Raw genomic sequence first — 72,089 nt, forward strand, 5'->3', positions numbered from 1 at the left:
ATATACCAAGTAATCAACTTTGATCTACTTAGACCTCTCTTACCTCAACACTTGTTGAGTTGAATCACCACTTGCACTTTGAATTGTCTATCATGCTTTTGCACCTATACATTTGACAAACATACCCAAATAACAAAATAAACGAACTTAAACCCTTTGCAAACAACATCAAAACAACCTAGTCGGACTTGAACACTTGGGGTAATGTTGCACCAACAAAATGTGTAGTCAAAAATACAAAAAGAGAAAAAAAAAAAGAGTAATCAAGTGATGAAGAAGTATAGAATAATTTGCAAGAAAGTGTGTATGGTAGTGTATATGAATATCGTTTTGGAGAATAATAATGAGGTCTAATTTAGAGGCGCCAAAAATGGCTGGAATATTATGGCATATTTGAACATTAACATATGATAGGGTCCCTAATGAGTCTATAATTGTCTAATACTAGTACTTATTAAAGGAGATGGTGGGCCAAAAATTAGAGGAATGGAAAGTACCTCCACAACATGGACTAGAATGGAGATGGTAAGGTGTAAAAGAAAGGAGTATACTCGAACATTATACTTCTATATTCAAGAGTAACTATAGAAAAAACTTTTGATGAATAGTTCTTTTCTATTTGAAGATAAGAGGTGGGCAACTAAACACATGGGCTGGAAGATATCATATGACATCACAAGAAAAAGAAATAGTAAGGGAGATTTGATCATGAAAATAGAGGATGACATATTTATAAGGTAGCATGCAATAGGCACAACCTCGTTCTAAAATTTGAGTGAAATATACTCATGTAAAGTAGCAATCTATCTGTTAAAGCTTTATCTGTGGCAGCCTAAGAGGTATGATTTCTCCCACAAAATTTATATTCTTTGAGTGAAATTCTTTTGCCATTGATTCCATTGCATGGAATGAAATTTAGGGATGCTATTACAATACTTGGTAACCATAGAACTTGAGAGACGTGACAAAACTGGTGGATTAAGGTATGATGTACTCAAGATCAACACAGTTATGCAACAAATTAGAAAGGAGCAAAATTTTGGAAAGATTAAAAAAACACATCAGAACCAAAAAATATTTAAAGAAGGGCAGGCCAGTTTCATTCAAAATACATATGTAGATTGAACAACTCAGAAGTGCAGATGCAGTTCTCATTGGAAAAGTGGAAATTATGAACAGATGGAAATGCACAGAACTCGGTGGTGTAGAAAGGTTCAGTTATAAGATAGGAACCTATGGTTAAATCCAGTGGTGTAGAAAGGTCACTGGGATCAGTCGCTTCCTGGTGAGGTAGAAAAGTGAATTGAGGAAATACAAAGCAGAAATGGAGGCAGGAACATGCACAGGCAGAAATCCTCAGGAAGAAGAATTTGCTGGACAAGAATAGTTGGAGAGGTGGAAATCGTGTCACCAAATATAAATTTTGCATCTCACTCAGATGGAGAATCAGGAACAGCAATTTTGCATTGATATCATGTTTAGTTGGGGGGCAAAATTATTAAGGTTGTCTCACCTGAGATGTCTCTTTATATTATCTTATTGTCATCTTACATTTACATGCATATTTATAAATTTACAGTTGGTTTCCTAACACTATTCTATTGCTCCGTAAACATAATGCATGATTATCACATCCTTTGCATGTTATAAGTGGTATTAAGGACAAGGTTATTGAGATTTTTACTGCTACCCCTACAGATCTTTATCAAGTTTCCCCATCTTTTCTCATGCATTGACGCTTTCTTGATTTTCATTAACCACAGAGTGCAACATGTTTATGGATAAATCTACATTGCAGGTTTATACAAAGCCATTCAGCTTACTTCCCTTGTCAGCTGTGGAAAAACCTGGAAATCTGTAAGTCCTTTTCACTAAGATGTTCTGCAGTTGTAAACATCTCAAATGCTTGAGAAATCTTTGTTAAAGTTGGAATCAATCATTTAAATTATAATTTTAAGGTCTGCTCATGCAAGGCTCGGTTAAAGATGAAGGCAGAACATATATTTTTCTGTTATATCTGAGAAGCTTTATTCTTGCACTTTTGTTCAAAATCCCAATTTGACACTGGTAGCAAATGGAGTATATAAAAACTTTCTTTAGATACAATTCCATTGCATGAGGTCCTGCGTCACTTCTACCCTTTATTCAACTAACCTGGTCCACAATGTGGTAAAAATCTTCAGGAAACAGTTTGAATCAAAATTTGGCAATGAGGTTATCACTCTTCCCATAATCTGTATAAATCAGGATTTTGCTTGATGAATATTACTTGATCAAACAGTTTACCGAACGAACTGTTTTGCTCTGGAAAATCTTAGGATGTTTTTGTAGCTTGTCTTATGTGCACAACTTCTTTCAGAAAATGCAGTCACAGAAGATCTCTTATCGAAACTCTGTTCCATATGTTTCAATTAACATGTGGGAAGCATGGAAATTGTTAATTGCTCCCTTTTGTTGACAGGGTTATGCAAGGTCTTCTCGACAGGCTTGTTCCTATGCTTGCTGAGAAGTTACACAGCGACTACTGTGCTTGGGTTGAACAAATGAACAGTCAAATACAAAAGCTTTGATTGTGTGTTCTTTTTTTTACTTGATCTATCCTGTGGGTGATTTCAGTACGATGGATAGTAAGCATTTGCCATTCTCAAACCTGGCGATTGTTTGTAGTTGAAAAATTCAAAGTTGACTTTTTGCAAGTGATGAGGGAAAACAAATTATGTCCTCAGTTCAATTTCCTGCTGCAAAATAAGAAAGTGTATATGTTTTGTTTTGTTTTTGGAAAAAATGATTTTGGGTTGGCAAGTGCCACTCTTCATTCCAAGTAGCTAAGGCAGGTTATATAAACAATGGTTACAAAGACACTAAAATATAACAATGTTAATGTTTGGATAAAAATATATATATTGGTATCAAGTTCAAAACCAAGTGGCCTTGGTTATAATACATTATTATAGAAAAAGTGAAGATAATTATAAATATTGACATTTAAGATATTAGAATTTGAAAAATATTTTACGTTTTTATTTGATTTTAGTGAAATAGATAATGAGTGATATTTTAATATTTTACAATGATGGTTATAGAAGGTACAAAGTTATCTCGTCTTCTCCGTCATAGCAAAACTTGTTTGGTGACTATTATTGAAGAATAAATATTTAATTTTAAAAGTAATATATTGGATGAAAGATGTCCGACTTTGGTTCTTGACTCTCTAGAAGTTCAAATGTTATTTGATGATTGGATGAAAGTTGTAAAAAGAATGAAATGAATGTAATTTTTAAAGGATGAATTAGAAAATTTTGATATTAAAGGAAACTAACGAATTATGTGGGTTTTAATTCCCTTATACTCTAAGTGGATAAGTAGGTAGTTGATGCCTTTTTATTTTTTTATTTCCCCACATTTATAAATTTATAAATATTTTTTTAAAATAACATATAAATAATAATCATGAATCATCATGAATCATGAATTGAACTGTAACTAATGATTTTGAATCGTGAATCATAATTGCTTTAGAAGTTAAGATTAAGAGTCGAGTGTTTTTCGAACCATTGAACTTTGACAGTTTTAAATCATCAAACTGTCAATCCTGAACATGTGATTGGACCTATTCTTAACTTAAACTAGTCATTCTACCCTTTAGCATAAATTAAAAAATTATCTAGTCATTCCCTTTACATTAAAAAAGATGGTTACTTACTTTCTATTCTTCTCCATTGGTAATTTTCTAGAAATATATAATTAAAAAAACATAATTTATTTTATAAGTAACAACAAACCATCTTTATCTCACTAGGTGGAGTCAGTTATATGAATCATTTTATGTTATTAGATTTTATCACATACTATATCATCATCTATATTAAATAAATTTTATTCATTTTTATTTGTTACTAACCAAGTTTTCTTTGATCTTTCGCTTCCTCATTTAGGAGGCACTTGGTAGGCGGGTTTAGGAAAGGGAAATGGGAATGAAATCTATTTCATTCCCATTCTTAATGCTTGGTAAACGGGAATGGAAATCAAAATAAGGATTTGATATCTCTGATTTCATAACCTACCTCTCCCCCCGGTTATCGCTAAACTCATTCTCATCGCGGCGTAGTTTTTTTTCCCGTGGACAGCGGTACCCCGCACCCATCTCCTAGGTCGCGATTTCTTCCCTGTGATTTCTTCCCTGCCGCGATTCTTCTTTTCTTCTTCCTCTTGGCCGCCCTCCTTTTCTTCTCCCCCATTCATCTAAGCTCTCCCCCCCCCCCCCCCCCCCATATTCCTCCTCTTCTTCTTTTCTCTACCGGCCGAGCTCCTCCACCCCTTCCCACTTTTCTTCCTCCTTGTCGTTTACGGTGCATATTTATACGCCATCGATTGGCTCAACGGCATTGCAGGCACCGTCGTCGTTCACGACTTTGCCTTGGTCGAAGTGCCGCTCGTTCGGGACGGTCGCACCTTGGCTATCGTCGTCGAGGTGGCCTCTTGAATTTGGCTGCCTCCAGAGCTCCAACTGCAGCGCCGTCGTCCCCGAGGAAGCCCTTGAAGTCTCCCGCGACACCCTACTCTTTTCCTTCGAACAGATCTCTCCACTTCCTCCTTGTTCAATGCACCATTCGATTGCATCGGTCTTTATTGACAGCGAAAAATATGAATTTAAAAATACTCATAAAAGTGTGGAATATGAATTTAACAGACATCTACTGGTATGTATTGTTTTCCTTAATGGTGATAAGCCATCAGACATCTACTGGTAGGTGCTTCAGACATCTACTGGTATGTATGTATTGTTTGGGTTTATGGTGTCATTAACTTGATTTAATATTCTTTTAGAATGGAGAGTAATGCTGATGACTTTATGGGAAAGAATGTAGCATGAGGAAGAGGCAAAAATAAATTTTTCTGGACGGAAGAGGAGAGTTGGGCATTAATAAGATGTTTACAAGATATGACAACCGATCCTCTTTGGAAAACAGATGGTGGGTTCAAGACTAACTACATGGTCGAGATAAGAAAGATTATGATCCAAAAGTTACCAACTTTCACAAAATCTGTCAGTCACATTGAATCTAGGATTAAAATCTTAAAAAGAAAATTTCACGCTATCAATGAAATGTGCAGGCAAAGTGGTTGTACTTGGAATGATATTGAAAAGAAGATAGTTTGTGAAGAAACATGGTATCTTGAATGGATTAAGGTATGCGTATTAGTCATTATTGGTTTTTATTCAAATTATAATGTCGTTTGTTGTGGTAACTTCCTTGACTTTGTTAAGTTGATTGTTATATTTTTTCAGACAGAATCATAATGACGCCAAAAGTCTCTATAATGTATCATTCCCTTATTTTTCGGAGTTAGAGATGGTATATGGCAAAGACAGAGCAACAGGCCTTGTTGCGGAAGATCCTATGATGGCTGCACAAAACATCACTAATGTGGATGCTGAGTTGAGTATATCGGATGATAATTCACTTGCTGAAAAAGGAGTTGAAGTTGATTCGATGCCAAATCAATAATCTTTTGTTACATCAAAGGCATCTCACTCTAAGGAGAAAAAGAAATCATCAACTGATAATGTTAAAAAAGTTTCGAAGAGGGCAAAGACTTCAACTGTGCAAAATGTTGATTCTGACTTCAAGTTACTCAGTGATCGAGTTGAGGGATTTATGCAAACTGTTAGCTCACACCTTGAGTCAATGTCATCTTGAGTTCAAGGTAAATCCTCAAAAATGCCACAAGTTCTTGAGATATTGGATAAGTACGGGTTCGTTGGTAAGAACAAGTACAAGGCTGCTCAAGTTATTTGTGAAGATTCTGTGAAAGTTGAGTTATTGTTCAGTTTGGATTCATTTGAAATTGAAGATTTTGTGCTCAGTTGTTTAGAATAGTATGCTTGTGATGTTGTGTTTGATGACTACAGTTTTGCTTCTCTCACTTTTGGTATTGTGGTAGTTGTTTTGATCATGTAAGACAATTGTTTAGAAGATCCTGTGAAGGTTGAGTTATTATTCAGTTTGGATTCATCTGAAATTGAAGATTTTGTGCTCAGTTGTTTAGAATAGTATGCTTGTGATGTTGTGTTTGATGAAAATTTTCAAGTGTGCGGAACATGAAGCAAGATTTTTTATCGGTTCGGTCGGTTCGGATTTTATAAAGAAATCGATGGGTTCTTTATAATAAACCTTAGAATTGCTCAGTTGCTTATGTTTGTGATGTTGGGTTTGATGAATACATTTTTGCTTCTTTCACTTTTGATATTGTGGTAGTTATTTTGATTATGTAAGACGATTGTATTTTGGACGATGATTTATTGTGGACAATTATGCCTTTTGTACGTTTGGGATGAAAGAAAAATATTCATCATATTGTATTTTTTTTAAAATAAAATGGTTTTGTCTATGACTCTATAGGATTACTTTTGTCTTTTACATATAAGGGTAAAATGAGAATTTTGACTGATTCTCATTCCATAATTTAAGCCAAACCAAACAACATTAATGGGAATAATACTCATTCCAGTATCTATAGCAAGCACCAAAAATCCGATAATCATTCCCATTGTCATTAACCCCTCAATCAAAATCATTACCATTCTCATTACCGAATGTATACCAAGCGCCCCTTGAGTTTGTATTGATGTGTTTGGCAAAATTATTGACTTAATATTTAAATTAAGTATAATTAATGTTTTGATTTATGTCAAGTATGCAAATATAGGATTTTAATAGGAAGGATGATTGTAGTAAGATGAAGGTCCACAAGAGTGAACTCTTAGTAGGTAAAAGTTCAAGTGGAACTTGACAAACGAGAAGTCATATAAAGGAGCTTAACAGATGAGAAGTCTCAACGAAGAAGAACTTCTGGCATATGAGAAGTTCTGAAATTGAACTCCTAACAGATGAGAAATCTTAGAGATGATAGTCTTCACAAATGACAAATTAAATGACTGAGTCATAAAGAAAGGAAAGGAAAATATCGACAGATTAACTTTGAAATGAAATATATGAAAAATTCAAAATTTTAGAAGGATATATTTGTGAAATTAAATTCTAAATGGTAAATAAGTAAAATAGAAAAATGATAAGGATATATTTAGAATTGTCAAACTGGTCAACCTATGACGGGACGGGCCAACCCGCTAAAAGCCCATCATATGGCAGGGTGGGACAGGGCGGGCCGACCCACTAACTTGGCGGGGTAGAAAATTTCCAATCTAACCCAACTTAAGGTAGATCACAGGTTAAGCAGACCAACCTACGAGTCTATCAACAAATAAAAAAATATTAAAATTTTTAAGTTTAGATTGTAGTTTAAATAGATCAAGTTGAAGATTTTAAATTTGAATTGTGGTTTAGACGGATTAAGTTCACTAATTCATTAAATTTTCTTTTTTAATTTTAAATTTTGAAGAAAAATAAATAAATTTTTTCAATCCGCTGGTCAATCCATATGGTCGCGAATCTAAGCAGATCGATTTATCTGAACTTATCTTAAAATATATTGATAAAATTTTAATCTAATTTATTTAAATTATTCGATAAAACAGATCAATCTGATGAACTTAATCCAAATTGACCGCCCTAGGTATACCTACAATTTTGCATAAAAGCGAAATAAAGAAAGTGAACATAAGCGACCAGAGAGAAAGAGAGCGGGTCCGCAATGGCCGTCGCCGCTAATGTTTCCGCTCCCCACACCGTCTTCATCTACGGCACTCTGATGGCTGACGAGGTTGTGCAGGCACTGCTCAAGCGCGTCCCTCCCTCCTCCTCCGCTGTCCTCAACCACTAGTACGTATCTCTATTCCCCCTTCCTCCTCTCCTCGATCTATTGTTTGATTGCGCTCCTACTATTCTCGTCTCTTTGTTGGATTAGATCTCAATTTGGTTTTAATTATCTATAAATTTTCGGTGCGCACGTTTACGAAACGTGAGAACACGCGCATTGCACCGGGACGATCCCAACAGGAGTTGTCACTGCCGTCCAAGTGAGGGTTCTCCAAGCTTGCCTCGTACCAAGCTTCCCTCCATGGGTTAGCTATCTCCCTAGGTCGGCCTTTACCCAAGCTAAAGGACTTACAACCAGCGGTGAAAGCAAGGAGTAAGAGGAGAAGAAACGATTGTTTCTTCGCTGTGAGGTATCCTTCTTCCTTCCTCTTTGGCCATTGTTCCAGCGGGCAATTGTTATTGTTGACACTTTAACACCATTAGGTTCATTGCCCCTTGTTGGCAACGAATCGTCAAACCTTTAAAGGTGGTGTGATCACCTTTGTTCAATCTGATTCGTATCGTCAAATTATTTTGAGTTGTCGAAAATCGAATCAGACTTTAGGTTCTCTCTCAGATCGTATGTCTCCTTCCTTCGACTAGTATCAAAATAAAAACACAACACGTGACTTAGGAAAGTCATCTTGAGGAGATATTGGCACGGATACAAGTAGAGGCAACATTTCTCAAGGCTGCTAGTTGATATCATTTCTGCTTCGCATCATCCAACAGGTATAACTTGTTTATGCTATTTATCTATGATTATGTTTGCATGCGTGTGTATCCTTGTGTGGGGTTTATGCGTACATAGTAATAAAATAATCTATTATATTTTTGTTGCATGTTTAGAGAAATATAAAACTTTTAAAATGCGCATATGGAAATCCAACATCCCTAAAAACGACCTTAGTAAGGCTACCACGAAAGTGGTTGCCTCTCTCAAAGATTTCACGATTTTTCACGGAGCTTAAAGGGTCTATCCTAATCTAATTTATGAGTTGCAATTAGGATAGACACATTGACGTTTTCGTTCTTCTCTTTACCCCATAGACACACTTGATCACTTTGGGATGATTCCCTCCATAAATGTACATCGAGATAAAAGATATTGCATCCATCAACGTTCATCATTGTGAAATCAAAACTCTAGAATTGCCTCCCAAACTAAGCTTTCTCACCATTTTCTTTCAATCACTTTGGTCTCTACACCAATACACTTTTCTCAATTGTCTAGATAATTATCTTCGTAAGTATTTTGATATTCAACACATGATCCTAAAGGATAATATATTTTTATTATTTGACAACATCGTGAATTTACGGTACGACAACACAACATCATGAGTCAACAATTAAATTGTTAAAACCTTGAGGAATCAAGTAGAGGGGCTTAGTCCAATTGGTTCCTAAGAGATTTGACTTAAAGAGAAATATTGTTGATATAGTCATACTTGAATTGAGTTTGTATTGATGTGTTTAGCAAAATTATTGACTTAATATTTAAATTAAGTATAATTAATGTTTTGATTTTTGTCAAGTATGCAAATATAGGATTTTAATAGAAAGTATGATTGTAGTAAGATGAAGGATCCACAAGAGTGAACTCTTAGTAGGTAAAAAAAAGTTCAAGGAACTTGACAAACGAGAAGTCATATAAAGGAGCTTAACAGACGAGAAGTCTCAACGAAGAAGAACTTCTGGCGTATGAGAAGTTCTGAAATTGAACTCCTAACAGATGAGAAATCTTAGAGATGATAGTCTTCACAAATGACAAATTAAATGACAAGTCCTAGAGAAAGGAAAGGAAAGAATCTTTTATAATTATGAGAGAGATTAACTTTGAAATGAAATATATGAAAAATTCAAAATTTTAGAAGGATATATTTGTGAAATTAAATTCTAAATGGTAAATAAGTAAAATAGAAAAATGATAAGGATATATTTAGAGCTATCAAGCTGGTCAACTTATGACAAGACGGGTTAATCTGCTAAAAGCCCATCATATGGCAGGGCGAGCTGATCTACCAACTTGACGGGATAGAAAATTTTCAATCTAATCCAACTTAAGACAGGTCACGGGTTAAACAGACCAACCTATGAGTCTATTAACAAATAAAAAAATAAAAATATATTAAAATTTTTAAGTTTAGATTGTAATTTAAATGGATCAAGTTGAAGATTTTAAATTTAGATTATGGTTTAGACAAATCAAGCTCACTAATTCATTGAATTTTCTCTTTTAATTTTAAATTTTGAAAGAAAAAAAATAAATTTTTTCAATCCGCAGATCAACTCATATAGGTCACGAACCTAAGCAGATCGATCCATCTAAATTTATCTTAAAATAGGTTGATAAAATTTTAATCTAACTTATTTAAATTGTTTAATAAAATAGATCAATTTGATCGACTTAATCCAAATTTACAGCCCTAGATATACCTACAATTTTGCATAAAAGCGAAATAAAGAAAGTGAACATAAGCGACCAGAGAGAAAGAGAGCGGTTCCGCCATGGCCGTCGCCGCTAATGTTTCCGCTTCCCACACCGTCTTCATCTACGGCACTCTGATGGCTGACGAGGTTGTGCAGGCACTGCTCAAGCGCGTCCCTCCCTCCTCCTCCGCTGTCCTCAACCACTAGTACCTATCTCTATTCCCCCTTCCTCCTCTCCTCGATCTGTTGTTTGATTGCGCTCCTACTGTTCTCGTCTCTTTGTTGGATTAGATCTCAATCTGGTTTGTCGACGACCAATCGCAGTTTTACTTACGCGTTCCGTTCCGACAAATTCGGAGTGTGTGGGGTTTCCTGTGGATTTAAGACATTTTTGTGTCTTTGAATTGTTTTCCCCTTGGAATTATTAAATATATAGCCGCTACTTGTTGTGTTAATTTAAATCACCACTCCAACCAATTACTGTTGTCATTGGATTAGCCTGATGCCGACAAAGGGTCATATCACCGATGATATCGTATCAATTTTTAACCATGCAAACTGTTTCTGAAGTATATCCACTTCTTGACCATGCGAACTGAAGATCAAATGCTCGATAATGGTTTAAATCTATATTTCTTGCTTCTATTGTTCGAGTATGTGGCAACCAATTCGAATTTTAATCATGTAGCCACAGGTACAGCATAAAGGGGCGTGTTTATCCTGCAATTCTGCCCGTAGAAACTAAGAAGGTGATCGGCAAGGTGTGTTGTTTTGCCAAATTTATCAAATATCTGAAAGGTTATTTATTCCCCGAGTAGATTTCATGATTTGAAATCAACTGAATGGTCATTGGCTCTTAGCCTTGTTTATTATGGACAAATAATGCAATATTAAACCTAGATTGTTTCTACATCTCTTACTCATTATCTTGATGTACTTGTTTCTCTTGTAAAATGATATATGAATTGGTTGGACCCCAAGTCCCAACTCAAAAGGAGAAAATTAAAACTAAGAAACCATCACTTTGTGAAAAGACAAATTCATCCTCATTATGTTGCCTCACTGAAAAGGCATTTATAGCTTGTTTGGTAGTGCATACCTATTATTTTGGAACTGTATCTACTTCCAACACTTTTTCTAATGCCATTGTTTTGAAAAACATAAATTGGGAATTAATATTCCAACATCCCATGAGACCATGTTTGAAAATCTCATTAGAATTTATCGATTGCATGTATTTGTGAATTATATACAAGTCATAGAACTAAAGTAACTTTATAAGTTAATACCAAATATAACCATATGATAAAATTCCAAACATGAGACATCGAATTCTGGACTATTTTCCACTTAAATTAGAAGTATAAGAATTGGAATTGCAATTCTTAGTAACTCTTGATGAATATGGAATAAGATTTTTCCAATAGGAGTAGATAGTGAACAAACTAGTGATTACAAATTGCAGATCTAGATAGCCTTACAAAAGGAAATATCAACATAAGATAATATGCCAAAATTAGACAAACAACTATAGAAATACGAACAACTAAAATGGACAAGGGTCGAATCTCGGCGAAGCCAAGTCAATGCCCTCCTCCGTCGTGGTCAACTGTAGCTTCCTGATTTACCTCCTCACAGATGGTCATGGGGTCAATCGTGTGGAACCGCTGGGGTGGCGGATTCCACCTTTTTGCTGAAACGAACAACTAAAATGGAAGTTTTTGATGAGGACCTTAGAAATGTCAGAATCAACAAGATATATTAAATTGCATCTCTTGTATTTATGAGGGTGTGAAGGTGAAAGCAATAAATTTGGGAAGACTAATATTCTTTAACATACTCTTGCTAGGCAAAATACTTACTTATCAAAGCTTGCGTAAGAATTGTTATAGGAACCCTTTCTCGTATATTTTTTTAATCATTTTACTTTGATTTTATTAAGAATAATCTTGAAAAGATACAAAGAACTTCTCCACTGCTAGGCTCAAAATTTTCAAGTCACAACTATTGGAGGCAGTTCGTGAGCAGGGAAGAAGTGGATGCCAAGCACTTATTGACATAACATCTAGTAAGCATCCAAAATATCAATGACTACCCAAAATATAATAATCAACTATTTGGGTTCAATCATTATAAAAGTATAAAAAAGTGATTATTTTGGAGGGGCAATTTCTGTTTGTTGATTAAGGCATAGTTTTCCTGGGTATCTAACTATATATATTTTTATCTCCTCCTCATATACCCTATTTTCATCTGATCATTATTCCTATATGATTCATGGAAATATTCTGTGGAACTAATGGTTTATATGTCTGATACACTTTGGATCATGGCTTATAGATCTTTGAACTACTTTATATAGGTCCTTTTTGGCATTACGGATGTGGAGTTGGATGTCCTGGATGCATTTGAAGATGTTGAATATGAAAGGAGAGTTGTTGAAGTTTCTTTGCTAGTATGTGTTTTTGATACATTATCTCAATATCTGCAATTTTCCCAGTATTCAAGTAAAAGTTTCAATTAAGTGGGGCATCTCTTTATATGTAGGTAACAAACAGTTTAATTGTACCATAAAGAAACTCAGTTGATTTTACCTCAAATGTTTCAAATGTTGCAACCTATGCCCTCCATGTCCTTTTGGCTCTAATGGCCTATATCACCACAACCATCTTATATCTTTTCTATGTCACCTTCCATGAAGATACAATACACCTCTCTTTTATTTTTTTTCCTTTAGGTTTTCTTGAAGAACCCTAAGTATTCTTTTTTGGCCTGGGTTCTGAAGTTGTATATCGCCTCGGTCATTATTATTATCATCCTTAAAGACTAATGACATTATTTTTCTTCATGTTATCACTCCAAGAGTTTGATCTGTTGATTTGTTATCATCTTCCTATTTATCTGCATGAGATTATGATCATCGAAATACATGTGATGTTGTCTAAAAAAATGATATATTTATGCTAAGCAAGGATAGAAATGAGCAAGGGCTAAGCAGAGCATGAATTTAACTTTTCATCCCTTCTCCACACAAACTAGGGAAGAAAGGTTATGAACTAAAATCTTCTTTTTCTCATCCCTGTCACATGATACATATTACGACAAGATGAGAATGGACAAGGAAACAAAAACTGCAAAAACTACTAGAAATTTATGAAAATTATTCTCAAGCATTTAAGCAAATTACTAATATATACAAACAAATTCATTATCTATTAAAATTATTTTGATTTGTGCAAGGTAGTTAGAGCCTTGTAGGAAATGTAATTAGTTTTGCTTGAAAATACTTCTTCTATCTCAATTACTATCTCCAAGAATGATGAATTGGTGTTGGTTTAGGACAAGACAGAGAAACTACTTGCTAATGCATATGTATGGTCTGACAAGAATGATCCAAACTTGTATGGTGAGTGGGATTTTGAGGTGAGCTCTCTTTTCTTTGGCATTTACACTACGTTGAATTGGCAAACATGCTAATTATTTGCAAACAAATATACATGTATGCATGTTTGATAACTTGTCTACCTTTACTCTTCCTAAAAACTACTTTTATTGAAAGGGAAAATATATTATGCATATTTGATAACTTGTCTACCTTTACTCTTCCTAAAAACTACTTTTATTGAAAGGGAAATGTGAGGTTCCATGTTGATTCCACTAATTCTTCCTTTCTGTAACAGATGTTTTGTATACAACAAGAAGCATCTGTTTTTAGTATTATCAAAGAGCTTTAGGATTCTGATTTGGAGTGGAGAGGCTAACAATAATATATGCAATTTTTTACATTAAGTTAGATCTACATTATGCTAGATGTATCCAAGTTTACAATACAAAGCATTATAAGTTTAGGTTTGTTATTTGCGACCAAAGTAGATTCCCTCTAGGATAATCCACTTGAGAGGTTATTTTCTTTGTTGAGGTTCTCATGCTAGTGATTTCCCATGGATTGTAGATTTGTCACCGCATAATCAAAGGTGATAATGACTTGCCATAAAAAAGGAGCAATATTGTGACGAGCTAACCATGCCTTTCATCTAGTCATATATGAGCAATGGCTTTGGGTTTTTTGAGTTGTCACTTACAAGTGTGTGCAAAGCAAGTTTTGTGCTTTTTTTTTTGTCATTGACACCTGGTTGTATATGGATTAAATGTTGTCTTCCTAACGTTGTTGACCATTTGATGAGAGCAAACAATTGGGACTGATTATTGGTTGTGTAAGAAGCTTAAGCAATCAATAATTAGTGCTATAATACTCGAAGAAAGGTCACAACAAGTAACAAGGAAAGAGAATAACAAGGAAAGAGTGACAACATCTTATACAAATCTCTAGCCCTCCCCTTGATTAGAAATTTGCAGTGGTTAGATTTCCTCAAACTCTAAAATTTAAAATTTCCTACTTATTCCCACCGTATTCTCCTATACCATGTAGTATTCAACTCTTGGCAAGTTATCAACAACTTCCTTTTGGTTGTTCTCTTCAATGAGTAAGAAATGTTAAGATTAGTGATGGGGCTAGAGTGGGGTTAGACCTAAAAAATGTAAAAATTGGCTACTCTTGCAAAATACAAGAGTCAAATAAAGTTAGCATTTAAAAGTTTTTGTGTATGTAAACAAAAGAGACATGTTGTGGAAACAAAATATGTGAACACGAATACAATAAACAATGATAAGTGAAGATATTTAATATGGGTTGGACAACCTTGTCCCAATCTACGACCTACTGACCCATTAAATGAGTCACTCCTTGTAAATCCCCGTAAAAGAAATCTCCTTCACCTTGTACAACAAGCTTTCTTTTATAAAGTGAAAAACATTTTAAAGCACGAAAGAAAACTAAAAGAAAAAAAAACATTTTGCAAGAGCTTGAAGTCTATATGATCTTAAGCTCTTTGGTTTTATCGAGAGAACTTAGGGACTATAAAAGAGAATAAAAATGGGTATTTTGAAATTTATGGCATTGTTATTGAGGTCTCCTTTGTTTTTTAGGAATAACTTCCCTAGATTGCATTCTAGGTCCAATATTTCTAAATATGTATGTTCTAGTGTTATAATCATATGGCAGTGCTAGAATCTTTTAGACATTCTTTTGTGACCCAAATCTATCCTATACAATTAGGTGTCTGCTTTCCTACCATGTTAAATTTTCTAGAATCATTTGCGATTTGCCTCATGTTCTTTGATTTTCAAACTTATCATCTCATGCATACCTAGGATTAGTTGATACTAGTTTTAGCTTTTTTAAGAAGTTATAAATACTTGGTCAATTTTTGAGATTCTTCTACTTGGAAAGACAAGTCATCCAATACTTTGTGTAAACTAGATTTTGTTACCTTCTTAAAGACTTTCCTAGACCCTCTTGATCTGAGCTTTCCTCTTTGATCTTTGCCTTATGTGCTTGATGAGGTGTTGTCTGCTGGTTCTCCTTTCTTTTCTTTCTTTGCATGAGAACATTATGTTTTGTAGTTTCCCTTTTCCTTGCATCTAAAGAATATTCTATGATCTTTATTTTTAGTCATTGTCTCAGTAGTTAAGGTCAAAGGAGCTTAAGGAGTGATGATGCTTAATGTTGGAATCTAATTCTCCAAGGGCTTGAATGATTTGATGTGGAAGTAATCGATGAATCTTTGATCTTCTTGACTTTCTTCAAATTATGATTCTTGATTTATTTCCATTCCTTCCACATCTTGTGCTAGAGAAGGATTTTGTGGAGGTTGACCACTTTGTTCCACATCTCTTTTGTATATAGTTTTCAATTCTACATAAGATTTTGTTAGGCAAAATATCAACTACCATTTTCTTTACCGTTTCACTTGCTTTAAATCTCTTGATTTGTGCACCTGACTATTTTCCTTTCTTAAGTGTTTTCCCTCCCTCATCCTTCAAATCCATTGATTGATGCTATGAACATTTCTAAGTTTATAAAAATACTATTTCATCTTCATCTTCTAGATATCAAAGTCAACTGCATTATCATTTACACGTGAGATTCATAAGTCTGCTTTCTCCAAGATGATTATTCCTTGAGAAAAGGAGTCCTGCTCTAATATCAAATGTATTGGATCACTCTTTTCTAATCTGGAGACCTTGACTCTAATGGCAAATGTTAACTACTATTGCAAAATATGAGGTTCAAATAAAGTTAGTGTTTAAACTGCAGTTTTTCAATTTACCTCCTCATATATGGTCGTGGAGCCGACCGTGTAGCAAACACAGAACAAGCGATTCAAATAAAGTTAGCAAACACAAACAAATATACAGCAGAAATAAAATATATAAACACAAATATAATAAACAATGCTAAGTCAGGATATTTAACTTGGTTTAAATAACTTTATCCTACATGGTTTACCGACTTCATTATGTGAGTCACTCCTCAAAAATCTATCATATACAAAAAATCTTTCTTTTGTAAAAATGAAAACAATTTAAAGCACGGAAGAAAATTGAAAAAAAAAAAGGAAACCTTGTAAGTGCTTGAAGACTGTATGATCTTAAGCTCTTGGGGTTTCAATGAAAGCATTTAGGGACTACAAAAGAGAATAGAAATAAGTACTTTGAGATTTATTGTGTTGTTATTAACTTTTGCTCATCTATAGTATTCAAATTGAGCATGGAAAAACTTCATACGGTTATTCTGTTTGAGTTCAATCAACTAAATGTTCTCCAACCGAATTAAATGTTGTCACATAAGCCTTATCTATCAACAGTAGTCTTCCAATCAACTTAACACATGTTCAGTTGACTCAAATCCATTGTAGTCAACTTAACTCATTTCAATCGACTCAACTCAATAAGATTGCAAGCAAGCTTATTTGTAAACAAATAGTATCTCCAATTGTCCTTGTAATCGACTCAACATCTTCTAGTTGACTCAATTGGTTGCTACAACAAACTTATTCATCTGATGAATATTTTTTCAGGTAACTCAGATCAAACAAAGAGCAACTTGTTTCCAACAGCCAATTGCCTAATTGACTCAAATCACTTAAGTCGACTAATCTTACTTTCAATTGACCCAAAGTCGAAATAGAACCCTTTCTTTTTGTGAGCAGGTTGCTTACACATGACTACCTAATTGATAGTCGAGATGAAGCTAAATCTGCTCAAGAATCTCAATGCTACTTGAGATCAAGCTCATTCATTGACTGACTCATAACACTTGTTTTTTGGTTAAGTACACGCTTAGGTAAACTTCCATCCGAAAACAAACTCAAGATTATATTTCCTCATATTTGCTCAAGCTCAAATTTCTTCAAATCTTCAATATCATTGATGCTTCTCACCCTCAAGTCCACCTTGCTCTAAGCATGTAAGCCATTGAACCAGCATCTCACTTATCTTTATGACCACAATTCAACACTTATCAAGGCACGAAGCCTGCCAATCCAAGACACCTATTAAGCTCATGATCAACCTTAACCTCATGAGCATCTTGCCATATGACCTTTTGGATTTGTATACCACCTACTGAACATTTGGTCAACTTTAACCTCTTTAGATTTTTACCAAGTTTTTGGACTTCTCTATTTGTCAAATATTTGATCAACCTTGACCTCTGTTGACTTATCCCAATACCTCTTTGGAGTTTTCTATATGCTAAGTCCCCATTTACAATTTTAGGATAGACTTTCTTACGCATAGTAGATTTACATTTTACCACTTTTGATAGACTTCCTCTATTCAAGTGTCAAAAGTTTAAGGCTCTTTAAATTTTGACCTGTGCCCATTAACAAATTAAATAAAAGTGGACCTAAGGTCTTCCCTCATGTCGCAACATTTGCAATTCTTTAAATTTGCTCAATGATGATTGTTTTAGCTTTATCATTTTGCTGTACAGTTGATCCTTGAAGTATGTTGGAGAGGATTTTTTTTTGTCATTTTGTTTTATTTTGAACCAAAGTGTGATGTAGAAATTGTGGATGAAGCTGGTTGTTTCGCTAGACTTTTGGATGTGGTCTGTGCCAACTCTTGTTGCACAGGAAGATGTGTAACGAGATGTGTGGAGGAATTGGTTCCACCAACTCCTACAGGAGCAATCGGTGGGGAGACCTTCATGCTTGGAGGCTACTTAGTGTGAAATTTAGAGCAAGCTACAGAAAGTTGTGGTTTGAGGAATCTATGAAAGCAATCAGTAGGCATCTGTAGGCAGCTAAGCAACGTGCAACCTTAGAATCATTTGAGAACGTTAGATGAGATATCGATCTCAATTCAGAGAAGAGGCAAAGATCTACCTATAGAATAAACCCCTCTAGGTGAAGGTTATTGTTATTGGTGATACCACTTTGTTGTGCTGAAGCTCACATGACCGTAGAAAGATCAGGGTCACTTCTGTAGGAAGCACGTGACGAGCAGACCTTGGTTGAGAGCATAGCTGGAAATGGATGTTAAGCAGAGAAGGAATTAGGATGTAGCGGTTGAGCAGGATATGAAATTGAATACCAAACCGTAAATGTAGAAATCAAATTGTAAATGTAGAACCAAGTTTTATTTGATTCCAGATTCATGTTTAAATAAAAAAAACATAGCAGTCTTGGTGTTGATCTGGAAAATAAAATAAAGGACCATCAATATTGATAGCTGTAGGGCATGAATCTCTCCGGATCCTCCAGAGTTGGATAAGACTTACGAGGAGATTTGTACAAAATGCACTCAGGTGTTAGGCAAAACGCCTAGATGATTGTTCCGGCTAGATATCTCATATGGTCAAATCATCAGTCAAGAAAATACCACTTCAATCGACATAGATCCCGCCGGTGAGAAGAACCTGAGGAAGTAGAGAACTGAACGAGCGGATTAGCAAGGCGCCGGGGATTCTCAGCAGACCATTCCGACGCTCAAGTCAATAAAGAGAAGTAGTGAAATGGAAAAGAAACAGTATTCGAAGTATATGGAATTTCAAAGAGATTTTTCATAAGAGGAGTTTATATACTCACTGAAGGGGACATTTCTGCTGACATGGGAGCAGACTGTGGTGGTATCTGAGGGGACAGGTTCTGCGCATTGCTGACAAGTGAACTAATAGGGCAGCATCTAAGGGGTAGGGTCTGCAAACCTCATAACCGCCCCATGTCTCGATCGTGCGAATATTCTTATCTTTTAGCGCCTCCAGAAGGATCTAAGGGACCAGGTCTGACAACCTAGTAGCTACTCTTATCCTGTGGCAAGGCTCGCACGCTTGCTTGTCCTGCCATTCAGTTGCCCTTTAGTGGGGAGGTACCAGAGAGGGGTCGAGCTGGAGTTGAATAAAGTGATCGGGTTCGTTGAGTCGGAGCCAGTCAAGGCCGAGAACGAGACTGAGTAGCCAAGCTGATCGAGGCCGAGAGCAAGACTGAGCGGCCGAGCTGGCCGAGGCCAAGGGTAGGACTGAGCGATCGAGTTGGTCGAGACCGAGAGCAAGATTGAGCGGCCGAGCTGACCGAGAATAAGACGGAGTGGCTGAGTCGATTGCACGCATACTGACTAAGACAAGGGGGTTGGGTGATCAAGTCAGTTGCTGAATAACCAAGACGAGTGAGTCAGGCGGCCAAATGATCGAGTCAGTTGCTGAGTAGCCGAGACGAGTGAGTCAAACGACCGAGTGGCGAGATAATGGAGCGTACAACCGAATGACCGAGACGTAGGATCGGATGGTCGAGATAATTGAACGTATGACCGAGTCGGCCGAGGGCTTTCTAAGACCGGACCGAGTGAAATTGCAGATTGGGTCAGTCAAATGTGATTTAACCATTGATCTATTGACTTGCCAGGTCAGATCGATTATTGACCCACTTCGCCACGTCAGGCTAACAAAGACCCATCGTATCAATGATGATTAGTCTTTAGGTTGGTGGAGTTAGTACCAGACAATTTGTTGAAAGTTTGAACAATACCAATGCATGTCTTATTCATTCAACCTACGTCCATATGAAACACATTGATTTGCTTACATGTTTTCCAGTTGCCTTTCTGACACAGCTACATTGTAACTTCCCACTGAAAGACTACATTTTCGCTGACATTCTTTTCTGTTGTGCTTCTCAGGAATGGAAGCGATTGCACAAGGAGGGTTTTCTCTCAATGACATTGGGGTTTATGGATGAAATTGCGCAAACTGATTCAAAGACTAGGGTTGCTACATATGAATCATACTTTCAAAGTTGAAATATGCACCAACTATTACTTTGATCGATGCTGGCTGGGCTGTTTGCTTCTGTATCTAGTCATTCTTATTCAAGAAGTTAAGGTTAAATTGCAGAAATAAATTAATAAACTAATTCTGCATGGTAAACTAATTGATGATATTACATCAACTATGTAGACATAATTGCGATGCCATGCAAATGATTGTTTATTGGTACCACAGCAGTGTTTTCATGGAATATTGAACATTTTGCTAGAGCAATGACTTGCTTTGAAACAAGAAAGACTGCTGGATAGGCATACTACATGATGAAACTTACAGTTAGTTTGGGTTTTGATGATGATGCACTAACCTTTTGTAGGATATACCTTCTCAAGCTGGACGTCCAAATCAACCATGATTTCTATACATTTTACAGAATTCCGTCACCATTCAGGAAGGGACTAGGTATTCTTCGGTATTCTTTCTTCCTAACCACTAGATAGCTCTTTAGGCCAAGTGTAATCAACAGGTGGGCACAATAAGTTACAATTAGATTGAAAACATAAGCAGCATCAATACAATAAATTAGCTCGTTTCTCCAGTTTTCTAAGGAGATGCTACACATTTACAAACTTGAAAACTCTGGAAACTTGTCCCCATTCTATGAGTAGAACTATAACTTAACTACGTAACATACCTGAATCATCAGAAGACTGAGGCTTCTGATAAAATCCTAGCAATTGCCTCCTCTTCAAGTTCTATTCTTCATCAGAAGAAAAAAAAAAGGATGGATGGTGTCGTCCATGTGGCTACCTGTGCTTTTTATGAATCAACCTTGCAAACCAACGGCTTAGAATGGATTTCAGAAGTATGAGATCATCCATCATAACATTTTTTTTTCTCAGACAAACTTCATTGTGGGAAAGGGAAATGATTTTGGATTATGGGGGCTCAAATCAGGTTCACTGCATGACCATCTGTCGCTCAAAATGTTCATATGACCCAGCAGACGGATTGCCTGAGTTCTGATCACATTGGCCCCTCCAGGCATTTCCATCATCTGAACTGCTGCATGCTTGATTTGGGAGGTTGTTTCCCAAATCAACATCCAGGCTCATTTGTTGGACTTCTTGTGGAGACAGTATTTTGATGTGCCGAACACAGTTCACAAACTCCCTGCACATTTGTAGTAAAGCTTGGATAATAAGTAAACAAAATATATTTGCAAAGTATTATATCAAATTATCCCCATTAAATCAATATGCATTTGAATTTGCTATTTTTCCTTTTTATTTTATTTTGCTCTCTAGAGATAGACTGACTAGAGCAGCTTTTGTACAATGTCAGTGTGGAGAAACTAATTAGTCAAATTGACAAGATTTAACTGAGTCTTGGAGTCTTCTAAATGCTTTAATACTTACCAACACGAGCAAAACATTGCAAATTTCAGTAAAGATTTTGTAACAATTAACTCATATTGTTACTTCTAGAAAACATAAATATAATCCTTAGTAATCCTATATCATAATAGTGCGAGAAATTTCTAGGTCCTGTATTTGGTTTTCAATATTATGGTATTCTAAAGAATACAGGAATATTCCTCATGCCTAAAAGTCATATGTAAAGTGTTCAAGTCATGTTATAACTTACTCCCATGGATCATCCCCGACAAGTAGAACGTCGTTCTCATGATCTACATAAACAAGTTTCCAGCCGATTCTCTGACGATCTTCAAGCTGTCCCTCTATGCTGAACATCCGTGCAAGTTCATGTTTTAGCTCATCATATCCTGAATAACGTGTGATATCTATTGATCTGCCAACAGCTCCTCGCTTGTAGACCTACAAACAATATCACATGTATATTAGAAAAACAGTACGGCTAATGCATAAACTAGCAGTTTAGAAGTAGATTCAACATGGTGGATTATTTCAGCTAATATCAAAAAATTGGGCCATTCTACATCCATCAGTAGACAAGTTTCAGCACAATTTCTAAACCCATCTAAACTACCATTTGCATTAAATTTCCATGGTACTACAGTATATACAACGAGCTGTAAAAGGTTATGAGTTTGGACTAAGCAACTTTCACCTTCCCTTCATGGTGATCAAACCAAAATTAAGTTCAGATAAGATTTTTCATATAGAAAAGCAATCCAGTTCATCTTTCATGCGTATTTTCACAAAGTGATGCTTGAAGAAGTCGAATATACCTTGGTGTATGTGCGCTTACGTTGAAGTTGCGGCGGCGGTGGTGGAGCCCAGGAGTTTAAAAACCCATTTTCACTAATAGTTGAATCAATTGAATTAAATGCCACATCTGGAACTCCAAATGATTGTGAAACCATTGATGATGATAGCTCTTGTTGAGCATCTTTTGTGGTGTTGTAACTGGCAACGATATCACTAGGGATGTGATTCTGATACTTTTCAGAGTCAATGCTGTTAACCATCAAAGCATCAGAAGTGAAAGGTATTCCCAACGTGCCATCAATGTTAACTCCAAAAAGTACATTGTTCCTGGGGTCTGTACTAGGAACATCACTCTCTGGTGGTGCATCTCTGAGCACTGGCGGTTGATTAAAATTTGAGAGAGGGAAGACTTGATTTAAGGATCCATTAGTCTGAGACAGGCATACAGAAGTTGCTGACGAGGTTGTGTCTAAGTAATCCATTTGCGCTGTGTTGCTTACATAAGTTTGAGGTGCTACAACACCCTGATGTTGCACCTTGGAAATTGGGATCGACGGCTTTACATTATGCACAATTTTTGGAAGTTCCTTGGGCATATTTGTATTTGCTGCTGGAGCTGAGTTTTGATTAAGCATTGTAGCAAGTGTCTGAGATGCCTTCTCTGTTGACAATTGGTTGCATTGTACATGTTTATTTAGAGCTAAATGGGGAAGAATAGCTACATTGTTTGTTGATGGTGATGTGGAGCATGATGGGACATCATCTGTAAGCCCTGATTGTGCTCCACCAGCACCAATCAAAGAATTTCCCACTGCCGGTATAAGATTTGCAGCTTGGTTAGCAGGAAGGATAGCTGCAGGCAATTCGCCCAGTAGAACTTCCTGCTGCTGAGATTTTTGCTGCAACTGGTCTTGGGATGACTGTGGCAGCCTCACAGACTGTGAAGCAACCTTTGGACATTGTTCAGAGTTGATTGATTGCTGAAATAGAGAATTAAGATTTGATAACTGCTGTGATACATCTGGGAGAGTTTTCTGGTACTCCTGACTTTGGGGGAGTTGAGATGATTGCATTCTCGGCTGTGAAAAATGTGGATGCTGCTGCTGTTGGAGTTTCTGTAGCAACTGCAACTGAATCTGTTGGTCAGATAATTGTTGATTTACATGGCTGGGGAGTTTAACAGGCATCATGCCTTGTGATTGCTGGTATTGCTGCTGAAGTAGTAATTGCTGCTGTTGTTGTTGCTGCTGCTGCTGCTGTTGTTGCTGTTGCTGTTGCTGTTGCTGTTGCAGCTGAAGCTGCTGATGCTGTTGTTGTTGCTGCTGCTGCTGGAGCAATTTATGAGTATTTTGTTGTTGATTTTGTGGCATGCTGGCCTGTAATAGCTGATTGTTACGAATTATCGCTTGCTGCCGTTGCTGTTGTTGCTGTTGCACTTGAGACTGGACCAGTAGTTGTGTCTGTATGACATTGTTCTGAGTCTGGTTCAGTGGTAATGCTTGGTTGACTATCTGCTGCTTCTGCTGCATTGCTAAATCTTGCAATTGCTGTGGAGGTCTACTAGCAGCACCCACTTGGCTCACTGGAATTGAGACCTTAGTTAGTTCATCAACTTGCTGGCCTGGTTGAGATAATCTACTAGAATGAAACTGTATGTTATTTTGCTGCAACATTTGAGCTTGCAATCCCAACTGCCTAGAAAGATCAGTTGCGCCAAGGTTTTGCATAGGTCCAGATAGAGAACGCAAATGTTCCGGTTGTAAAGTTTGGTTAGCTAATGAAGGATTCTGTTGCATGTTCATCCACTGAGCCAAACTTAAACCTGGCATTACAGTGCTCTGAGTTTGAGAATCCTGTATGCAGATTTCCTCTCCAAGCCAAGGCATTGCCCTCTTAAAAAGATTTTCCATTTCTGATGATTCATCATCTGCAACATCGACATAACCAATTCAAAAAAGACAATTTCCCAATAAAAAAGTTGCTTGCACAATACAACCAATCTGTGACTATCGCCATAGTGCTACCCACTATTTAGGTAACCTGAGTTTCAAATTACAGTTATAGCTGGTTCTCGGGCAGTTACTGATGAAATCTAGATTCATTAAGTTACAAGTTTAAACTTTAAAAATTCTTATTTAAGAGCATCCAGCTTGTTTTATATTAATTTGGACAAGCGGTGTGAGAGAAGCAACAGCATAAGATAAGAATATTTGCCACACAAGGATCTAAAATTCTAAATCCACTCTAAGTATGCATTGTGTAAAGATAATACAATAGGTACCTGGCATTCCTGGTTGCCTAGGTCGTTTTCTGAAAAATGGAGGAGGACAGATGAAGAATGGTGCTATAACAGGCTCAATTTCCCATATTGAGACCCGGTTTCGCCTCTCACCAGCTGCAGACTCATCCCATCCGACCTGTCAAGAAAGAAAAAGAATATTAACGAAAAGGAAATTATAAACCAGAAAATATTAAATTATGAACTAATGGCAAACGGACAATCTAAAAAATCATATGGCTCATTGATAGAAGACCAACCTGCAGATTACGCCATTGTGAGTTTTTCCATCTCACAGGATCCAAATCACTAATACCAGTAATTGTGCCCATGTACCTGCAGAATTTCTCAGCAAATTTAATTTTCTCATGAGGTCTTCAAAGAACAAATTAAACTTCTCATGCCACTTGGAAACACAAATGCTACAAATTCCAGGAATTTAATTTCAATAAGAAATCAGTTATTTAGTCTGGTACTTGTGGAAAAACACAAGGTCTCAACTAGACTTAATACTTTGTGCTGCACATGGTATACTTTACTGTACTATGATGTTTATGTGAACAACAGATTACTAGTATCTGCTGGTATTTTTAATTTAAAAAACTTTAATATAAAAATATAGCAGTTTTTATTTTAAGTATTTTTGTTTTATCTTAGAGGGGAACATCGTTGAAGAAGTAACCTTAAATCAATGTAACCTTAAGTCAATATAGGCCCATTTGCTATGTGCAAGAGGAGGAATTCTAAGGCCTCTGTGCACCAACAAAAACTCTTAATCAGCATCCATCAAATGGGGAAAGAAAAAAAATGGGCACACCAATTTGAGATGTTCATTCTTTATATCAGCCCAATCTTTTTGTTGAGAAGCCTGAAGGAGGTTAAAAGCCACGTAACAAATGGCATGCATAAGGTCGTCATGAAAAGGGCCAATGACCAAGTGGGCAATATCCACAGCACACTGTTGAACAAGCCATTGGCAACATCAGGGAGGGACAAGCACAGTGCACCCAGGGATGATTGAATGCTTAGGTGCACATTGGCAAAAATCTCTACAGGTCAACAACTATGGCTAAATCTGAGCAAACAGGACACTTAAGGCTCCTTGTTCTTCATGAAGTTGTTAACGAGCCTGTCCAACTTCAGCAATAGCAAGCTTTTTGGTCATGTCTTGCAAAATCATCTAGTTTTTTTTTATGATGTTTGTCAAGTCCATGACCTACACGAGAGCTTCAACTTCGTTACTCTAGAGACAATAGTGTTATATATAAAGGGTGAGGTTTCAGTGTATGTGTTGCCTCTGAAACACTTCATGCAAAGGTAGATGATGGAATGATACACAAACTTAGTGGGTCCACCTCAATTGTAGCAAAAAGTAGAATCCACCACCCTAGCAGTCCCACACGGTCGACCCCACGACTATCTGTGAGAAGGTAAATCGAGAAGTTGTAGTTGACCACTGTGGAGGAGAACATTTTCTCGGCTTCGCTGAGATTCGACCCTTATCCATTGTAGCAATATCTACCCACATTAGCAAACTCAACCTTACCTCAGGGGCTAGTGGGTCCACCTCAAGATAGGGTGATGAGTGGCCTAGTAAGGTTGTTATCAAAGGCATATTCATGCAAAAAGGTAGATCTATAGGCAATTTTACTAACTAGAATATAAGTAATAAACTTATTTTGATGCGCTATAATGCATTATACATGTAATTCTCATTTGTACCAAATTATATATTATTTAATGGCTCAATAAATATTTGCAAATTACATTAAATTCTCATGGTAATTAACCAAATTTAACCAATTACTGTTGATAACTTGACACTACAATTAATCTAATGAAAAAGCAAGGTGGTTACACATAAAACTCTCCATGCAAACTTTCAATATCATTGAATTATCAAATTTCTTCAGATGGATAAGTATATACGGGATAAAGGTTTAATTGTTCTTGTTGTACAAGTATATGCGGCAAATTTAGCACATAAGCAATTACCTCTCATTTATTCAATTATTTTTAATGTACTTATAAATTTAGTAGTTACAACATGTGCATAGATGAGATCCTATTCAACGCACGCGCACACGCACACGGACACACGCGCACACACACACACGCACACGCACACACAATAATGTTCATAGTTGTACCATAACATTCATAACATTTATCTTTCTAGAATTTTTCCATATTACTATATGTCAAAAGTGTGAACATTTATCTTTATCGCCCTACCTAATGGAGTGAAAAGAGAAATTACCTAGTTAGAGGCAAAGATAGACTAAATTACTATCTTGAAACCCTTTTGAATCAAAAGGCTAAAAGCCATGCTTTTGAAGCTAATAATTATTTAAGATCTTATATTCGTCGATGGATATTTGTCCACAAGAGGGATCTTCTTACATTGGTGAACTTGGAAGATGATAACACGCAAGCCAACCCAAAGATTACATTTAGCAAATTATTAGAAAGCACTTTGTCAAGGTTGGAGTTCAAGATTAAATGATCCTCTGCCTCATTCCTAAGGTGACTCAATGCAAAAGTTTCCCTGGCATGTGACTCTATACATCACTTAAAGGTTCTCCTATTCCTATATACCTGTGGATAACTATGACTAGGACTAGGAGCTAGATACTCCCAAGTATGATCACAAAAATCAAGGCATAATAACACAGCCATCAATGCTCCAACATGCATTATATGTTCTTGTATGTATAATTTAGCTAAAGTCAGATCAAAAAGATTATGTATCTTTTGTTAGAACGTTTCTGTCAGAAGGTGTATACTAAATGAAAGTTTAAGCTTGCCCCGCCACTTTAGATCACATTATATAAAAATTGGGCAACATTTTATTTATTAATCTATTAATTTTGAATTCTTTTGTGGATGACTATTGATGTCAAAAGTTAAAAAATATATAACAGTTTTTATTATAATTATTTTTAATTTCAAACTTTTATTATTAAAGGAGCAAATTTCTTAATAAGGACATAATCATACAATCGTAAATTAATGGGTGTCTGAACGACACTTATCTATAAAACAGGGGTTATTCTTTAATGTTTTAAAGTATAATCCTAATCAAGAGCTCTCTAGTGGTCTCTCCAATATGCCTTCTTTAATATTTTAAAGTATATATATATATATATATATATTGGTTTAACATTAGAAGAGTATATCAACATGGCCCAATACACTATTGTGCCGATAGAAGAAGAGAACACCAGCTATATCTTTGAGGCATTAGAGGACCAATTAAACCCACATGATTATCAAACCTTCGCCTCAGAAACATTAAACTTTGCTTGCCTTGGGATTTTGTTTCTACAAACTCATTATTATTGGCTTTCTTATTACAGTTGTTGATTAGATTCATTATTTGATATCTCTCGACCAGAATTAATCTATTGCAAAATTATCCTTATAATTAAGGAATTTTATTTTATATTATGCTGCACCAACAATATCTAGGTGTGACTAAGCTTGTTATTATTGGATGCTTTCTGTCCTCTGAGATTATGAAACTCGAACAAGACCAAGAAAGCTTGTCAGGATTGAGATCCTACCTAGGTATGTGTCAGGTTCAGATCTTAAGATCATACAATTCAACAAAAATATTTTAAAACTATATTAGACATTTAGAATTTATCAAATGCATTGACTTTCAATGTACATAATAAATTGTTAAGGTATTCCATCTTTAGTATATCAAGTAATAACTTTTATAAGATGAAAATAACAATAGTTAAAGTAATAATTAAAAAGATTCTTCTACTTGGGAGTAAAAAATATATATAATTGAAAACTTTTTCAAATTATATGGAATGAAAAAATTGTGCTATAGTAAATGTCATCATTATTAAATGCTACATAGGAACGGTAAATAGGAATAGGATTGGATTGTAGGTTCGTAAGACATTAGCCCAATTCAAGTTCTACTTGGGATCTGAATCATTTAGGTCAATTTTAGATTGTAGGATTGAAAGATCTAAGGTCTGGATCGCAGAAATATTGACTACCATGAGACCAAGTATCATTATTTTACTTCAACGATAGAAATTCACCTAATGCACTAAGGAACTCTCCCTGCACAACCTGTCTGACTGCTTTGACACCCTTATGAAGCATCATTGCACAACATCACAACACTTATATGATTAATACAATAAGTTCTTACCTTCTTGTTCCTAATTCTTCAGTTTCAAACATCATACGGAAGCGCATACCAAGGGATATTTGGTTGCTGTATACTGCCTTCTGGTATTTTGCAAAAGGAACAACAAACTCTGAAGGACTGGCCCTGCAAATCAACACCAATTTTGTTACAGCTGCATCTGATAAAATCATCAAATAAAGTCATTGCATGAACAATCAATTATCATTGTCAGATGGATATGCATTTGAATCTTGAGTATACAAAATAATGTACCTTGGATTGTAGAATACAGTGAATGGACTGTGGTTTGCAGCAGCATGGGCAGCCGCTGCAAGAATGCCTATGTGCATGCTATCAGTTGAAAGAACTGATGAAGATATGTTAGTAGGTTGCCTGTTAGCACGCCTAATGCCTAAAAGAAGTTGTTGCTTTTGATCCCTGCACACGAGAACAATGAGGGAGATACAAATTAGTTTGTCTACAATATAAATCCTTCAGTATGCATTTGTTGTCAATTACAGCGAAGGATGGTGGTCTTGGTATCATGTAGTGGAAAAACATGAAAGAAATGCCCACGGACCGGCACAATCACACCTCCGGTGCCGGCATGCCCCGAGGCCCCATGGAGGCATCGCCGGGCCCTCGCGACACGTCTAAAGGCGGCGGCGGACCCACGCGATGCCTCCAGATCACGTAACACCTCCGAACACATCGCATGGCAGCAAAGACGCATCGCGCAAGTGCAAAACAGGGGCAGGTAAGTTTGAACTTAAATTTAATTAAATTAATAATTTTAATCAATGATTGGGATAATTTAAATAGGCTTAATTAAAACTTAATAAAATTATTCCATTAATTTAATATATATATATTTATTTATTTAAAAAAATTATTTTTTATTTTTAAATATTTATATTAAATTTTTTATTTTTATTAATATATTTTATATTTTAAAAAATACCAAAACTATATCGACACAACATGATATAGTACCAAAACTGTATCATTTCGGTCCGGAACAGAAACCTCAGCACAGATCGAAATTTTACAGTATAAATCTTTTGGCATATATCCATTATTATTACAAATATAAATCTTTTGGCATACATCCATTGTTATTGCAAAGAAGGATTCAATAAAGTCAGTATCATATAGTGGAAAAACATGAACGAAGCATACACATTCTAGATAAAAGAGGAACCAACATGAGCATGCATTACACATAAACCACAAAACAATTTTCTGGTCTTTTATGTGATGAAACTAAATTAATGAAAAATATGAATCTCTAAATCAGTATTACCTAATAAATAAAACGGAATCACCAGCAAACAGCCTCTTCCCACTCACAAATAAGCTCCAACCAGTGGTGAGCAAGTGTCTTTTGGGTTGACCTAGATTTCAGAGAAAGAAAACCAATCTTTTGAGAATGACAAGTTCAATAAGACGCATAATTTATCCATGCTTGGTAACTCATTGAATTTGAATATCCGCGGCTAAATGCTTGTTAAAACATTAATATCTAATCTTGGAGATGTTAATCCAAAGTAACAGGATATATGTTACCAACAAAAGAGACATGAATATTGACCTAGTAGAACATGCAGCATGATTGCTTTTACGTGTCGTACCTCGATAAATATGACGGAATGTCCACTGATTATCATGCAAGTCTTTTGCTTGTAATTCTTGAGCAGGTGGCTGCATTGAGAAATCCTATGCACGAGCAAACATTGATCATCAGGAAAAAAAGCATCACTTTCAAAGATTATACACAGCTGTGTAATTCACTCACAAGTGGGGGGAAAGTTTTCTCTGCAGCACGCCGAGGCACAGAGAAACCACCATGAGTGCTTGTGTCACTTGCAGTAAGTGTTTTGCAAAAGAACTCTGTCTGGGGTTTGGTCTGTTTTAATGCAAGCTCTGATGCCTGCAATGCCTCCTTATCATACTGCATCAATGAAACAATTGAATTAGAACTTCACACAAGTATTGGAACTAATTTATGGAGGTAACTAAAGCCCATGTCAGTAGCAAAATTGTTCTTTATAATCCATCAGCGGAATAATTCTAATCTGTATTCCAATGCTTAAATTGCACTACCACACAACCTATGGATAAGGCAAAAGCAATATTTATAGTGTATATGCTAACAATGAAAATTTTTAGCAAAACAAAGAAAAACTGACTTTTATGAAACAACACTATTAAGTAAAGTTATGTATGCCAAGGAAAGAATTTTAGTAAAAAACAAGCATATTCAACGCGTTCAAACTTTAGTCAGAGAATTTTTCTTTTGCAGAAAGGATAAAATGGTATATGCCAAGCACCTCATCATCAAATTTTAAGCTTGTTATTCGTACAAGCTTGGAACAATATCAGTAGGATAACATAGACTCACAGAGTTGACTGGTTGAAGAGTCATTTGTGCATAAACTTCATCAGTTTCTGGATCAGCCTAAAGCAACATTAATAACCCAGAAAGTTATACACCATGACAGAATACAACAGTAATCAATTTGTACAAGGAGAAAAGACTTTACATGTAATGTAACATTATGAAGAAGGCATATCAGCTTTGAGGGCAGATTAGGATAGTTTGGAACATGAGCATCAATATCCTTCTGCATAGAAGCTGCAACCTGAAAAAAAGCACAAATCATTAACTTAGAACATGTAACTGCAAACATGAAACTCTTAATCATAAAATATTATGGAGCCTATCAACTTTGTTGTAGGAGATAAAATAATGTTATTATTTATTTGAATCAACTCATACTATTAAGTCCAAGCCACTCAAAGTTAAAGAAGTGAGATTGAAAAGGCATCATATCTCTTGAATCCTCTTAAGTTTAAAAATATGGAAGCAGACATCTTAGAAACTAAGAGGCCCATCCACTGGCAAGCTGAAACAAGACAGCTGGGACTGTTATTTCAGTGATTTATTTCCACGGACTATCTGGTCTTTGATAGTTAAGGTGATCTTTGAGTGAGGGGCAAGGGCTGACATAACCAATTAACATTCTATGTAAAGCAAGTATGAAAATAAATTTTAACCCCAAGGGTTAAAATTCAACCCCAAAATGAGAACCAAGTCAAAAATAAATTTTAATGCAATCATGAACACCTACCTTGAATTAATGGCTAAAGTTATGCTCAATAATTAGACACGAAATTTCACACAACTAATTATATGGTGGATAAAATATCTGCAGATTGGATAATCAAATTATTAATAAAACCTTTACTGAATTAGTAAAAATGAAATTGCAGAAAGCGATAAGACACTTTCCATTTGAAGTTAAAATTTAACTCAAGTGAATGCTTTTGCAAGATTCTTATATCGGCGATAGTGAATTGAATGTCACTTGAAGATAGGCAATAATAAAACAGACTCATATAACTACATCAGAAGCAGTAATAAAACCAATTATAAGTTCTAAAATAACTAATTGAAGAATGGCAAGGCAAATATGAAATTCACAAACGGCAAACAGAAAAAAAAACAGAGGGGGGTGGGGGATGTAGCCGTAATTGCTAGCAGAAAATAGGAAAAGATTCACACAAAGGGATGGTGTAGCATAAAGCTTAGCTAAAGCCTCCGTCCCAGAAAAGGAGGACGCTTTCCAAATCCACAGGATAGGACCAGGCGCACGTTAGCAGACGGAAAGCCAAAAGCGACCAGCGCACATAGCGCCTCGTAGGCGCCAGAAGGCGAGTGCGCGAAATTAGCAAGAACTCCTAGCCTTTTCTCATCTCTTTACCTGCTCGCTGTGCCCTTGAGGGAAGTAGACGACGAGACTCCCCACCGGAGGCAGAGATACAAGCGGTCCCGCGCAGGCGTACCACAGCTCGGGGTTTATCGTCTTCCTCTCCCCTGCTGCCTCCACCGTCAATCACCACAAGAGTCAAATTAAACTCAGCTACCACTGGCAACTACAGAGAACCCGAAACCCAACTCACCTTCGGAAGGGGCGGGAGCCGGAGCTCCGTTGGCGGCCGCCTTCATGTTTCAAACCTCGGCGACTTCCACGACCACGCAACCGTAGTTACTGGCGGTCATCCACGGGCCGCCGAAGCAGCTAAGTTCTCCATGGGGAACAGATCGAGATCGGGTGGAAGAGGAATAGCCAACGACCAGGGAATCTCGAATCGGAGCCTCGGCAGGTCGATGGCAGGGCTCCCTGTTTCCGGCGTGCTTGTCCGGTGACAAGGCGGAAGGGGGGCCGAGGAGGGAGGGGGAATCCCTGCGAGGGGAGCCGAGCTGGGAGGGTTGCGGGCACTCGAAGGGTTCGTCTCCCGACAAGGGAGAAGAAGAAGAAGACGAGATAGAGAGAGAAATTTAGAGTACAGGTATACCTTCCCGGTCCCAAGCTCACCTCTCTCCCCTATCTATTTCTTCTCGCATCTCCACTTGATAATAGACATTTTAGTCCTCCATTTATCCATTTCCCTTTTAACCCCTGGGAACGCTTTTGGCCGCATTCGAAAACGACAGCGGACGGATCGAGAGGATTTCTCTTGTACAGGGACTTTTTTGAAAAACCTGCGCACAGCCACCGACGGGTAAACGAACGACCCGGTTCCCGTCCCGACGCAAATCAGAAAACCAACCTCCCTACGTATCGCCTACAGATATAAATGGCATGTGATTGGACTTCCGCATGGGACCCACTTCCGCATCCAATACCAAGCAGGTAAAGCCGCGGCAGAAAAAGTAACGGACGGGAGGCTCGAGTAACCCAGCCTCGGAAACGATCCCTCATCTGAGATGGACCGTGGGCAGAAATCCACGTGGCAGTTCGGAACAATCACCGGCCAGGGTTTCGCGCTACACGTGTCGACGGGCGATTGAAGATGGAAGCAAAGCGCATGAGCTTTTTTGCTAGTACGCCGATGCTCGGATAATTAGCAGTATAGCTCAACTTCGTTCGCAGTTTCTTCTTAATCACGTTCGGTTAAATTCAAATCATTTGGCATTAATTTGGAATATCTTGTTTTAAGTCACGTAAATTTGACCACTAAACGCAACGCATTAAGATGCCTACGAGCCTAATTCTAGCTAATGATTGCTTGCCCGCTTGTCGCTCCCGAAGACTGTGGCAAGTGCGTAATTAGACACAAAGCGGAGGGTAAATCCAGCACAGGAATAAAGGCAGCGAAACGCCGCACGCCGACGTCCGACGCGGCCGCCATCACGTGGAGGATTAGGAATATAGCGCCGCGGATTAAACTTTTAATCCTCGAATTAAACGGTAATTAATTATGTTTTTGCCTAATGATGCAACAGCAGGGCGAGATAGATTAAATCGGTGCTGTCTGACGTGGCGCGTATTTTTCGGCGCGTGCTTTCCTCCTCGTGCGACAGCGACGGTACTGCCGACGCGTTGTCAACAGCCCCACCAACTTCGCCCCAAGAGGCTACTCGCGCTACGATTGGGGGAGAGAGGTAAGATGGGAGGTCAATTTTAGAATGAGATTAAGTAGGCTTACTTTGTAATTGTGTCCGAAGTTTTAGCTTTGGTTGCGCAATTTAATACCCAGGGGGAGGAAGGGGCGCACGAGGTGGGCCCGGGCAGCCATGTTTCTCGGGATGGTGAGGAGGTCCCACGCGTACGGCAGCGCGGTCGGTCTTGTCACCGGCCGGGTGGTCCAGGCGCTTGCCCGGACATGGAGCGAATTGGACCGGAGCGAAAGCGAGTAAGAGGGAGGTCCACGTATAACAACAAGAAGCGAGTTGAAAAAGGCATGCGATTAGTTTGACCAGTAAACAGGCAATACGGCATTATTATTGTATCGTATGAAATTTAAATGATTTTAAAATACATAATATCACTAAAAGAGTTTTATGGAGCAAACAATTATAACAAAATATAATAAATTTTAAATATTATAAGAAGATAAAGAGCTTTACGGATGAATTACAAATACATTCACAAGTGATATCACATAATTTACATAAGAAATATAAGACATGTTAAAAATGATATAAATATCAAATTAGAGGTATCCATTTATAAGTTCATTATGATTTTCATTAATTTACGCATAACATGAAGAGAAGATTAATTTTAAATTATGCATGACTTGTCAAACAAAGATGTAGATTGAAGATATTTTAATTAAATTAAAATTAAGAGAGCCAAGGATTGATTGGTGTCACCACCTAAAAGGTACGGGAAGGCAACAAATGTATCATATGTTGGGATAAGAAAAAATATATATAACTAATTGTGTGTGAGAGTGATTATGAATGTAAAATGTATAAGCACAAATGTTTAAACTTATACATGAAACTATTTAGATCGCAAATTGTAGTTAGTGTTAGGATTGTTGAAGCTAGAAGGAGGGGTGAATAAAATTTTTTCTTCTTTGGGTGTTTGGTTCTAAAAAACAGGTAAATGCAATAAAAATATAATTAGAATACAATAAACACTATGGTCGAGCATACAAGGTATTTATGTGGTTCGGTTGTTCTCGAAATCTTACTCCATGGCTCAAAAAGTCATTAGTTAAAAAGTCACTATCTTTTCTCCTTTTAATTAGTTAACTATCGAAGGTGGAAAAACTTCTAATAAGATAACAAAGGTATAAGAAAGAAAGTTTTTAGAAATGTAAGGCTTTTAATTAAGTTTTGCCTACCTAATTTATTAGCCATAAAACCTCTCTGAAGCCCTCTCTTTATAACTTTCAAATCCACTTGTTGAAATCTGATGTGTCATCTATCATTTGACTAGTTTGTATAATTAGTTGCATGCTTCACTCGATCAAACTTTTTCTATTTTTCATCCTCGGTAATAGTTGATTAATAATTTATCATCAATCGACTGATGTGCCACCATGCTCGACTAATCTCCTGAATAAAATAAATAATTCATGTCGACTGATGTGCCACCATGCTCGACTAATCTCCTGAATAAAATAAATAATTCATGTCTCCTTAATATCAGTTTACTAGTCAATTTACTACTTCACCAATCAACTAATATGGAATCTAATTGACTCTCAATCCTTAAATCAACTTAAAATTGGGGGGTTTTTTCGGTTCTACCAATTAATTAGATTTTACATCATTCATTTGGAAATCTGACTATAATCAATTTTAAAGTCGAATCCATTTGTGTTAAATTCAATCCTCACTCTCATTGCTTATATGTCACTCAACACTGATAACTCATAACTCATATTAAAATTTTATCATTTACAATTTGACTTCACCCCTCAATCATCTCCTGACATGTTACTTCGCCCCTTCAAATGCTTGTAAGCCAGGGGCGGCTCAAGCCTCCGGGTGGCCCTAGGCTAATTTTTTTTAAAAATAATTATTATTATTTAAAAAAAAAAAATTTTCATCTTTTTTTATTCGGATGATTTGAGACTGATAATCGTGGGTTTTAAAAAAATTTAAAATAAATTAAAATATTAATTTTAAAAATAATTTTTTATATAAAATTAAATTTTCTAGTTTTTTGAGATGTAAAATTATTAATTAAATTTTTATATTCATTTCATTTGTAATTTTTTTAACAGAAATCATAGCAGATATAAATCCATTTTCTCTATACTCATTCAAAAAGGAAATAAAATCTTGATCTAATACAATATAGTAATGTTCATATCTTTATATTGTAAAAATTTACTAACAGTATTAACTGCGAATAAGATTACAAGTTTACAAGTTTACAACATGAATCATTGATAAGAAAATAAGAAATTAACAGAAGCATAAAAAAAGATTGATAGGGAAATAAGGAAGACAATATCTTTAGGTTTTAAGATCATAGAAAAATATATAACAAAAGATCTTATAATTCTGATCGTTATTCCTTTACACCCCTTGTAATGATTTCGAAAATGTCTTGAGGAAAGAAAATAAACTATCAAATAAGTAAAATGTTTGAAGTTGAGCAAAATATATTATTAGGTTAATAAAGAAGGAAGGAGAGGAATATAAAGAAACTAATAAAATTAAAGTTTTAAGAATTGAGAAATATTAAATATATTGGAATCATACCAAAATCTTTATAAAATCTAATGACAATGTCAAATCTCTACAAAATCTAATGATCATACCAAATCTTTTCAAAATCTAATAAAGATATTTTAAAAATTTCTTATTATCTCAATATATATATACAATGACAAATGACTAATTATAGATGCATAAAACCAGAATGTATTATGAGATAGTAATATTGAACCTTGGTAGACGATATAGATGATAGAAAATCTTCGTCTTCAGAATATATCATGGCGATTTGTTGTCTTCAACAAGTAGTCCACTGTATCTTCCTCAAAGTCCAACCAGCAACAAGTAAACCCTAAACCCTAAACCCTAAACCCTAATGATGTCAGTGAGGAGAAGACCTTCATTAAGCCACCAGTCGACGCAAGATCTCGACCCTCAGTAGTAGACTGAATACGCTTTCCTCCCTCGCGCGATGCAGAGAGGATCACCGGAGGGCCGAGCCGCCTGCGACCGCGAAGGAGATGCGACGCCGAGCGCGGAGGCGGAGTTGGCAAAGGAGGGTCGATGCCGACTGCGATGGAGAGAGGATGGCGTCGTCGCTCGAGACGGCTGCTAGGGTTTGAGCGACGGACGACGTGCAGGAGGGCCGACGGTGACGGGGATACAAACTCCGCAGGCCACAAAGGAAGCGGAGCAGAATCGGGAAGGCTTTCGAGCGTAGGAGGTCGATTTTGGGATCTCAGAATCGCCGTGGAGAGCAGACGAGGGAGAGGGAAGCGTGGCGATTTTGAGGTTTGGCCGCGCGATTTGGGAGAGGCGGGATTTTGTAGGGTTTCCTTCGTTTCGGCGGCCACGGTGGACGATGCGGTGGACGATGCACAGTGAAACTCCTCGCCAGGTCAGATGTCGCGGACGGAGCCGCGCAAATCACTCGCGCAGGATATCATACCTATATATATATATATATATATATATATATATATATATATATAGAGAACGGCTATCCTGAGCACCCGATTCCTACGCACCCGTGCGCACCGACCGCCGACCTCCACGCGCTTCCGCCGGCCATTCATCGCCGTCCGACCACCGACGACCGCCGGATCGGATCCGTTGGAATCGCGACTCGCCGGCGCACATTCCGGCATCGGATTCCGGCCGGATTGGGCCGGAATTCCGGCCGAAACCAGGGCAACAGTGCCTGGCACCACTGTCGGCCGGAATCCGACCGGATTCCGGTCGAATCGGGGCCGGAGACCGACCGCGGTCGACGCGGCCGGCGCCGGCGCATCGACCGGGGCCGGAGTCCGGCCCCGATTCGGCCGGCGAGTTGCGGTTCCAACGGGTCCGGTCCGGCGGCCATCGGTGGTCGGACGGCGATGAACGGGCGGCGGGAAGCGGCGAAGGTCTGAGGAGAAATACTGTGCAAATCGCGATTTTTTAACGGCTCCGGTTTATCGCGCGATGAAATGGACGGTGGAGATGCAGGTGCGCACAGGTGCGTAGGAAGCGGATGCTCAGGATAGCATTTCTATATATATATATATATATATATATATATATATATATATATAGAGAACTGATATCCTGCGCGACACCCGTACGCGACACCCGTGCGCACCACCGACCCACGCCCACTGCCGCCGCTCCCGTTTCGCCGTCCGGCCACCTCCAGCCGTCGGACCGGCCCCGATCGACGCGCCACTCGCCGGCGCGTCGACCGGCGTCGATCCGGCGGCTTCCGGTGACCGAACGACGGCGAAATCGGCCAGAAACCGCCGCTCTCCCACCCACGCCCACTGCTGCCGCGATTTCATCGCCGTCCGGCCATCTCCGGCCGCCGAACCAGACCCAATCGACGCGCCACTGGCCGGCGCGTCGACCGGCGTCGGTCCGGCGACCGGAGATGGCCGGACGGCGGCGAATTTGGCCGGAAACCGAGACCACAGTGACTGGCGCCGTTTCCGGCCAAATCGCGGTCGGAATCTGGCCAAATTCCGGCCGGAGACCGGCCGGGGAAGGACCGCCCGGCGCCGGCGGTCCTTCCCCGGCCGGTCTCCGGCCGGAATTTGGCCGGATTCCGGCCGCGATTTGGCCAGAAACGGCGCCAGTCACTGTGGTCTCGGTTTCCGGCCAAATTCGCCGCCGTCCGGCCATCTCCGGCCGCCGGACCAGGCCCGATCGACGCGCCGACGAGTGGCGCGTCGATCGGGCCTGGTCCGGCGGCCGGAGATGGCCGAACGGCGATGAAATCACGGCGGCAGTGGGCGTGGGTAGGAGAAGGTGCGGACGGGATCGCGTAGGGACGGTGCGCGGCTGATCAATTTCGTATATATATATATATATATATATAATATTTTAAAAAAATGGGCCCCAATTTATTGGGAGCCCTAGGCATAGGCCTTAGTGGCCTATGCCTAAAGCCGACACTGTTGTAAGCTCTGACTTCTTCACATGTCATCTTTCACGTCTTTATATATGTTGTGCGCCGGGCGGTCCTTCCCCGGCCGGTCTCCGGCCGGAATTTGGCCAGATTCCGACCGCGATTTGGCCGGAAACGGCGCCAGTCACTGTGGTCTCGGTTTCCGGCCAAATTCGCCGCCGTCCGGCCATCTCCGGCCGCCGGACCAGGCCCGATCGACGCGCCGACGAGTGGCGCGTCGATCGGGCCTGGTCCGGCGGCCGGAGATGGCCGGACGGCGATGAAATCACGGCGGCAGTGGGCGTGGGTAGGAGAAGGTGCGGACGGGATCGCGTAGGGACGGTGCGCGGCTGATCAATTTCGTATATATATATAATATTTTAAAAAAATGGGCCCCAATTTATTGGGAGCCCTAGGCATAGGCCTTAGTGGCCTATGCCTAAAGCCGACACTGTTGTAAGCTCTGACTTCTTCACATGTCATCTTTCACGTCTTTATATATGTTGTATGCTTTCATCGGTGTTCATTCTTGTCGCTTCTTATTCTATGGTCCCTTGGTCGCCTTGTACAACCTTCTCATAGATCTTCGGACCTCAAGGCCAATGAGTTTCTAACTTAGTTGCATAAAATCATTTATCAGAGTTGCTCCTAATGTCATCTTATTCATTACTGTATTTCAGTATAATTTTGAAATAGAGACAAAAGAAAAAGCTTCGCAAAATGCTCAATTAAATAATTCATACAATTAAATTAAAAAACTAGTAGTATCCCTCCCTAAAGTCCACTCCTTCCCCGTACTACGAGTGAGAGGAAAAATGTAAAGACTATCATTAAAGCCGCCCAAGCGAGACTTACAATATCCATATGAATTATGTCTCCTATCTCTAGAAAGGAATTATTCTTGATTTCCCCATGAATCGTATGCTTGTGATAATAGCGACAAAATTTTCTCAATTCTAATCGACGAGGCGTATTGTGTCAATTCTTTTGAGTAATATATCTAGAAATACTGACGATTCCTTGTTGACATCATTTCGAGCACAACTGGTATATTCTAAAATAACTATAACTCTTACATCCTTATACCCTTAGCCATAAACCACCTTTGAATTTTGTATCGGTTTAACTCTTACATTTTTGATCCGAGCTGAAGAAAAAGAAAATAAAAGTAAATTAAATAGAAATTACTAACTAGAATACATATCAAACATAACTTAGCCCTTTACTCATATGTCAAAAATCATACCATTTAAGGTATGATTGCATTGATAGTTAGAATAAATATTCATTAATAACAATTATTATTAAATATGCAAATGACTAAAATTTAATTCAATATCAAAGAACATGATATATAGGGTTTAGGGTATATATATATATATATATATATATATATATATATATATATATATATATATATATATATATATATATATATATATATATATAGGAATTTGCTCTGCCGCGCGACAAATCCGTGCGCACCCGTCCGCGACGCCGGTTTCTCCTCCGACGTTCGCCGCTTCTCCGCCACTGTTCACCGTCGTCCGGCCACCAACGGCCGCCGGACCGGATGCGTTGGAAGGCCAACTCGCCGGCGCTCCGGCCGGGCCCGGATTCCAGCCGGATTGTGGCCGGAATCCGGCCAGAAACGCGACAGAGACGCTGTTGGCCGATTCCAGCCGAAATCGACCGGATTCCGGCCGAATCACGGCCGGAGACCGGCCGCGGTCGACGCGCCCGGCGCCGGCGCGTCGACCGCGGCCGGTCTCCGGCCGTGATTCGGTCGGAATCCGACCGATTTCGGCCGGAATCGCCCAACAGACGCTGTTGGCCGATTCCGGCCGAATCGGCCGGAATCCGGCCGAATCGCGGTCGGCGACCGGCCGCGGTCGACGCGCCCAGCGCCGGTGCGTCGACTGCGGCCGGTCTCCGACCGCGATTCGGCCGGATTCCGGCCGATTTCGGCCGGAATCGGCCAACAGCGTCTCTGTCGCGTTTCTGGCCGGATTCCGGCCACAATCCGGCCGGAATCCGATGCCAATGTGTGCGCCGTCGAGTTGCGCTTCCAACGAGTCCAAAATTGCGGCCAACGGTGATCGGACGGCGACGAACGGCGACGATGAACGAAGGAAGGTCGGCTGTCGCGCACGGCGTCGCGCGGCGTTTGTCGCGCGGCAGAGAATTTCTCTATATGCATGACTCACGGTGCGCCATTGTGCGTCGCCCAATTCTTTTTAATTTTTTTATTATATTTTTTTGACTTGTGGTTAAATTATTTAAAATTTAGGGGTTGAGTTATAGTAATAAGCAAAAAATAATAATAATAAATGAAAAAAATTTTAGATACTCTAGAGTATTCCCCTATATATATATATATATTATGAATCTTTTATTAATATCTGAAATAGATACAAATTATATCAACTATATATATAGTGCTTATAATTAAAGATAAATAATCAAAAATATTACAGTTGCTCCATCTCATCAATCCACAAAGAGCGAATTAAATCACCTTAAAAATTGAAATACCTACCTAGAAGTGACAATTTTTGCCTTTGAGATTCCAAATATCTAAAAGATATCACTCGACAAAGACTACCTTTGCATTTTCTATGGCCACCAGCAATCCTAATCTCAGTACTATCTATCCAATACAAAAAAAAAAAAAAATGATGAAAACACAACATCACTAGATTGAAAACACCAACACTCAACTTTTCCCCCATGCATGGAACCTTGGAAAACCTATACTACTCGAGCTGATTAAATCCAAAGATCCCTCCATTTCTCCTAGCTAGACACAAATGAGCATCGATTCTTTTCTATCAAGGTTGGCGTACGTATAGCTTTCATCTCCCTCATTCTTTTCCATGCATGATTCGTAATTAATTTACAGAGATCAAATCTGTTTCAGCATCGTCAAGGAGTCCTAATCATAGAGACTTGATGCTTCAAGAAGGCGAACCACCACCTCACGCTAGCTGCAAAATATTAACTATTTGTTAGCTAGCTCACAGTGTGAGGCATGCATGTTCCTGCCTGCACCACACGTTCCCTTCCCACTCTCTCTAGCCTCGCTGCAATATCACTAGTTCACATATTTTTTTCCTCTAAACAATAAGGAGCTCGAATGCAACAAGTCGATCTTGAGGATACATATATATATTTTTAATTGAAAACTAATTAAATAGATATAAATAATGATGGGTCTTTAAGGAAGGACAGTGCACTTTAACCTTCACATGGATTGGTGTGATTGCCAATAATTAGACGTTGAGAGGTCAAGTGCATGCCAACCTTGGAGTGGAGTGCTTTCGAATTCTGGCTATCAATGGTGGTGGTTCTTCGATGGAATGTGTTGGCTACTAGAGGGATGGACAGGATATGCTCGAGCCATAACACCAGTCTCTGTTTTGTTTTTAAAAACAGATCAGATCAGATCAGACCTGCCCCATTCAATCAAAACATTGCCACCCAGTGGAGTTTGTTTTTTTTTTCTCTTCTCTTCTTTCTCCTTTTATTTCTTTATTGCTATTATTTTGCAGATAGCAAACATGTCACATGGAGTTTAATGATCAGATATTGAGATGTTGCAGCAATCAATACGCCAAATGCATCAATCCATGTACAAAATGTATGCATCCAATGAGCTCTGTTTAAGGAGCAGATCGATCATATGGACTTAATTTTTTGTTCTTTTTTTTCCAAATTATTTTCTGAAATATAATGTGGTGCGAAGATTAGTGATAATAATACTAATACCATAGTAGGTCTAGGGAATAAAATGATGAAGGAATATATATATGTTAAGTTAGAGGATGAAATCATCAAATTGACAATATCTTATTTGTTTTTCCTGACACATTATATTATACGCTCAAATATTCAAGTGGAAGATACCCCCGTCAATAACATGGCTCTGGTGTAGCAGTGGCTTCGAGAACATTAAAAATAATTCAGCGGCAGCACTGGGAAATAGAAAATTGTGAAATATTCTTCAGACAGCTAAAGGTAAGAGGGAGATTCCATGTGAGTTTGACCATGCTTCCCTATTTTAATGGTGGCGATGGAATGGACCACCATGGCATCCCCTGCTCCACTCGATATATATGCATAATATTATCGATCTGTTTCTCCAATACATATAATATAATTATATATTGAGCTTTGTTTTTTTTGGTTTCGTTTCATGTACAATGAATAGAAGATGTAAAGAAGAAGAGAGAGAGAGACGAAGAAATGATTGATGGGATGGTGATTGAAGGGGCACACTAAGGAGGGCTAAAGAGGAGACATCTTTTACAGCATGGTTTGGCGTTCAGCAGAGAGTGATACTGTTCCATGCAAGTAAAAAGGACAGGAGACTCATGGGCTGTCTTTGTTGATTTCTTTTTGTCACTCAGAACTGGAAGGATTTAATCCCTGTTGCAACGATTGTAATATCTGCCTAAATTAATTTTTAACAAAATTTTTATGATAATATATATATATATATATATTTATCATGATTAATTTCTATTATGTAGTTGTACTTGAGACTTGAAAATGTTTTTTATTGTTCCAATATTCTTCTAATCCAATCAAAATAGTTCTGGCTCTCGTAATACATGCATGATGATTTGTGATAATTTAGATAGAAGGCAATGGACAATATATAACCAATGGGCTTCGTTCATCTCAATGACACAGAGGGCCACGAAGTAGTAATTGAGCTTTCAATCTCAATGATGCATAGGGTAGAGGGATTATATGGGGCGTAGGTTGGTGCGGAGGACTAAAAGGGGAAATACTTCTTGTTAAAAAGAGATAATCGAATTAGAGAGAAGAAAAAATAAATAAAAATAAAATTTTTTTATTAATGATTTATTCATGAGGGTTATAATTTATAGAGACAGGTGCTCGGTCAATTTATAAATTAATATAGAAATTGTCAATTGATATATTACAAAGAAAAATTTTAATTCAATAATAAATTTTTATTGACTAGTTCTTTAGTTTTCTTTTATCCCCTTCTTCCCTTACAAATTTAACGGAAAATCTTTGACACTTTGACGTTAAGTTTACTTGCTATAGTCTGGTGAAATGTTATTTGGATAATGGCTTAATAAAAATATCAGCAAGTTGATCTTCTACATAAATATAAGAGATAATAACTGTTGAGTTGCTACATATTCTCGAACAAAATGAAAATTAATTTTCACATGTTTTGTATCAGCATGAAAGACTATATTTGTTGTAAGATATGTCGCTCCAATATTATCACACTAAAATTTTGGTGGAACATTTGATGCAAGATGAAGTTCTAAAAGAAGCGATTGAAGCTAAATAATCTCAGACGTTGTATTGGCTATAATTTTATATTCAATCTCAATATTTGAATAAGATATTGTAGGTTATTTTTTCGAATTCTTTGAGATAAGATTTTGTCCAAGAAATATTGCATAACCATTAGTAGAGCGTCTATCTGATGCCATATAGAATAGTGATTATTCTGGAGGCGGAAGATTGAATGATAATTGTGGAGAGAACAAATTCATAAAATTGGAAAAAACGACAAGTGTTATGGGCACAAGGGAGCGGATCACGGTTAGTCAAGTCCGAAAGCAACCTATCGGTCTGGCCCCGAGCGTCACAGAGCCGAGCCGGATCCTCGAGTCGGGTTCAAAGCATCGCAGGGCACGAATTGAACTGGATCCCCGGCCCTACGGTGGCCCCGAGCGTCACAGAGCCGAGCCAGATCCTCGAGTCAGGTTCAGAGCATCACATGGCACAGATCGAACCGGATCCCTGACCCTACGGTCCCGAGTCGAGTCTTGCAAGTCGAGACGGGGAAATCAGATTCGGATCTGATGGAAGGCCTCTGCCGCGACTTCAAGTCCTCTCCCTGAGGCTCTCCACTCTCGAATCAGCCGAGCCGACTCCCCATCCTCATTCGAAGTCGGATCAAATCTCATCCTCTCGAACACCTGCTGAATCCCTTGAGTCGGCGCGGGAACCTAGCCGGACCCACAAGGAAGCAGACTCCTTCAGGACGACGCGGCTTCATACAGACATCTTCTCCCAAAATGGTCCAGATCCTCGGGCACCTCTATCCCGAACCGAATTGACCCATTCGGACGTAGGACATGCCAATCTCCCGATTCTGTCCTGGCTCAATATAGGCTTCTCTTTCTTTCCCAAAGACCACTCCCCCATCATGTAGTTATGAATGTCCTCCTGCCACCTCTGCAACTCATCATGACAATGCACATGTGTGACATGACCCCCCTTTTAATATAAGTCAGCGATGGGACGTATGCACTGACTATACCCTGCCTTCTGACACATTCATAACGGTGATGGGACTTTAATCACATCTGTGACATGACATAACATCCTCGATTTATATAAAAGGTTAGCTCTGTACTGAGGGAGGTATGAAATCTCACAAACTCCCTCCCTTCCACTTTCATTTTTTCCTCCTCCAACAGAAGCTAACTTAAGCATCGGAGTGGTCGCACCGGGGCAACCCCTAGCCTTCCTCCTCATGGTGTCTGTGGGTGCAGGTCCCAGGAGCCACACCTTCCCCTCCACCCAAGCTCGCTCAAGTGAGGTGCTGAAGAAGTTGCACACCCAGAAGCGGATCTCAACAAGAACAACCAGAAAGCCGCGACGACGTCGCCTCTAGGGTTTTTCCCAAAAAAGAAAATTTTTACTCAATCAATCAAACTGGCTATAAATAACTAAACATGCCTATAAATAGATCGTAAACCAAACCCTAATTTGAAAAAGTCAAAAATATTAAAAAATCTAAAAATACAAAATTACTATAAATAGTAAAAAATAAGTTTAGAGTCATGGACAGAGCACTAAACAATATCGGATGGGTCAAAAAGTCGATCGGTACGTGTTTTTCCCACTATCGAATAAAGTGTTGAAATCGTCCCGATACGTTGCACGTGTTTATACGTTTCATAAACATGCGCAGTAGAAATAAACTAATAATTAAATCTAATTATTAAACACACGTATGCAAATACAGGATACAACAAGTACATGGCACAACTGAAAATTTTAAAATTTTAGAATAACAATTATTCTGTGCGTACCTAGCATATGATCGAGATTGACATCAATCAAGCGGTCTTTATCGAAGTTCCGCCTCTACTGGTAATCTACGCCAAGCTCTCGTCTAGACTACTTCCAAAGTCACAAGTCGCATCACCGTCTTTGATACTAGTCGACGATCAGCAACAGTCGATACGAGAGAAAAACCTAATTCTGAAAACATGTAACAACGTTTGTCACGACCATTTTTTGAGGTTTTATAACTATCACCGACAATCATATTTCCGGTGTAGTTTTTAGTAATTAACCTTTGACTGCCGATTTAGGGCAAACAACTGAAAACTCTTTTCGATGAAGATGGAACAATAGTCGTTGAACGATCGAGATTGATTTGCCGTGACTGGACACCTCTTCGCAATAGCTATCATCCGTGTTTTCCCTCCGGACCCATTTGTCCTCGATGAACAATTCATTGGTAGCAGAAGGCAACCTTTCACGAGTGCTCCAACAATTGGACAGTGAGGTCCGACCGGCAGCTACAATAGCTCCGACAATGGAGACAAGCTCTGGGAAGAAAATATAAAAGAGCGGTCCTTTCTTCTCTGACAATCATTGTTTACAAGGATAGAATCTATTTTTGGCGGTCAGCAGTCAATGGGAGAACCCATCAGCCGCCATCGGCGTCCAATGTCGGCTTATGCTTCCTTCTCCCTGGTGCTTAGCTATGGGCACGCGCATGCTTGGAAGAGGCTTTCTCCTCTGGAAGAGTAATCTGGCGACGACAACCGACATTGCTCTTCTCCCACACGACCAAACTTGGGTTTCTTCCTTCTCCAAAAACCTGAATCACGATCCACCACCCAAACAAGAGGGCGGCGCCAGAATCAACTTCTTTTCACAGATGAAGAAGAACAGGGGATTGTGAGAGGGAGCGATCACGATGAGGTAGGGTTTTGGCGTCTGCTTCTCTCCCACACGATTGATAGCGTTCGCGACTTAGAGTTTGCCCTGGTCGACGCTTGTGGTTCTCCAGCAGACGCTGCGAGGGACAAGGGAGGCTCTGTCGGCGACGCTCACATGAAGGAGGGCTCAGTCGAACAGAGATAGCGCGCGGTGAAGAGGAAGAAAATCTCATGAAGGAAGTGGCTAGGGTTTTTTTGCTTGTCATCTCCCACGTGGCTGAGCGGCGCTCTTAAAGGCCAATTATCCTGTGTTTTCCACCAGTGGACGTGTGATTTCAGGGAAGGAGAAGTCATGTGCGATTAGGGCAGAGGAAGAAGTCTCGCCTGTGATCGAGAGGAGAAAAAGATCTGAACCAGTTTTGAGTTTTCTCGGTACTATAGCAAATCGATTTGGTTACTGTAGCAAACCAGACTGGGTGCTGTAGCAAATCGGGTTTAAAACTAAATCGCTTAGTTCAATAATCAAACCGATTTTATCTAAACTAGTTTTGTTCATTTCATCTTCACAAGATGAAGCCCCTCATCTCCTCCGTTTTATCAAAATATCTTCTATCATGAACCAAACTAAGTTAGTTCAATTTAGTTCAAAACTAAATCATTTAGTTCAGTAACCAAACTACCTTCGATTTGAACCAAATTAGTTTTATTTATTTCATCTTCATAAGACAAAGTCGATCATTTTACTTTTGTCTGGTCTAACTAGACTTTATTTCTCTCGATCTGAGAATCTAATTCTCAAACTCGTTTTAAGTCCTTTGAAGAACTTGAAGTGCGTGTGACCTAATAGGTTTCTGATTATGTTGGCCATCCATAATTAATCATTAATTACAGAATGATCATGAGTGGAACCTAGTAGTACATCATGATCCCCAATTGATTGAAAAATCAAAGGTTGATTCCAGAATAATTTCTAAACCTTTCAACAGTTATAATAAAATGTGTCTCGTTTCTTTCACTGTCTTATACCAGTTTGATTCAGGACATGATCTATATGTGTCAGTCTCCACTAGGCTGACTACGTCACACATAGACCAAGTTTGTTTTCTTATTCTGTAGATTCAAGTTACTTGTACATGTGTCCAAGAGTGTCAAACTCTTGACATGTGATGCTTTGGCCAAAGACTTTTAATAATAATCCTAACAAGTGGCCGCAGGGTATACATCTCCCTTTTAAGGAGCGGTGAATCCTCTGTGGGCTATCCAAACAACTTCAAGCACTTCGACTTATACCCAATCATCGCAGATCCATACTTTCTCAGAGATGTTTGTTTAAGATGTTAAAGTATAAACCTCCATGACCAAGGTGACTTGAATACCTCAAGTCAAAGAAAACTCGCACTTAAGTTGCACTGAGATCTTCATTGACACATGTATAGAACCATATGAAGCATCACGGTAGGTCACTTCAATAAACTAGTTATCTTTAACTAGCATCCATGTTTAACTCTCAACATCCAATGTCTTCATCCAGTGAGAACGGTTGTTTAGTAAACCAAGGAGTATAAAACGTGCTAGTCTCAACATAATTGATGATGTCTGTGCTCATCAATTCTTCGACTAGGGATAATTTTAATATATTTATAATTGCACATGTAGAGATGCTCACTGGTTGTGATCTAATCATAAATTTTCTCATGCTATGAATGATATTGCGGATATTCAGTAAATGAGTTTAAGATCCAATCAAACATATAGAAAATATATATTCAAATAGTAAATTATTATTTATCCAATAAATAGTATAATCAAAAGACAATTGCCTTAGGACACCTCTTAAATATTCAACATTACCAATTTGAAGGTGCAACTATGGATGATCTGAATATTCATTTTGAGGTATTCATAGAATTTTATGAGACACTAAAACTAAATGGTACTTCTGTAGATGTTATGAGGTTATGGTTGTTGCTTTTCTGTTTGAGGGACAAAGCAAGAGCTTGGTTACACTCCCTACCACCAGGGAGTATCATGACATGGGAACAACTGGAGCAACGCTTCCTCAATAAGTATTTTCCTCTTAGAAAGAAGGTACTATTAGTGTTAGCCCTAAAACCAATTATAAGATGATTGATAAGGAAACTTTTGTATCATATTTCATTAATAAAAGATAAAATTTATGATTATTATATTTACTTCAGATCTATGCCAGATGAATAAGTATAATAATATCCTAAGGTAGTATGTTATAGTCTATAGCGTATCAATTGGTTGAATTGATAGTGGAAGGTTGTAGACATATATATAGAACACTACTCTTAATTATTCTTAGTCAAGCTTTAATATACAAGGGCAATATTAATGCGTTGAGACTAGTATGTAGGTCAACTAACGACTTAATCTCATAAGTCATGGATATAAGATATCAAGTTGACACATGAGTATATATTAGAGAATATGTACTGAATTGATCTGCCATGAAAATATTTCATAGTGACTAAATATTCTCATAGTGACTAAGTATAAATAGTCCTTAGACCTGAAGTCACTATGGTTTCCTACATAAGGAGTTGTGTACTTTAGTATCGACAAATGTCACCTATAATAAGGTGGACTATAAAGTTGATCACTGAGTATGTAATAAACTATGCGGAGGGATATGAGTGATGTAGATGGGATCTATCTCTTCCATATGATAGAAGTGATATCTGTGGGCCACTTGATTAAGTAGGACTATAAAAATGCATGACCATGCTCAAATAAGTCAATATAAGATATTGAGCTCATTTGGTTAAGTGAGTGTACTTAGAGATCAAGAAATACAAAGATTGATAAGGGGATAACACAGTCTATGCCTCATGAATCAATCTAGATATCGAGGATAGAAGGACCAAGTTATATAAGATAATACACACAGAAAAGTTAGGTCAGATCTCGACATTCTCATCACTTGGATAGCAATGATACACTGCTAGATGTCACTCATTGCTTATGTATTTAAAATATTATTTTAGATATATTACCAATGTTATGAGAACCTATTGGGTCACACACAAAGAACATGTTGATTTGGAGATGAGTATATTTTAGTTTGACTAAAATATGATGGACCCTAAGATTATAGGGTTAAGTCTAATCTGAGTTAGACTTATTGAGTTAGATTCAAATGAATCTAACTATTGGATTATTAGATTGAGTCTAATCTAAATTAGACTAATTGGATTAGATTCAACCACTAAAGAGGATTAATGTCTATTAATAGAGATTAATGGAGTATTGATAGAAAGGAGAGCAAAAGACAAAAACCTTTTGGATTCATTTGATGACTCTTTATATTCATTAGATGACTCTTTGTATTCATTGATATTCATTGGATGACCCTTTGTATTAATTAGATGACCTTTTGTATTCATTGGATGAGTACAAAAGCCAATTTTATGCACTGGTGGATGATCACTTCTAGTCTCTTCTTCTTCTATTATTGGCAAAACCATCCAAGTTGCTAATACAACGAAGGTGGTTCTTCTCTGAAGGCTAAGTATGTGTGACGAACGAATGATGTGTTTGTGTAGATACCGAAGAGGCGCATCCATTTTGATCATGCTGAGATCTACCGAATCAAGTTGCTGCCGGGATTGTTCCGTTCACGCAATAAAGGCGACAACTCAATCAAACATGTATGCCACATTCACATGGATCTCTGGAGGGATTGATTTTATTTTGCTCCATTTATTTATTATTTTTCTCAAAAGATTGCTACAGGCACATCTGAGAAATCAAATCATGATCTTTGCATAAAAGAAAGGAGAGTCTTTGTTCGAGGCATGGGATAGATTTAAGGGGTTATTGTAACAATGCTCACATTATGGATTAGAGAAGTAGTTAATTATCCATATATTCTACAATAGAATCACCTATGCAATAAAGGTCTCATTGGACTCTGCAGCTCAACGAGTTTTGATGAACAAGAGATTGGACAAAGGCTACGACATAATAAAGAGTGTGGCTTTGAATCACTATCAATGAGCCAATGACAGAGGTAAACCCTTGAAAGTTGTAGGTAAGTATGATGTGAACACTTTAGATTTGATTGTAGAAAAGATGGATGCGGTAACCAGGAGGTTTAATTCATTCCATGTTAGCGCTATGAATGTTACAAATATCTCTTGTGAGATTTATGGTGCAACAAGTCATTTAGGTGATAATTATCAAATCAGAGTTTCACCTTCACAAGAAGTTCAAATGGAGCAAGTAGACGCAATCAACAACTTTAACCAATGACAAAATAATCCTATTCCAACACTTACAACCCTAGTTGGAGGAATCACTCACATTTTTTCTACAGAAACAACCAAGACCAAGTTAGGCAGAACAATTATGGGCACCATCAAGATTCTAGTAAGCACCAAAATCCAATCTGAAAAATTTGCTATAGAACTTTTTTGCGACACAAACCAAGAAGAATGAGGAGTTCAGACAATAACATTTAGCTAACAGAGAGGCAATCAAATAAATCACAGGGAATCTTGACAACTTGGTTAACCACACTAAGATATTAAAAACTTAGATACGTAGATTTCTAGTTCCTCTTCGAGAGCTCCAAGCATATTTCCATGTCAACTTGAAACAAACCCTTTTGAACACTACAATGCTATGACTTTGAGGAATGGTAGAGCTTTGGAGGAACCTAATGTGGATAAGGAGGATGAAGACGATATGCTAAATGACCCAGATGGAGCAATTCAGATTTCACATATGTGGCGGAATAATGACACCTCATCAAGGTATCCCGACGATAACTCAACATAGTCTAATTAGTCAAACTTCGCCTCTTTCGACTAGACTAATTGAGGATGCTTATGATGTGGTGAAAATCTATTACCTCCATGTGTCACACGGGGGTTAAAGTCATGATGAGCTATGGGTCAAAGGGGTGCCAAGAAAGGCATAGCAGTAAGGGGTTTAAACCTGCTACGAACCCGAGCCTCTTCAAACTAAATCACAAGTAGGCCCTAGTCTCAGGCACTGACCTCTGCTCCATGTTGGTCTCAGGCATAGGCCTTGGATATGCCTTAGTCTCAAGCATCATTCTCATCTCAACCTCAGATGCTGACCTTGACCTCCATCTATTCTCATGCATCGACCTTATCTCAGCCTCGAGTCTCGACTTCAGCCTCTGCTCGATCTCATGCGCCAACCTCATCTAAGCCTCAGGTCTTGACCTCAGTTTCTACTTGGTCTCATGTGTCAATCTCATGTCAGCCTCGAGTCCCTTATCTCAAGCTTGGGTCTTTTGTCAACCGCTTATAGGTTAAGCCCATAAAGTCGGTTTATCCATAAGATCATGAAACCCTAAGACTGTTTTTCCTGAAAAATAAAGAAAATATTCCGAAAGACATGGACAATTGGAACACATATATTGCAGTATACTATAAATGGTAGCATGTATTTCAGAACATATCTTAAATGGATATTGATATTTTGGAGATTGAATGCATTGATAACTCTATAAAAGGTTGTCAATACCCATGGACATAGGTATGCACACACAAAATCTTAATTTCTTCAAGTCCTTAATCTCCTTCCTCTCATAAAATCCTAACTTGAACGTTAGAGTGGCTTGTTGGGATACATCCCCGGTGCCATTCTAACTCTCTTTTGGAGTGTTTTTTAAGTCTTTTCATCCCTTTCGATGATTATTTTCAGGGAGCTTGCACGTCAGTCCATTCATTGACTGGTGGCTTGATCATCCACGGTATTTGACCGGAACACAAGTGAAAGGTAAGTTGGTATAGAGGTGGATGCAGAAGACATAATGGACATGCACTTGGCCAACAAGAAAAAGGATGGTACTCAAGAAAAAATGCAAACCAGAAGACAAACATTTAGACGGTCAAGGTCGTCTACATCCACATGAAGATACCATTGTGGAATATAATATAGGATCAAACTGAGGGCTAAAGAGGGAGGGTGAATAATGTGTTTATCGCATTTTCATGAATGTGGAAAACTTTGTAAATCAGAGTAAAGTAAATGCACAGTGGAAAATAAAAAGTGACGTATTTGTTTTACTTGATTCACAATCACTTGCTGCTACTTCAAAGCCCATGGTCCTTGATCGTTTACGACAGACAATCCACTAATAAACTCTCCTCTTCGAGAGAGAGTTTTGTCATTACAGAATTTAGGACCGATAAACTTTTACCGCCTAATAAGTTAAGTACAAATATGGACGAAAATTAAAATGTTACCAATAAAATGAAATGGAATTGTAGGTGAAGTTTTTAGTATAGCTTTTTGATGTTATGATGGCATCTCAAGTGCTTCAATTATGGGCAAAATGGGCATCGAGGTAGCGTAGTTGAGTGTTCTAGGATTTCCTCTCGCAACTGCTTATATAGCCTGATCCAGGCGCTTGAAACTCCTTCTAGGTGGTTCCATGTCATCCCATCGATCTGATCTCGATGCTGACTTAGCATCTTTGGGCGCTTCTATCCCTTCTGGTTGCCTGGATGATGACGTGAAGGTTACTGGATCAATTTTGACTCCGCCACACCTTATCCATCTCTAAGCGCCTGGAGCCCTTCCGAGCACTAGAAGTTGAGGTGTCTTGACCATTAGGAACTTACCACCTCATCCGCCTCGTTGGCCTAATCGGCTGACATTCGGGCGTTTGGATCCTTTCAGGGCGCTTGGATCATCCAGTCGCTTGGATCCAGATAAGGGCATCTGGAACTCGAAGTTTCGGTCCCTTATTTTCTGCATCACAAAGTTAATGCAAAATATATAAAATAGGAAATAGATAGTTTATCAACTATTTGGTCTTGCATTTTAGGTTTCCAATGAAATCCTAGGTCAGACCGACACCTACTATGTAGGATCATTGGGAGTATTAGAGGGAGGGTGAATAGCGCTTCCGTGCATTTTCACACTCTTCAATAAATCTATAAAATTTGCATATGTGAAATAGAGTAAGAAGCAGCAGAAATTGATACAAGTACATAGTAATTTTACTTGGTTCACAGTCACAGGCTGCTACTCCAAGTCTCACGATCAAAGATCATTTTCGACAGGCAATCCACTAAGTAACTCTCCTCTTACAAAAGGGAGTTAAGCACTTTACAAGTACATAAGATCGATAATAAGTATATCGACTTAGAAATTAAGTACAAAACGTAAAGCACAAGTTATACCGACAAAGTATGGATGCATAGACTTTGATGTAGTTCCTCGGTGTGATGATAACATTCCGGATGAACTCTCTTCGTGCCGATGGTCGTCGTAAGTTGTAATCATATGCCTCTAGGGTTCCTCCTCGATGTTGCTTCTATTGAATGATTTGGGCACCTGGAAGCCTTTCTGGACGCCTCCACATTATCCATTGATTCGCTTTTGATGTTAATGACTCGGCACTTTCGGGCACCTGTATTCCTTTCTAGGCGTTTGTATGCTGATGTGGAGATTCTGGATCAACCTTGACTCCTACTGGCCCATTTTGTTAATGACTCGGCACTTTCGGGCACCTCATTTGCCTTACTGGCCCATTTTGTTGACGTCTAATCACTTGGAACTAATCCAGGCGCTTGGACCGTTTGATCGCTGGATCTAAATAAGGGTGCTTGGAATATAAAATTTTAGCCCCTCCTTTCTTGCATTAAAAGTTAGTACAAAATACAAATGTAATAAGAAAGTGAATAATTTTTAAACTGTTTGGTCTTGACTTCGGATTTCTAGTAAAATCTTAAATTAGATCGACGCTTACTGTTCCTCTTACCAGGAACAATCCTCACCCACTCCACTCGAGAGAATTATCTTGTGCCAATCAAGTCCTTCAGACTTGTTACATTTTTGCTTAGGCTTGATCCTTAGCCCCTAGGACTTCCACCGCTAGGCATCCAGTCTTCCAGACTAGCCTAGACTTCCACCTGCACTTAATCTGCTAAAACTTTCTGTAGAATCGAATTAAGCACTAGAGGGGGATGAATAACACTTAAGTGTTTTTTTCTCCAGTTTTCTAAAACTCGTTCGATTGCGTAAAATAGAGTATTGCTTAGCAGAAGACTTAAGTAAAATAAGAAGAGTAAAGTAAAAAAGAACAAGGGACATGATTTTTTTACTTAGTTCACAGTCGAATGCTGCTACTCCAAGGCCCATGATCTGTGATCGTTTCCGACGAGCAATCCACAAATGGACTTGTTTCCTTACGGAAACAAGTTGTATCGATTATAAAAATATCACGATAAGAACTTTTTATCAGATTTACAAATTTAACAATTAAAACTTGTTACCCAAATGTCGAAGCTTCTTGATCCTCGATTATGCGCGAATCCGGTGTTACGATGGCTTTATCAAATGCTTCTGCTCGCTTAGGACACCGTCAACTCGTCAGGGTTTACTCGTGGAAGTGTAGGAATTGATGTCTCGAGTCTCTGGTCGACGTTGCTTATTGAACCCTCAGGTCGACTAGAGCATATCTTAGGTCGACCCCAACTAGGTGAGATTCTCTTCCTCCACGGCTGACTTCACCTTCCGGTCAACTGGAATCCCTACTCAGGTCGACTCGAAGCTAACATAGAGGATGTTGATAACCTTCGACTTCGGCTGTGCCTATCCAAGCTCAGGTCGACTAGAGTCATGGTTCCAGTTGACTCCAATCCGACGTGGAGGTTTTGGATATACTTCGACTTCCGCTGCGTTTATCCAAGTTCAGGTCGACTTGAATGTCCATTCCGGTGGATTCGAACATCCAGACCTTGGATAACTTAGCCCGGAGTCAAGTACTTCACCTCTCCAACCTACATTACAAGTTAGCTCTAAAAATATATATATAAACACAGGTGGAGAGTCAGTTCTCAGAACTGTCTCTTGGTCTTAACTTTAGGCTTCTGGTGAAATCTTGGATTAGACCGACATCTAGTGTTCCTCTTCGGGAATGCGTCCTGACCCACTCCTCTCGGGAGAGTTTACATGATTGTCAATCAAGTCCTCCAGACTTATTGGACTTTCCTGCTCGGCTTTATCCTTGGCCCCCAGGGTTTGCTGCTGCGACTTGGTCCTCTAGACCGCCCAGTCTTCACCAATCCTCTGGTCTCCTGACTGTACTCGACTAGATTTGGCCATGCTTCCTAGTCCTCCGACACTGCATGGACTTGCACCTGGTGCTCTTGACTCACAAGACTTCTGCCTGATCCTTTAGATCAGGGCTTTCTCCTTGCCTAGCCTCCAACTAGGACTTTATCCTTTGCCTAGCCTCAACTAGGACTTTACCTGTGCTTCTGCACACTTGATTAAACTTGTTAGCACAATAACACACTTAATTTGAACCTAGTGCAATTATCAAAACTAAGATTCGATCATCTGGTGCTTCCCGCACCAACACTTTCTGCCTAGCCCTCCTGACTAAGACTTCCTTACCCAGTCCTCCAAAATAGGTCTTCCACCTAATCCTCCAGATGAAGTCTTCCTGCCTAGCCTCCAGCTAAGACTTTCATCATCTAGCCGCAACTAGGATTTTCCTATGACTAGCCACAACTAGGGCTTTTCTGTGCTACCTGCACACTCAGTTCAGCTCATCAAATAACTTCACATACTTAACTTGAACAATTTTCCATTATCAAAATTTAGGTGCGATTATCTAGTGCTTTCTGCACCAATAATCTCTCCCTTTTTAATTATGGCATCCTAGGTTCTAAGTTAAGTAAAAATATTTACAATAATATAAAGAAGTAAACATAGCAACAAATAAGGCAAGTCATCACAAGTATCAATAATTTAATATCCTTGACTCCCCCTCAATTCATAACTCCCCTTGAACTTATGCTTTGCTTTAAAGAAGAATAATAATTTTAAAATTATATCTTTTTTTCTCTCCTTCTGAACTTGACATGGTTTAGTTTTGATCAACTTGATACAAACCATTCAAGTCCTACTTAGATTTGAAAAATATTTTACAACAATTAAATCAATTTTGACTTTGAAAAGTTTAAAATATACTTTGAAAAAAATTTTTCAAGACTTAATCATTTGAAAAAAAAACATTTTCGAGACTTAACCATTTGAAAAATAAAAAAAAAATCAAGAAATATTTGAAAAATAACAATATTGAAAATTTTTAAGAGAAATTCAAAAATATTTTTGAATTTAACTTTGAATTATTTATCTCTCTCCCCCTTTGACATAATCAAAAAAATATTGGTAAACTTTAGTTTTTAAAAAATTAACAATCATTTAATTACGTGAAAAATAGGTGTGAGTCAATCATGTTATAATAATAAAAAAGTACTTAGATAAAAAAAATTCTTCTTAGGCATATGCCCAACTTAGGTTTTGGCTAACTATCAGAAGATAGTAGCTTGACCAAGTTGGTCAAGTTTAAGTATATCATTCCAGTTAGCTTATGCTAAACAAGAACACTTAACTTGATCCATAGTTTATGTTTATAACCAAGTTTTGGTTTGATGCACAGACATAAGTATTTGAAACTCAGGCTATGACCCTATGCATCTCACACCGTTCTAGGTTTCACAATACACAATCAAGTTATCTAGTGTGCTTTGTGAGATGTGTCAACCTAAGTCTATAGGTGCATGATTTCTAGTGGAAGTACCTAGACTAGGGCCAAAAGGTTCCTTTTTACTTTTAAAATTTAAAATTTAAAACTTTTTTAAAAAAATAAAATAAACTTTTGAAACTATTTTGAAAAACTAAGTAATAGTAGATTTGAAAATATGAGTTTTGAAATATAAGAAAATTTGAACTTAGTCTACCAAACACATTCCTAATTGCCTTCTAAGTGTGCTAAACTCAGATTCAGGCAGAGGTTTTGTGAATATGTCAGCTAAGTTAGATTTGGACTCAATATAGTCGAGTACAATTTCTCCCTTAGCGACATGGTCTCTAACAAAGTGGTGTTTGACCTCTATGTGTTTTGTTCTAGAGTGATGTATTAGATTTTTGATCAAATTAATTGAGCTAATATTATCAATCAACACCTTGGTATTATGATATTTCAGGTTGTAATCAGTTAATGTGTGCATCATCCAAAGTAGTTGTGCGACACATTCACCCATAGCTATATACTTTGCTTCAGTTGTAGATAGTGCAATACATTGTTGCTTTCTACTACACCAGCTGACTAGACATGGACCCAAGAACTAGCATCCTCAACTTGTATTTTTTCTATCCAATTTGCAACTAGCATAGTCTGAGTCAGAGTATCCTACTAGGTCAAAGTTACTACTCCTAAGGTACCACATTCCTACATTTAGTGTTCCCTTAACATACCTTAGTATCTTTTTTACTGCTGTTAAATGGGATTCCTTAGTATTTGATTGATACCTATCACACATACCTACTATAAATAAAATATCAGGTTGGCTTGCAGTTAGATATAGTAGACTACCTATTATACTCCTATAATATTTTAAGTTTACTTGTTTTCCTTTTGGATCACTATCAATGATGGTGTTGGTTGCTATAGGTATTTTTATTTCTTTTAAAATTTTCATTTCAAATTTTGTAATTAGTTCTTTTGTGTATTTAGTTTGATAAATATAGTTATCATCTTTGGTTTGTTTTATTTGTAACCTTAAGAAAAAGTGTAGTTCACCTACCCAACTCATTTTAAATTCATTTTTCATTAACTCAACAAATTCTTTTAAAAATTTAGTATTGATTGACCCAAAAATAATGTCATCTACATAAATTTGAGCTATGAAGAAGTTTTTTTCTACTGTCTTAACAAATAGAGAAGGGTCAATTTGTCCTTGGTGAAAGCCTTTAGATACTAGATATGTTGATGATCTTTCATACCATGCCCTAGGTACTTGTTTTAAGTCATAAAAGGCTTTCTTGAGTTTGAAGACATAAACTGGATGGTCTTTATCATCAAACCTAGGTGGTTGACCTACATAAACTTCTTCTTTAATGAACCTGTTGAGAAAAGCAGACTTTACATCCATCTGGTAGAGCTTGAATCCTTTATGAGCCATGTATGCTAACAACATTCTAATGGATTCAAGTCTAGCTACGGGTGCATAGGTTTCACCGTAGTCTAGCCCTTCTACTTGACTAAACCATTTAGCTACTAACTTAACTTTGCTTCTTACTACCTTCCCTTTTTCATCTGTTTTGTTTCTAAATACCCATTTAGTTTCTATGATGGATTTATTGTCTGGCCTGGGAACTAATTTCCATACTTCATTTCTTTCAAATTGTGCTAGTTCATCATGCATGCTATTATCCAGTCAGGGTCTGATAGGGCCTCTTCTATAATTTTTGGTCCAATGTTGGATATTAGTGCTATTTGACTTAAGTTTCTATAGGTTGACCAAGTTCGGACCCTTAGGGTAGGATCACCCAAAATTTGATTAGGTGGGTGATTGACTCTTAGTCTTGGTGCATTTGTAATATCAGGTTTGGTTAGATTCGGGTCAGCCCTATCATTTGGTTCGGTTTCATTTGTGTTAGTAGTTTGCATAAGTTTGTCAAAAATAAGGTCCTACTAGTTTGAGTATCCTAGGAATATACCTTGGGTGGTTTTGGATGATCATTTAGTGGTACCCGCACCAACAGAGTAACGTGGCTTTAATTAGTAAATAAAGAATAATTCAAATAACACTTTATTATAGGTACAAATAATTTTTAGTCCTCAGTGCTGGAGGGCTTCATAACCTTTTAGATGTCCTTCTTGGAGAACTTATTCATTCATCTGGTGAACATCTTCCTTACCAAATTCACCAGTTGTTCTTCTTCATCAGTCTGAATCTGACTCACTTTCAGACTCTTAAGGCTTGTTCTTTGTTTTTCCTTCTTTTGATGAACCTGCAAACAAAGCAGTTGGCGTTAGTCTGTTCGTGTAATTCCAATTCACAGAATAATTCATCTAAGTTAATTTTAGATAGGTTCCTAGAAATTTTATAAGCATCTATAATAGATGCTCATAGAGAATTTTTAGGAAATACATTTAGGGCATACCTTATAATGTCTCTATTTTCCTGTTTGTGCCCGATTAGGTGGAGTTCGTTTAGTATCTCCTTGATCTGAGCCTGGAGTTGGCTAGCTGACTCGCCTTCCTGCATTTTAATATTGAAGAGCCTATTTAATAATAAATCATGCTTAGTTACCTTAGTGTCGCTTGTGCCTTCGTGCAGCTCGATCAATTTGTCCTATAGTTCCTTAGCAAAGTCGGTTGGGTTGATTCGGTTCAACTCCTCTTTTGTTAAGACACATTACAGTGCATTTTGTACCTTGAATTCAATCTGTGCCTTTTTCTTCATATCGGTATTCCATTTGTCTGGTTTTAGCAGCGCATTATTTCCTTCATCCATAGGAGTTGTATATCCAGTCTAAACCGAGAACCACTGGTCCATATCGGTCTTCAAGTACACTTCCATTCTCCGCTTCCAGTAGGGGAAATCTTCCCTGTTGAAGAGTGAAGGGCGTACAGTGCTAAAGCCTTCTCCTTGGGCCATTTAGTCTAGCATATAGAAAAATAAACAGACAAAGTATCGCAAGGCTAGGTCTTGGATTAGAAGTGTGGGAGAAATAAGTTAGAAGTAGTAAGAAGCGACTTGAATGGTGTTGCACCAATTTCGAGTAAAATTTGATCGGAAAAAAATTCAAGCAACAGTATAAATCGGACTCAAATTGTACAATGAGAAACTCAAAACTGATAAAAACTAGATTTAGAAACCCCTAGCTCTTACAGTGGTTGCACCAATTCAAAGCTATTAGGCTCTGATACCACTTGTTGGATTGAGTGCACATGAAAGGGGGTGAATCACATGACTTTTAGAAATTGTAAGTACGCCAAAAATTGTGCACAACGGAAAAACAAAATACAAAAAATCACAACACAAGCCAACACGAAGGTTTTACTTCATTCGAAGCATTCGGCGACTCCTACTCGAAGGCCCAGGTCCCTTGGACCTTTCCTGTGGGCAATCCACTAAATCTCTCTAGCAGAAGAAAACAGCTGGTAGAGTAGGCGAATATAATGAATTGAAAGTGTAACAACCCCACACTTTCAAATTTTAAATAAGCAAAAAAATAAAAAATACAAAAAAATAAAAAATACTTCGTTACCCAACATGTAGAAATTTCTGGACGAGCTCGAATGTTGGGGATGATCTTTTGGCAGGAGCTGGACGTGGTCGTGTCGAAGCTCGGGTCGCTACAGAAGGAGGATGTTGGTAGAAGCTTGAAGAACAGAAGTGTTCGAATAGAGCTATGATTAATCCAATGAATTTGATTGAAGACCGAAACTTGACTCAAGCACTGTTGCCTTTAGTAGAACTTTTGATTGAGCAAATTAATTATGCATTGTTCAAATTCTAAGCACTGTTGTTGTATGAATAGAGCACTTGTTCGAATAAGCACACTTATCCAATTCATGCATTGATCGAAGTTTTATATAAGCATTATTGAGTTTATCTAGATCCACAAATGTTAGCCACACTTCTTATCCTAAAAATGCAAACTTGATCCACGCCTTGTTCGTGATCTTATCCACCACGAAAGGCGTTGATCTCATCTCAAGATGCAGGAAATTTACTCATCTTACTGAACTTTATCCGAAGCTGCACCGAAGCTACAGTTTAACATATGAGGAATTAAATGGATATTTCCTTAATGAGTGAACAAAGAATAATTCAAATAAATCTTTATTATAGGTAGGAATAATTTTATCGTCGAGGAGTAATGTGGCTTTAATTAGTAAACAAAGAATAATTCAAATAACACTTTATTATAGGTAGAAATAATTTTATCCTCCTTAAAACTTTATTATAGATAGAAATAATTTTATCCTCCAATAAAATTTTAAATTAGCAAAATGAAAAAGAATGAAGAGTAATTTTGCAGAGTTCACCTGCAAAATTAAGTTAGTCCATATACCAAATAAATCGTACAAAACAGAGTTAGTATAATAAAATGGACTAAAATACAAAATATTCAAAGTTAATTCGATCCTATCAATCCAGACTAGGATCTAACCAGACCTCAACTTAGATCACCCAAATGGGTCTAAGTTGGACCGTGCCTAAAGTTTCAAAATGGAACTCATTCTCACTAGTTCGCTCCTCCAGTGACTTACCTTAATTACCTTAGCATAGTTTTACTAGACTTCTCTCACCCACCAGGTCTTTTGCCAAGGCTCAACCACCCTGGTCTTCCTGCCAAATCTGCACCAACTTGGTCTTCAGCCAGTTGTCAGGCCCCGCGGACCCAACTAGACTTCCTGCCAGGACTCAACCATCCTGAACTTCAGCCCGGTGTCTGATTTTAAGTCTTTCAACCATGCACACTTAGTAAGAAGGTTAAACTCATAACAAACCTAACTTTAACCTATTTTTCATTCATCACAACTTGAGTTTGACCGTTAGTGCAATCTGCACCAACAAAATATCAGTGTATTGTTTCCTTGCATTCTTTATTTTCCATTGCACTCTGATCGCAAGAATTCAAACTCTTTTTACGAAATTAAAAAATGCTTCAATAGCGCTATTCACCCCCCCCCCCCCCCTCTAGCGCTCTCAACGATCCTACACTCAAGGCTGAGATAAGGTTGGCACGTGATGCCAAGCAAGTGCTGAATTTAGGCCTTAGACCTTAAGGACGATTACTAATAGGACTTAGGGGGTGTAGATTTATCAATTACTCGCATTTCGAATTTTATCTAATCTTTCTTGATGATTCTACTCCTTCCTGTTTTACAGCCATGTGATGTTCCAACAGTAACCACATGCTGGTTGATGAGTGTAGGTCATATATGATTTTTTAGCATTGTTTAACGCTCATCTATTTGTAATTCATTGCATATGATCTACTTTATTGCACCTTATTCATTTATTATTAATTATTTCTACTCTTTTGCTCGGAGATCTGCTCTTTGTATATTTTGCTTGATAGGATGTGATTTAGAGTCAAAACGATGCATTATTGATGGTGGAGCAAATAGTGGAGAAAAGAGACTCGCACTCGCTGTGCTCGTCATCACGGGCGAGTCTTTCATGCAGCGCACACGAAGAAATGGAGGAGAAGGAGCAACAAAGCAGAACACGGCCGTGCCTACCAGGCACGGCCGTGCCTCACATACCCACAGCCTAGACACGGCCGTGTCCCTCCAACAAAATGAAGATAGCAAGGGGCCGTGCCTATCAAGCACGGCCTACTTCCACCGTAGGACCACACCAGGGTCGTACCTATGAGGCACGGCCATGTCTCATTTCACTACTAAAAAATCATAATTTTGCGGCAGTTATTTAGCGGCGGTTTTAAAAACCGCCGCTATTTTCTATTTTCCCGGCGGTTTCAATTAACCGCCGCAAAAATAAATTTTTAGCGGCGGTTTATATTTATTTTACGGCGGTTTAGTGATTTACGACGATTTAAAATTTAATTCGCGGCGGTTTGAAAGTTAATCGCCGCTATATATTATATTTTCCGGCGGTTTTTTTGTAACCGCCGGTATATTTCTCCGTGGATTCTGTATTTTCCCGAACCGAACCGAACTCCCTTGCCCTAACCCTACGTACGCCGCGATTTCTTCCGAACCCCTCTTCACGCAGCCGCCCTCTTCACGCAGCCGCCGCAGTATCTCTTTCACTCCGACGCCCTCTCACTCCGACAGCCGCCGGACACCGACACCGCCCTCTCACTCCGACGGCCGCCGGACACCGACACAGTCGTCTTCCTCGCGCACTCCGAACGGAGCCCTAGCCCACGATCGTCCTCTTTCTCGCGCACGAGAGGTATGCGTTCTCCCACTTTTCCCTTTTGTTTTAGCAATAAGGCTCTTCCCATCATTCTATGCGCACGAGAGGCTGTACTGGGCTGTAGCCCAGCCCTGTTTCCCGACGCGACGGCGACAAGCTCAAGCCGAAGGCGGTGGACGAAACGGCCGGAGAGAAGAGCGGAGACATTGATGGTCGATTGCAGCGGCTTCTCCTCCTCCTCCTCCTCGTCGCGATCTCTCTACATACGATCGCTGGCCCGTTTACTCTTTCCCGATCCCTAATCCGAGTGATACTCACTGTTGCAGCGGCTTCTCCTATTCCCTTCATTCGATCTCGGACTCAGTAATTTCTTCTCCTATCCATAATCCAAATTATTCTCTTCTCTTCTGCAATCTCCGATGATCTATTCAAGTCTTTATTGGCAATCGTCGTTTATTTTGGATCAGCATTTTTGTTTTCCTTTTTCTGTTAGGTTTTGAGGTTAAAACATCAAGGTGGAGTTTGAGGCATTGGGGCTGCAAAGACTTCCTCGTGTTCTTGTCTTGAAATATCTATGAAATGGAGCATTTTTTTTCTAGTGAATGTTTTTTTACAATGAATCCGTCCCTGTATGCCTTATATTGTATAAGATGAATCAGAGAAATCTTATGATAGTTATAAGTTACTGCCTGAATCAGAGAAATCTTATGATATTGTATAAGGCTCTTCCTTCTTTACCACCTGATCCTAAAATAAGTTACTGCTTTTCTTCATTTCATCCAAAAATGTGTAACATATGTTGTATAGTGAGCAGAATAGCTATTTATCTGGCTTATTCATGGTTTTGTATTTCGGGGAGCTTTATGAAGTTTGACTCTGTTGTAGTCTTGTGTAAGCATTTGCACACTTGAAGTACACCATGCACTCTGTTGTAGTCTTATATGAAGATATTTTGAATTATCTTTTTATTGATACTTCATTATCTCGTAAGCTAATCTTTCATGGTTTAAACTGATACTTCTCAGCTGATCTTGGTGGCTGGACTCGCATAGTGGTTGAGAAACCTTTTGGAAAGGACCTTAATTCTGCAGAAGATTTAAGTGCTCTGTGCAAAGAATTGCAAGTTGCTCTGTGCAAAGAATTGACAAAAAGTGATGTTGGAAACACCGGGAGAATTGTACTGCCGAAGGTGTGAACCATTTCCCCTCCTTTTTTCCATTCTTGCTTAGTGTTTATTTAAGTAATAATCTTAAAAAGTGCTTGAGGTGCATTAAGCAATTATGATGTGTAACACACATGATTGAATACTGCCATTCCTTCCCAAAGAATTGTCAGTTTGATATATCTTTTACTTGTAGAGGGAGGCTGAGGCTTGTCTTCCTCCTCTATCTGAAAGAGATGGTATAGTGTTGCACATGGAAGATATGGCACTTCAATGCTCATGGAAATTTAAGTACAGGTATATCTTTAGTTCATTTACAGAAAAAATTATTCTTCATTTCAAAATAACATTTCATTGAGCAAAGTTAAACTTCATTTCTCAAAGCAAATTGTTCTCTTGAGCTTTTTAGTTAAGGCTACCTTGTACAATCCAATGATGAGCCAAGTTATACTGATATACTGATATGGCCAAGTTATGGCGGATAAACTTCATATAGCTAACTCCAACTAGTGGGGATTTATTAGTTTCTTCTTGTTGTTCTATATATAATCGTGAATCACAGTGCTTGTTCTATGTTTTATGTTCATCTAGACAAAGAAGAAAAGGTTAACTTGCATTATTCCAGAGAACTTATTGAATCCTATCTTTGGTTGAAGTTGATACATGGAATCACAAAAAATTCGCTAGTTAGGAATGTATTATAGAACTTTTGTTTATTCTGTATCTAGTTCATTAATTTTTGTATATGCACTTACAAACTTGCTAATGATGTTCAGATATCTACAGAAAGGTGTTTCATCTGAGCAAGAGGATGTTCTATCAAGGTTCTTGCAATTGGTAAATTAATCATATATCTTCTTCCTATCTGAGATTTTGTGAATTTGGGGAATAAGTTTTTGTAATTTCACTTTGCAGATTAAATATGTCAGTGGTTCATATGATAGTGCAGATGGCTTTCAAACATTTTCTTTATCCTTTATGCAGGAATACTGAAAATAGAAGTGCTTGGTTAAATTTTGAGAACTTGTGGATTTTTAGGTGAATTTCCCATGTAGCTTTTCGAGGTAAATTAAAATCTGCATGTGCCTTATAAATTGCTGACATTCATGTTTCTTTGTATTTGGTTTTTAATATCATTATTGTACAAACATGTATTTTGCAGTTGATTTTTACCTTGTTATTGTTGAGCAGAGGTACTCTTTGCGGTTGGAATTGGCTCTTTTTTCTTTTTAATTTACATTCATTCATGTTTAACAGGTTTGGAATATCGATACTGGTGCAGTGCCACGGTGGCATTCCTCGTTGGTTCACCATTATTTTTCCAGGATTACTGGAGCTGACGCAATCCAAAGGCTTACGTGTACTTCCCCATGACGTCCCGTTTATTCTCTATTTTTCTAGGATTTGGTATCTGAGAAAGCTAGAGAGATTTCTCAGTTTTTTTTGTAACCAATTAAACTTTCAGTGTGTAATGACTAATATTTGACAAATTTGATATCCGTGTGTAATGACTAATATTTGTTCACTAATTTTGCAAGAAATTAATGTAAATAAAATTTTTAATTTATTATAATTTTTGGTTTAATTTTTCTATTTATTTGTAAAAACTATCGCAGGTTAAAAATTATGTAATTGCACACTAAAAGCTAAAACTGTCGGGAAATCATTTTGCGGCAGTTTTAGCAAACCGCCGGGAAACCATTTTGCGGCAGTTTTAGCAAACCGCCGGGAAACTATTTCGCGGCGGTTTGTGAAAACCGCCGGGAAATTATTTCAAACCGCCGCAAAAAACAACCGCCGGAAAATTATTTCAAACCGCCGCAAAAAACAACCGCCGGGAAATATTTCGAACCGCCGCAAAAACAACCGCCGGGAAATCATGTTTAGTGGCGGTTATTCCAGCGGTTCTCTAAAACCGCCGCTAAATGGTTTAACGACACCGGTATCAGCGGCGGTTTGGTAAACCGTCGGGAAATGATTTTGCGGCGGTTCCAAACCGCTGCTAAACGATTTTTAAACCGCCGGGAAATCCAATTTTTCTGGTAGTGCCTATAACTGGGTTTATTAGATAAAAACCCCATTGAAGCAGAGCCTTGCAAATCAGGAAAAATTTGAGCAGATTTGGGAGAGTATATAAGTGAAAAACAAACCCAATCTTGGGTTATCTTGGTTCATTCTCCAAAACTCTAGGTCTTGGCTAGGGGGAAGGCGCTTCCCCACTCTTGGAAAGGCCCTAAACACTTCATCTCCACCGATCCATCCTACACCGGAGCGAGAAGATCTTCAACGGATGTCTACGCTTCAAAGATAAGTCTTCCCCTCTTTTGTGGATGACTATTTTCATGTATTCTTCTTGTAATCTTCTTGTAATGGAGTAGATCCTTGAGTTTAGGATGTAGGATGAACATCTATGTGATGATGGTGATGTATGAACTTGTTTATGTCATTTTTCCTATTCAATGAAGTGTTTACATTTGTTTCATGTATTGTGTGTCTTGAATGTGTTTGATGAAATGTTTGTGTGAGCGCATATGTATGATTATGAGGGATAGATTATTGTGTAGAGAGATCCTAGGATCATATACCGGGGTGCCTTGTGATAGAAGGTTAACCTTAAATTAGACTTTCCAAAATAATCCATACATGGTGATAAACCTCCATAAGGGATAGCTAATGGCTATTGATGACTAGGAATGGATTCCTTAATTAGGTGCTCGGTGACAGAGAGTAATACACTTGAAGTATGTCGGGGTGCCCGAGTGACAGCGGGAGAGTCATAACCAGGTTATCTGGTGTCATCCTGAACTAGTAATCGTAGCGTTAAAGTATCATGGTTAATTCCAACAAAGCCTAACGAGGTCAAGTTGGTATTTTGGTTAGAATCCCTATAATGTGGTAAACATTGAGAGTAAGGGAACAAACATGAATTAGGGATATCACCTAACATAGATGTGAAACCGAAGTCCTAGACTTATCCATCTCATCCATAAACCCCAAGTCAATCTGTCTCTTTCTCTACCATACACAACCAACATCCTCAACCAATCGTTTCCTTAAGAGCCTAGATAACTATCTCAGTGACATCACTATAGCTAATATACAGTCCCTGTGGTTCGATATCTTTTTATTACTTGACGACAACCGTATACTTGCGGTCTACATCACTGGTCCAAAGACTCCACCGTATCAATATTGTATATAATATTAAAAATTATTTATATGATATTTATAAAAAAAATATAACATAAAATATGGAATACAAACTAATATTCTGAAATAAGATAATAACTATCTCAGTGTAGCTAATATAGTAATTTAAAACTTACAAATCATTGGTCCACTAACAATATTGTATATAATATTAAAAATTATTTATATGATATTTATAAAAAAATATAACATAAAATATGGAATACAAACTAATATTCTGAAATATAAAATACTTACAAAAGCATAACTTATGAAAATTATTTTACGACTTCTTTTGATTTTAATGTGTAGTAGATAGCAAAATAGATTTCGATATTCTAAAGTGGTGGGCACAAAAACTTTAAACCTTTCCTGTCCTGTCCATGATCGCCAAAAAAATTTAACTTGTCCAATATCAATAGTTATTGTAGAATAGATATTCAATACTAGCGATAACATATTGAATGACCGAGATCGACTTTGTCCCCCGACTGATTGAAAGCCCAAGTATTACTCGACAATTAGACTAGAGCCAAAATAAAATCCAAGGAATGTAATTTTCAGATGATGAAGTTGAAGAATTTGATATCGAAGGAACAAATACTAAAGGAACGAGAAACAGAAGTGAGTAATAAGGTCACTTTTTAAGATAAAAGGGTAAAAAGATTAAAAAAACTATGTGAGTTTTGATTCACCTATATCATGAGACGATACGTAGGCAAATTAAATTAATAAAGTCCTTATTTATTTATTTATTTATTATGAATTTATAATTTTAATTTTTTAATATAATAATATTAATCCGTGACGAATCATGGCGAATGGTGAATTGAATTGTGAATCGATGATTTCAAATCGTGAATAATAATCGTTAGGACAGTTAAAATTAAGGATTGACTTGTTAGAAATCGTCGATTTCAAATCATCCAATCATTTAAATCGTGACCGGGTCTATTTGGAAGGGCTTTACCATCCTAATCTCGATCTCAGGATTTTTGTGTCAAACGTCGATGTTCCTTTGTCAGCAGGGCCGGCTTTAGGCATAGGCCACTAAAGCCTATGCCTAGGGCCCAATTTTATTGGGACCGAATTTTTTAATATATCAATTATTATATTTGAGAGAGTAAAAATATTATTAAAACATCTTTATTGGATTTTGTAGAGATTTAGTATGGTTATTGGCTTTCGTAAAAATTTTGGCATGATTTCAATATATTTAATATTTTTCAATTCTCAAAACTCTAATTTATTAGTTTCTTTATATTCCTCTTCTTCCTTCCTTATTAACCTAATAACTTATTTTGCCCAACTTCAAACAGCTTACTCGTTTGATAGCTTGTTTGATCTCCTCAAGATATTTCTGAGGTCTTCACAAGGGGTGCAAGGAGAAGAATGATCAGAATTAAGATCCTTTGTTACAGATTTTTTGGTGATCTTAAGACCTAAATGTATCACCTTCTCCCTTACTCATTTTCCTATCAAATCTTCTTTTTTATGCTTCTGTTAATTTCTTATTTTCTTATCAATGATTTTTGTTGTAAACTTGTAATCTTGACCGTTCATATTAGAAAAATTAAAAATTTTAAACTTGTTATGTCACCTATAATTTATCTTCATATTTCATCTTTATTTTGAATATTTCATCTTTATTCTCAAAATTTTAGATTTTTTTATTCTGAATATTTCATCTTTATTACTAAATTACTCTAATATTTTAATTACGGTAAAATTTCATCAATATAATAATTCTAGTTTCAAATTTCATAGGTCATTTGTTGAACTTTGAAATATTATCAGATTAAAATTATAAGACATAAATTAGGTTTTATTATTATTTAATTTTAAAATATTTTTATTTTCCATAAAATAGTAGGGACTTCTATTTTTATTATTATTATTTGAATATAAATATGTCGACTAAAAAATATGATTCTGGATACAAAAAATTTTTAAAAAAATTATTATTAAAATTTAAATATAAAAATTTAATTAATAATTTTATATCTCAAAAAATTAGAAATTTTAATTTTATATAAAAAAAGTTATTTTTAAAATTAATATTTTAATTTATTTTTAAAAAAAAATTAAATATATTATTGTCGATCTCAAATCTAGAATAAAAAAATGATGAGAGAATTTTTTTTAAAATAATAATAATAATTTTTAAAAAATTTACCTAGGATCTGCAAAAAAAAAAAAAAAAAAAAAAAAAAACTTGAGCCGTCCTGTCAGCCTATTATCAGTCACAACACAAATGGTCCCGATCGAAACATCAACTTTTCTACTAATCGACCAGAAAAGCGAATCCTACTTGTCTAGAATCGACCAGAAAAGGTACTTGTCTAGAAGAAGGTACAAACTTAGGCGAGGAGTTGATTTGGGTAGCGTCGAGAAGTCATCTGTTACCTTTGGGACCGGCACGGGACTCGATAGCCACGTCTGCAATCGCACATTCACACTAAGGCGTCGGTCGTCTCGAGACGACTTCACCGCCCGCCCTAATAAAAGGAAGCTCGTCACCTCCACCACGCCTTACCTCTTCCTAGTACAATTATATTTATTTGCTATTGGTGGATTTTGAAATGGAAAGATGGGCGAAGGAGCAGTCACCTGCCGGTCACCGGAGCCCGTCCTTCTCCGCAACGCTGCTCGCAGCCATCGAACGGTCCATCGATGTGTCCGACGGAGGCGGCGATCCCGACTCCTCCACCGCTCCGGCCTACCGATCCACTGCGGAGCTGAAGCGCGATCCGGCGAGCTTACCCGGTAGCCTAAGACCTAGCATCTCTGCCTCTCGCTCCTTTGGTAGATCCGACTTCGGCGGTCGGTCGTTCTCCTCATCGTCCTACGATCAGCTGGATTTGAAGGCGATAAGACCAATCCGAACAGCGGCCTCCCTTCCGCCTACTCCGCGGGCTACCTCGACGACGGCGTCCCACAGGCAGGAGGCGAAGAAATTGATCTCGACCCAGAGTAAAGTTCCGAACTCGGGGCGACGGAAGGAGCCATCATCGCCAGGGGCACGCCTTGCCGGCTTCCTAAACTTCCTCTTCGCCGATTCCTCCCCAGGGAAGCCGAGGAAGTAAAATCCTCGAATGCCTCCGGCGACGGCGAAGCGTCGACCTGCTCCACAGCGTCGTCGTCGTCTCTCTCCCGGAGATGCCGGGTGAAGACGTCGTCGTCGACGGGGGGACAGCCGGCATCAGGTGGCATCACGTTGGACGGACGGCGGAGAGGGTGCGAGGGCGATAAAGCCGCAACGGCGACGTCGGTGGAGGAGGCGAAGGGGAAGGGGAAAATGAGAGAGGCGGTGCGGAAGAAGGTGGACGAGCTGTTGAGGAGGGAAGGAAAGGACGAGGAGGCGACGAGCGACTCGAGCTCTGATCTGTTTGAACTGGAGGATCTGACGGTTACCAACGACAACAAGTGTACCAGATGAATCAACTCGTCACTAAGCGCGCCATTTCTTCTCCTGTAATCAATTAATTATTTTTACAAATTGCAAAAGCAATCATCTTTTTTCCTTCGAGGAAAAAAAAAACCAAACTGTTTGTTTATTATGTATTAAATTGAGCCTGTATTGTTCTATACTTACCATGGAATAAAACATGCTATGAAATGAAATAGATTGATTATTTTTATTCTTATGTTTTAATTATTAAAAATATTAGAAAAAATAATGTTAGGAATAATAATGCCCTATTTCATTTGAATATAATATAGTTCGATTTATTGAATTCATCATAATTTTATTGA

General features: G+C 38.0%; 3 protein-coding genes, 1 non-coding gene and 1 pseudogene across 5 annotated transcripts; 3 read left to right on the plus strand and 2 right to left on the minus strand.

Moving 5' to 3' along the window:
* Positions 1-10,231: 10,231 nt before the first annotated feature.
* Positions 10,232-20,529, plus strand: LOC141845112 (AIG2-like protein D). Its single transcript, XM_074733160.1, has 5 exons — positions 10,232-10,399; positions 10,882-10,954; positions 12,556-12,648; positions 13,533-13,616; positions 20,214-20,529. The coding sequence occupies exons 1-5, from the start codon at positions 10,272-10,274 to the stop codon at positions 20,331-20,333; spliced, it is 498 nt and encodes a 165-aa protein (XP_074589261.1). The 5' UTR covers positions 10,232-10,271; the 3' UTR covers positions 20,334-20,529.
* Positions 20,530-20,814: 285 nt separating this feature from the next.
* LOC141845111 (auxin response factor 19-like) lies at positions 20,815-33,294 on the minus strand. Of its 2 annotated transcripts, none has more exons than XM_074733159.1 (14): positions 32,888-33,294; positions 32,689-32,801; positions 31,468-31,566; positions 31,326-31,382; positions 30,720-30,875; positions 30,556-30,640; positions 30,228-30,318; positions 29,198-29,362; positions 28,946-29,068; positions 25,029-25,104; positions 24,772-24,907; positions 22,511-24,417; positions 21,946-22,136; positions 20,815-21,471 (listed from the first exon to the last, which is right to left on the minus strand). In XM_074733159.1, the coding sequence occupies exons 1-14, from the start codon at positions 32,931-32,933 to the stop codon at positions 21,258-21,260; spliced, it is 3,459 nt and encodes a 1,152-aa protein (XP_074589260.1). In that variant the 5' UTR covers positions 32,934-33,294; the 3' UTR covers positions 20,815-21,257. The 2 variants fall into 2 exon arrangements, with proteins under 2 accessions (XP_074589260.1, XP_074589259.1); XM_074733158.1 differs by having other exon boundaries at positions 32,689-32,804.
* Positions 33,295-51,032: 17,738 nt separating this feature from the next.
* On the minus strand, positions 51,033-51,139 carry LOC141845685 (small nucleolar RNA R71). The gene has a single exon (XR_012603262.1). It is a non-coding gene; the product is annotated as a small nucleolar RNA R71 (small nucleolar RNA).
* Positions 51,140-63,798: 12,659 nt separating this feature from the next.
* LOC141845614 (regulatory protein viviparous-1-like) lies at positions 63,799-66,659 on the plus strand (the record flags this gene model as incomplete). Its single annotated transcript, XM_074733675.1, has 6 exons — positions 63,799-64,018; positions 65,008-65,171; positions 65,341-65,441; positions 65,921-65,981; positions 66,060-66,208; positions 66,402-66,659. Coding segments are annotated over 5 exons (624 nt in total), but the record flags the coding sequence as incomplete, so codon positions are not given.
* Positions 66,660-70,915: 4,256 nt separating this feature from the next.
* LOC141845378 (protein BIG GRAIN 1-like) lies at positions 70,916-71,772 on the plus strand (annotated as a pseudogene).
* Positions 71,773-72,089: the final 317 nt, after the last annotated feature.

This window comes from Curcuma longa, chromosome 14, assembly GCF_044706935.1.
Source record: "Curcuma longa cultivar G26 ecotype Majalengka, Jawa Barat chromosome 14, ITB_CL_G26_1.1, whole genome shotgun sequence".
Classification (NCBI taxonomy): domain Eukaryota; kingdom Viridiplantae; phylum Streptophyta; class Magnoliopsida; order Zingiberales; family Zingiberaceae; genus Curcuma; species Curcuma longa.

Coding starts and splice junctions, on each gene's coding strand:
- LOC141845112 (XM_074733160.1), top strand. CDS start 10,272: ATGGCCGTCGCCGCTAATGTTTCCGCTTCCCACACCGTCTTCATCTAC. Junction 10,400..10,881: donor TCCGCTGTCCTCAACCACTA/GTACCTATCTCT, acceptor TTAATCATGTAG/CCACAGGTACAGCATAAAGG. Junction 10,955..12,555: donor CTAAGAAGGTGATCGGCAAG/GTGTGTTGTTTT, acceptor TACTTTATATAG/GTCCTTTTTGGCATTACGGA.
- LOC141845111 (XM_074733158.1), bottom strand. CDS start 32,933: ATGAAGGCGGCCGCCAACGGAGCTCCGGCTCCCGCCCCTTCCGAAG. Junction 32,805..32,887: donor GGCTCCCGCCCCTTCCGAAG/GTGAGTTGGGTT, acceptor CGGTGGAGGCAG/CAGGGGAGAGGAAGACGATA. Junction 25,105..28,945: donor GAAGAATTAGGAACAAGAAG/GTAAGAACTTAT, acceptor GAAATTCTGCAG/GTACATGGGCACAATTACTG.